The 72,089-nt window shown below is 37.1% G+C and overlaps 2 protein-coding genes across 3 annotated transcripts; both read left to right on the plus strand.

The window, feature by feature from the left end:
- Window positions 1-6,184: 6,184 nt before the first annotated feature.
- LOC131941650 (uncharacterized) lies at window positions 6,185-7,622 on the plus strand. 2 transcript variants are annotated; one of them, XM_059301029.1, is made up of 2 exons: window positions 6,185-6,280; window positions 6,908-7,622. In XM_059301029.1, the coding sequence occupies exon 2, from the start codon at window positions 6,910-6,912 to the stop codon at window positions 7,477-7,479; it is 570 nt and encodes a 189-aa protein (XP_059157012.1). In that variant the 5' UTR covers window positions 6,185-6,280; window positions 6,908-6,909; the 3' UTR covers window positions 7,480-7,622. The 2 variants fall into 2 exon arrangements, with proteins under 2 accessions (XP_059157012.1, XP_059157013.1); XM_059301030.1 differs by having other exon boundaries at window positions 6,185-6,276.
- A 7,709-nt stretch (window positions 7,623-15,331) lies between these two features.
- LOC131941646 (ephrin type-A receptor 3) lies at window positions 15,332-54,750 on the plus strand. Its single transcript, XM_059301025.1, has 15 exons — window positions 15,332-15,766; window positions 17,570-17,708; window positions 33,747-33,937; window positions 34,282-34,482; window positions 35,121-35,226; window positions 36,140-36,215; window positions 45,272-45,415; window positions 46,384-46,589; window positions 47,116-47,264; window positions 48,179-48,332; window positions 48,681-48,791; window positions 49,275-49,344; window positions 49,772-49,962; window positions 50,524-50,652; window positions 51,124-54,750. Exons 1-15 carry the CDS (start codon window positions 15,438-15,440, stop codon window positions 51,229-51,231), a joined length of 2,304 nt encoding a protein of 767 aa, XP_059157008.1. The 5' UTR covers window positions 15,332-15,437; the 3' UTR covers window positions 51,232-54,750.
- Window positions 54,751-72,089: the final 17,339 nt, after the last annotated feature.

Below are 72,089 nucleotides of genomic sequence, written 5' to 3' on the forward strand. Positions count from 1 at the left end.
GCACTGTTTCTGCTCCAATGGGTACCCAAAGGCGGCTGGACATAATGCTGACCATACTATCCCTTCATATGCCGAGGTCACAGAGCAAGTAAACTCTACTTCACTTGTCCCAAATACCGTCAGGTTTAACAGGGAACTTTACTGATACATATTCTCATATATTACATACACTCCGTTAAAATTTTGAAGGAGTCCTCTTTTCACTTACAAGTAAAATCATGGCAAATATTTTTCTTAATTTAAATTATTTTATAATAAATTAACGTATTCCATTGCTATGAAGCAAAGACTACAGTGAAATTTTTTTAAGGGCTAAAATAGTTCAATAGAAAAAAAATCAATTATAATTATTTAATTTGTTTTTATACTTGTTTTTAATTTTAACTAATTAATTTTAGTTTGGCCTAGATTCTCCGACAGCATAAATCTAGTTTAACGGTAGATCTAGCTAAATTCATAGAATTCTCGAATTAGAAGAGCTTTTACTGGCAACCGTTTCCTATTGAAATTAATAATAGTGTTTGAACATCAGAAATATCGTCAAACTATAGCCGACAGAAAATTAGCTTTATATAGCACTAGCCGTCCCGGCCAGGCCCTGCACTGTCCTCTGTGAAAAACCTGTCTGTAAACCTGTCCCTAACCACAACCAACCAAAACAAACAAAAAAACCGCTAATATTTACAAATACAAACATAAACGAAAACAGAAACGCAAACACGAACACAACCACAAACGCAAACCCAACCAAAACACAAAGAAAACACAAACGCAAACATAAACTCAAAGTGCTCACAGTCTAGCCCAGAGCGCCAAATCGCACCATGCTAGTCTATTTTCCCTGGAAGCCGTTTTGTGAAAATAAAGAATTTGTTCTCAAGTTGAAGGGACACAGTTAAAATATATGACAAAAAAAATAATAACATCTTTGAATTATGTCATAATACGAAAAATAAGATTTCATTTACGTTTACTTTTCTAAAATATATTAACAAAATACACTCCTAATGTAGGCCTACTGGAAGAATAAGAAAAAGCTTTCAGATTCGTACTATATTGATCGCTAATGCAATGTCTAACGCATTCTCCAAAAAGTGCTTTTATGTTTAATTTGTTTTATATTAAATTTAAAGTCTGTACAAGTATTAAATCTTTATGTATCGTGTGAGAAACGTACTGACATTATTAAGAAAAACTCCAGATCCAACCTTCTTCGGCGTTACTACATAACCATCTTAAGGATCTTGAGGAAACAGTAAAAGCTTAATTTCAGAACTGACAGTCAATGCTAGCTAGAGAATTATCAGTAGCATCAGTACCTTAATGACTGTGAGACCACAGATCTTTAATTGGTAATCTAATTCACGTGAAACCACACGCTAGGATACCTTAATATTTAAGAAACCATACCCAAATCCTCACTTTAAACCCTAACAATAACTTTAAACCTAATTAAAAACCTAATTAAAAACCTATTTTTTTTCTTTATCCTTATCCTTATCGGTATCGTATTCTTATCTTCATTCTTATGTTTCCCCTGAGACCCACGTGGAGCAAAGGGCTGCAGCTCCATCGCACATTTTGCATCGGTTTTCATAACCAAATGTTAATCCTAATCTTAACCGTGATCATAACCGTAACCCTAATCTTAACCTTAACTCTAACTCTAACCCTAACTCCAACCCCAACATCAATCCAAACCGCAATACTAACCTTAACCCAAACCCTCATCCATATGCCATTCACAACATCAATCCAAACTGGTCTACTAACCTTAACCCACAACTCACAACCCTAACACCAACCCAAAATCAACCCTAACCGCTATACTAACCTTAACCTACAACCCTCAACCCTAACACCAACCCAACATCAACCCTAACCGCTATACTAACCTTAACCCACAACCCTCAACCATAACACCATCCCCCTACCCCTTACCCTCACCTTCAAGACAGACAGTGTACGGGTAATGAGTGACATATAAAGACAACATACGATACATATGTTGTGGATCATTGTGATAAAATCAAAAGGGCATGTTCCATTTTTTTTTCTATTTCGTATTACGCGAGTAGAGCTTAGTGCATTCCCAATCTCAAATGACACAATGCGCCATTAATCTTGAACCGTATGCTACTAAAATCCTTTAATCTTTACCTAGTCTTAAATGAAACGTATTATTGTTATATTACAACAATGTGCCATGTCCATTGATAGAAGAGAACGCAACGTGTGGCAAACTTTACCCTGATGTTAAACACATTCCATTGTTTCAAACTCCATACGTATCGAATATCTGGTACCCATTTCGACATTATGCTTTAAAGCTTTTTTGCTATGACAGGATATTTTAAAATCCGCCCGTACCGTTTACATAGCTACGTGGATTACATGGGTGTCTTTACATGGATTAATTAATTAATCTCACCCTCATGTAAGGCAAGCTCTATGTTACAGATAAGCTTTACATACATGAATCTCGAAATATGTAATACTTAACATTTAATTATAGAGATGTATGTGCTCTAAACGACCTTGTTATTAGTGGAGCAATATCCTCAGACAAGGTAATCCACAATACTATCTTACCCTTCTCTGAGGGGAAAACGGAACATCAGATTGATAAGTAGAAAGCGGTGAATGCGAGTAAAAGTTGAAGCAGATGTATCCTCAGATAACCAACTGTTTTTTAACATTGAAGTTCTAGATCAAAGAAATTCCGTAGAACTTATGTATTGGGAGGATGATCGCAATGTACAGAAGAGTTGAAGAATGGACAAGTAACGCTCCAGAAATAAAATGACAGATGAGGCGAAGTAAGCTGCACAACAAGGAGACTTCAAACGACTGTATAAAACTACAGGAGAATTTTCTTGCAAGAAAACCAAACCCAGTAGAGATGGAACGAACAAAATGGGAAAACAATAAAACGTAATGCACAATACAGAAAACGGATGGGTCAAGTGCTTTGAGGAGATGTTAAATAGATCAACCCCACCAAGCTATCCTATACGTATCACCAGAATCAGAACGGCTACTGATAAACACAGGTCCCCTGAATGGGCTTTGTCGCTAAAACCATAAGCTGGACAATATTGAACCCCATCAGAGGCACTTAAAACAGAACCATCCTAAACAGCAGTAACGCTGTAACCACTCCCGGTAAAGATTTGGCAAGAATAACAACTCCCTGCATATTTGAAACCTGAATACCTATTGAACCTACTGAAGAAAGTTGACATTTCTTTATGGTATATAGAAATAAAATGCGGTTTTTCGAGCAGTTATTGTAGCATTTGGTGTACGTTGATTGGGCATCCTGCATTAGGGGTTAGGGTAGTATTAAAGTCAACGGTAAAAGTGCACTATGGGCATCTGCCAGCACCTCGGCGGTTGGGTGACCCAGAGCGCCTAGGGCACTCACGTCCGAATTATGGCGCCTAAATTCATTTTTAAAAAAAAAGGTTGTGCATTAAGGCCAGTGTGGGATAAAATAATCGCTGTCTAAATTGAATCAGGCGCGATTCCCGGCGCCCCGGTAGGTGGGGGTGGGGCGATTTAGCACTATGTTCGTTTTAAGAATGCGATACGATGGGCTACTATAATCTTTGGCTAAATCAAACCTCACTCGTCCCCCCCCCCCACCCCAGAGGCGTAGCTAGGGGAGGGTGGGGAGGGCGGCCGCCCCGGGCGCCGACCCTAGGAGGGCGCCAAAAGGGGTAGAAAAAAATTATTAAAGTTCATTTTAAGCTGCAGTTTTGAATTATAAACAGTCAAAGTAAAGAAATTTAACGGCATAGAGCCCTTGCATACTGATTTAACTGTTTTCTACCTTGATTGTGTACCTGTAAAACGTATATTCTTAAGAAATAGTGACCGGAAAAACCGCTTTCCAGCTTTCCTAGATGGGGGGGGGGGCTTTTTCGAAGACTAAAATCGGAAAAATTCACGCGGGATTAAGGAATAAATAACCGATATCATTCAGAAATGAAACACATTGAACTAAAGCGTATTTTTACGATTGTGTAACATAAAAAAAGAGTTAGTGACGTTTAAAATCCACTCTACCATTTTTGTCCAAGATGGGGGGGGTGGGGGCGCTTTTTCACCAACAAAAACCGAAGAATTTGTACTGGATCGCTTACTAGATAACTCTTTTAACACTTAGAAAAGAAATCAATTGTATTAACACTTAATGTACGATTTCACTACCAAGTTTTGATAAGTAATAACGCGACTAGTTCTTTGTACGATTCTTACGATTCTCTCAACTTCATTTAGATAGATCAGATACTTTTAATTGATTACATTACATCTTAACTGGATCATTTCATTAAAGAGAAATTTATATCACGGATTCTTGTATCGCTATCCGATCAGTAAAATAGTAGACTATCGGAGCGAGTGGGTGGGAAGCGACACTCTTTGCCAAAACGAATTAGCACCGCTACAATTTTAATTTTTTTCTGACATTACTAATCATCATTTTTAAAGGATAATGCATCTTAAGGGGAATATAATTGGCGTCGAGTGAAGTTTTAGGGAACGACAATCAGCGTAATTGTTAATTATTTTTTTCCAGACTGTCGCACACACACACATACACACACGTATATATATATGTATATATATATATATATATATATATATATATATATATATATATATATACATGGAGGGGCGCTAAACTTAAAGTTCGCCCCGGGCGCTACGCCTCTGCCCCACCCCCCCCCCCCCCCCCTCCTGAGAACAACTACATCGCCTAACTAATTTTTAAAGATCACCCTATAACAAGGACTCGGTGGGCCACCACATTCGATGACTAAACCGAAAACAAAGGATCTACACGGCAGAGGCGTAGCGACCGATTCCGGCACCCGGGGCGGAACATACATTTTTGCGCCCTCCCTCTCATTCTATTTATAGTTATTCCAGTATTTAAAAAAGCGCCCCCCCCCTCCCCTTTTGAAAAAGCGCTCCCCCCTCCAATGTAAATAAATTGGAGAGGTTTGTGAAACTTCTTACCAGTTACTATCCCATTAGATTTTCTATTTAGGTGTCACAAAATTGATAAAGAAAACAGTCAAATCAGTGTGAAACGCCTTGAAGTCGTTTATTTTCGTAACTTTGATTTATATTATTTAATATTTCAGCTTAAAATGAGCTTAAAGTGAGCTTTTCAATTAATTCTTCTACCCCTTTTGGCGCCCCCTTAGGGTTGGTGCCCGGGGCGGTCGCCCCACCCGCCCTCCCCTAGCTACGCCACTGCTACACGGAGCCCCGGAATTAATATAACTGGTGGCTCTCGAGTACGCGTCCCTCTACACCCCTGCTATATTTGCGTTTGCCTAGGTGTGGTCTACTTTTCTATTACAGAGAGTGATTAATGTACACCGAAGTCGTTCATACAGCACGCCATGGGGCGTCTGGGCGATAGTGTGGACAAACCCGCACTCCAGCATGTAAGATGGAGTGGCGTAGCGAGGTCGGGTGTCACCCGGTGCGGCACTTAATGGTGTCACCCCCCCCCCCAGAGGCATAAAGACCCTTCCCAGGGACAAGCTTTCAAATTTTCGATTTGCACCCCCCCCCCTCAAGTTTTCGATTTGCACCCCCCCCCCCTCAAACTTTTGATTTGCACCCCCCACCACTCGAGGTTTTCTCTATATATTTTGCTCTTTTTTGCCTAGGTGTCACCCCCCCCCTAAATGGTGTCACCCGGTGCGGTCCGCACCCCCCGCCCCCCCCCCCTCGCTACGCCCCTGGTAAGATGTAATATAGCACAGGAGCTGTTTACAATTAAAAACTCAGTACTAAAAAACAAGGTAACGCATAAATACACTATTGGTAAAGCATTGATGAAATCCTCTTAAAATATTGCGTCAGCCTGCGGCAATGCAAGGGACGTGTACGTTAGTAAGTTTATAAAACCAAATAGAGTTTTTTTTTTTTTCAGAAATTACAATAAGTTTACAGTGATTCAATATAAGTATTTAACTTTGGGGAAGTACACTAGTCTTGACGTTTAGATTGAGTACACGTAACCAACTCCTCTTTGGCCCTCGATGACTGTAAATTGTCATCTGTCCACGCCGCTGACGTTGATTTAATTAAGCCCCTTAAGCTGATGATAATCAGTTTGTTCTATTTAAGCCACACTATTCCCTTTCTCATAGTACTCCGCTGAAGGCAAGACGAGAGGTGTCTACTTCTACGTAGTTGTGCACTGACAGAAAACAAATGGTTTCATATATTTAATATTTTAGTGTAACAGTGAGTAAGTATGTGTGACTTATTATTGCTAGTTAAATCGAAGAAAACATAGCAGTAGCCTACTGAAGTAATGTGTAATGTTTTTTATACTACATGTGCCGTTAAAAGCAAGTTGCTTTAGATGTAATGTGCAGTTAAAATCAATAACTTCATGTATCAACTACACAGATGTAATAATATTTATTATTTGCTAAACACATTCTACCTCAATTTATTACTTGTAATAATAATCTGTGTAGTTGAGAATCCATCATGTTTTTGTTACTGATTATGTTTTTTCAATCAAGATTTATTTCATTTTAATTATGCTATATATTTCAGAGGAGCAAACAATAATTGTTTTTAATTTGCAAATTCTGAAAGTAAAGTACCCTTTCAGGTTCCATGGGGCAGGTGAAGTGAAGCGTACATGTTTTAGTGACATTGGCATATGAAGGGATAGTGTGGTCAGCACTATGTCCAGCCACATTATTTTTCCTAACGCGAATCAGGTACTTATCAGAGTTAGATGTGACGTACTAATGACTCTAGCCCGGGATCCGAACTCGAGACTTTTGGGTTAGCAGCCGAACGCGTTTCCATTCGTCCACGCCTACCATTGATGTATTCACATTAAATTAATGTATTTCAGAAATGTGGAGATCTATCGAATTCAAAGTATTCGCCGTGCTGATGTTTGCTGTTGGCGTGTGGTCTGATTGCCACGAAGCTGACTGGTCTGATAGCTTCAACAAGTTCGGCCTGTTCGAGTGCGACCATATCGGAGACTTCCTTCAGGGTTTTTGTCGAACCGATCCAACGCAATCCAACGCTAAAAACGGTGGACTAGGAAAGGCTGTGTGCTGCACCAAGCCTCCGCAATGGACGGGAAGCGCCGATTTTCGTCTTGCGGATTGGTGGAGTTCTTTCTCTACAGCAAACGCCTCCGTGGAATGCCCGCCTGGATATTTTCTTACGGGGCTCTATAAGTCCGAGGCGGGCTGGAAACTCTCCAGTATCAAAGAGGGACGCTGTACCAAAGCACAAGACCAGCCGCCTCGTTATGAGCCATGTTACGATGAAGATGTCTCGGCGTGCTTTGACAAGACCGGTTGCTGCTCTTGCAGGAAAGACACCTACATTACTGGGCTGTATCGTGGAGAATGCAATGACCTCCGCTGTTTGACCAAGCTCCGCTGCTGCGCGGTCTTGCAGGCCGTGTAAAGTTTGACCAGGGAAATTTTGACAGCTTTATTTACAAAATGAGATTCAAATGAACGTTTTGATTTGTTTGCGTTTATAAAAAAAAATTCAATCTTAATTTCTGATTTGGATACCATGTATAAAAATAAATAAACTAGCAATGATCTTTTGCGTTGTCTTATTCTATTAACTACTTCGTTGCAGTTCTTAATATAAAATTTTAATCACTCAAAAAAAGTTTCTCATAAGAGAAAGTTTCCCTTTCAAACCTGATTGTCTATCGGGCAAGTGAAGTAGAGTTCACTTGTTTCCGTGACCTCGGCATATGAAGAGATAGTGTGGTCAGCACTATGCCCAGCCGCCTTTACTTTCCCTAACGTGAGTTAGGTACCCATCAGAGTTGGGTGGACTCAACGACGATGTACTGACTTGAACCCGGATGTGAACTCGAGACTTACGAGTTAGCGGTCCAGCTCTCTACCGCTAGACCACTCCGTCCCATAAGAGTAATGTCATAAAAAGTCACAACGGGATTTCATTTTAAACTAATTTTTCTGTTTATTATTTTTTTTTATTTAATAAAACACGTTTAATAACAAGCTTCTATCTAGTTATGCATTAAAAATTGGAAAATAAATCATTTTCTTTAAATATATAATAATCCACTTCTATTTTAAAATATATAAAGAAAATGTCGGGTTGAAACTTAAATATTTGTAAAGGTGTTAAAGATAATATAGTGACTAAGTCAAATTTGATATCACATTGCATTGTAGACGGATCTTGACCCACGTGCCAAGTTTGAAAGAAATTGGTCCTATTAAGAGTGGTAGAAATTTCGCTCGCTAGTTTTGACCTATAACAAACGAAGCAAGCATTAAGTACCAAGCAGGAGGAAACAAATTAAATGAAAGATTGTAATGATCTACTGGTAATATGAAAACAACAAAATTTTCATATCAGTAAAAATTATGGTGGGACGGCGTGGTCTAGCGGTAGAGAGCTAGACTGCTAACCAGAGAGTCTCGAGCTCGAGTCCGGGTTCAAGTCAGTAGACCGTCGCCTGAGTCCACCCAACTCTGATGGGTACCTAACTCACGTTAGGAAAACAAAGCGGCTGGGCATAGTGCTGACTTTGCTATCTCTTCATATACAGTGCTTCTTTGAAGCAGATAATGATGATGTCAACTCAAAAATATGGTATACTATCAGTAACCAATGATTTTCTTTTACATTTTAAATCAGAAATTTTAATTTATCATGAAAGAAATGTATCGACTTCCTAAATATTCGAGGTTTGAGTAAAGGCAATTAAATTCATCAAATTTCCATAAGTTTATTAGTCGCTTAATTTCTACTTTCTCGATTACAAAGTATAACGAAAATACTGTAATTATGCAAGAAAACATTAAATTTCGACAGTTTTTGGCGTTTTATACCTCTCAACTTTCTCGTATACAATTACAAAATACATATGGCTGTTTAATCATGCAGGAAATATAAATTCAGATTGTGACGAATTTCGACGTTTTTCATCTTCCTGAGTAGGCCCATGTAATCTTTGTTTTACAATATTGTCTGTGTTTGTGAACACGTTAACTTGAGTATCGTTTCAGTTCATTAGACAAAATTTCATTTACATATATTATATAAAATGTGTAGTTCTTATGTCAAATTTTGAGAGATTTCTTGAAACCCGAAGGGATACCGTTTGTGCTTCCAGTTTCTCAAAAGCCAATCACTTGAAAACCGTTTACGTTACATGGTTGGAATTTCACATATTAGAATTAGATTATATTGGCAGATTTCTATAGACTTTAAAATTACGCCATTTCCGGTAACCCGGAACTGGTCATCTATATATATAATTCTCTTCTGGGAGCCGTTAGAAAACAAGCTGCAAGCGCGCGCCTTGCAGCCCCCTCTCTTCCTCTCTATCGCTACCCCCCCCCCCCCCCACCCCCACCCCCTCACTTGGTCAGGTGAGTTGTAGTTCACGCTAGGCCTAAATGTTTACAAAACAATTGTAGAGTCGGGTTTGGTGACGGCTATTAGGGGCAGATAATTCAGTTTGAAACGATTTTAAACTTAGAGGAGGTAACTAAGAGGAGGCTGCTTTCACGGGGGGGGGGGGGGGAAAGGGGGGAAATGGGGGTTTAGTGTTTTAAAGCAAATATTTTCAGTGGCAGCATTGGTACTGTCGAATTCACAAATTATGAATTACTGAAAAGTAGAAAAAAAAACAACTAAATAGCGGCGTATGATACGCCACGGGTCGGCTCGTTTACTATATTTCCGTAGCAACACGATAACTGGAGCACTGTTTCAGGTAGAAAAACGAAATTTTATATAATCAAAGTAATCTAAGTATAAGATCTTATACTTTGATTACTTTTACTTTTGTGTGACCGCCGATGTCCGGAAGTGGTACTTTAAAGTAGTCTCGTTCAATTAAAGTGGACGATATGTCTTATATATGTAACTGTATTAGTTATTGTACACAGAATTCAATCATTTTTATGCACTTTCCTGTAACGGGAAGATATATTTTTGTTCCATTTCCGAATACTCAAAATCCTTTAGAATCTGTTAATTTATACATTATATTCTCAAAAAGTATATTCTAAGATCTATGTATTTTCTAAAAAAATTAGAGGGTTTTCTTTTTTTACAAACTTTTATATTTCTGTACGCCCCGGTCAAAAATGTTTTGAAAAAAATGATTTAGCAATCGGTTGTTTTTTTTTGTAATCGATGATTTTATCTTCGTTTTGATTTACTCTATCAAAATCCCATGATTTAGGAATCGGTTTTTTAATCGAGGATTTAATCTTCGTTTTGATTTACTCTATCGAAATCCCACTTGATGGTCACGTTAATATGGTTAGAGCCCATTTCATATGTATACACATCCGAGATAGAGATTTCAAATGGCTTTAGATTTTCTGACTCATTACCTTCTCTTCAGTTGTCTCAACTGGTTATACTCTAAACCTAACCAAATTACCCATTTAAACCTAAATTACCTATCAGTAAAACTTTAGAGGAACCACGCCAATGTTTCGCCTACACAACTTGATCACAATGTTGCATCAATACAAAGCCTATCTCTAATCCAGAGCTCTCCTTACATGGAGGTGGGATTCACTAACTAGCTCGCATAAAGCCACCCAAGTGGCTGTGTTGTCCCACCTTTGTCAATTGTATTAGACACATGAGAATTCTCGTGTCATGGGGGGAAGGGGGGGGGGTGGTAAGTTTAAAGACTTATCGTACCATATTGGGCTAAAGTCGTATTGTATCGTATGGGATTAAGATTAAAGATTTATCCTGCAATAAGGGTTGAGATTAAAGATTTATCGTGCAATAAGGGTTAAGATTAAAGACTTGTCGTGTAATAAAGGTTAAGATTAAAGACTATCGTGTCAAAGGGTTAAGATTAAAGGCTTATCGTGCCATGAGGGTTAAGATTAAGTAATCCCAGAATAGCATTCTTTTTATTAAATTATTTATGAAAATTGTGCATATAGTCTCTGTCTGTTATAAATTGCCCTCATAATTTCTGTCATAAGTTGCCCTTATAATCTGTGCATAATATTTTGCTGTAGTTACAAAGCAATATATAATTACAAAGCAATTTAATTAAATGTTATTCTTAAAATAAAATAAAAATCCCCAAATAACTTTTTGGAACCTCTGAAGGACTAGTGTGGCTAGCATTTTGCCTGTAACAGCAGTAATATTGTTGATAGGATGATACTGTCGTTATTGTGGGTTCGTTCATCCAAGAATACGATCAACAGTGCTTTGTAACTTCAAACTTTATTTACATAGATGCATAAGAAATAATAATAGTATTCCACACTAGAAAAATGACTATTACATTATAGTCTAGAACAAACTGACGTGGTGACATCTTACATCTTAATACACAGTCACAGGCAAGCACACTTCGTTCACCTTGCGCTCCACCTTTTATACACTCCTTTCTCTCTCCTTACGTCAGGGGTCTCCAAACTACGGCCCGCGGGCCGTATGCGGCCCGCGAGGTCCTCTCATCCGGCCCGCGGAGATCTTTTTGTCTACGGAAAAAACGTTTGTTAGTGATGGCTGAGGGACTTTGCTCAGAAAAATCACGACATGCCTGGAAGAAACTGGCCCCCGAACTGAAATTTGATAGTTAATGCGGCCCTCGGACTGAAAAGTTTGGAGACCACTGCCTTACGTCAATGAGCGATCTCAGAAAAGCGTTTAAAAAATACATGACGAGTCGCTCAGGCAGTCCTTCCGTTGGCCAGGTACTCTACATTTATGCAACTTCATGTAAAACACAATATAATAAACATACCCAATAATACAGTCTTTGACAATGCCCAAAAGTCTTTTACTATGACCATCAGATCTGGGTGGACTCTCTAACGTCACAAAGGGACTCCCGCTCGAGACTTTCGGTAAAGAAGTCGAGCGCTCTACAACTTGACCATGCCATTGCAAATTTACTCGTAATTTATCCACTGATCGGCTCCCGTCAATATATATTATCCTTGCACTGCAATGAACACCCAGTGTCTAGTCTATACCGATAAATGAGTAACGAACTACAAAACAGAATAACGATAAAACGTGTAGAAAACACGAATTAGAACCCCCGGGCAGATGAGGCTCAATAGTTGAGGCCAGCAACCCATCTAGAAGAGACAACCCAAAATCAATCAACTGCCGCTTTGTGGTTTGTTCTTGGTTGGACAAAGACTATGGAAGCAAATCCAAAAGAAAAGGACTGAAATCGGAGTCAACGGCCTAAATGGCGCATAACCGGTTGACACGTATAGACCTACTTGTGTTCTAACACAAGAATAAAGAACGAAGAAGAAGAAGAAGAAGAAGAAGTACAAGACTAACCTTTATAATGATCTTTTAAAAGCACTGAAAAATAAATAATTTTTAAAATAACTTTCGTTTCTTATTAAAATGTTAGTCGCTCTTAACATCTCTTATACACTTTTAGCGACCAATGCTTTAACATGTGAAACATGCTAAAGCTACAAATTACACAACAGAAACTTAACACATAAAAAACAATTTAACAAAATCATTACAAAACAAGGTAATTAAAAAGTCTAGTGACAATTTTAGCGCAATTTCCTTATGTTATCTAAAAATAGCTCTGTCGTAGCGTAAATCAAGAGCAGGGTTAGTAAAACCATTGGTTAGTTATTAAAACGTTTTTTATTAATTTTTTTTCAGTATTTTACATGTTTTATTTACAATAGAGTTACATGACTAAAAACCATTGCGCGCCTACTGAACATGATGGCGCAGCCATGGAACGCGATGGCGCAGCTATTGAACGTGATGACGCGTATGGTGTGGTTGGAAAAAATGCCTAATTCGGTCAAAATTTTAATTAATTCAAAATTTTATTTGTGACCGAACGAAAGGATATTTTTGAAAACTTTCTTAGGCAATATTGTTCTAAATTATGGCAGGAATCGATTGGTACATGTTTCAAGTCGCTAAGTTGTCTGGTTGTCGAGATATGGGCCAAAAACTGTTTTTTTCCGAGGTTTTTTGGCTTTTCCGGGAAATCCATGAAAGGAACCCGGAATTTTTATGGCCTATGCTCATCCTCGTAAGTTGCTTAACATATTTGCTTTTGGAACTAGTCCTCGATATTGCTTCGTTGAGGAGGAGATACGACTTAAAGCTGCGGACACACATTCATACATTCATCCATCCATCCATCCATTCATCCATCCAGAAATGACGGGTTAATAAACGCAATTCTCCAGAAAGGAAATTGCGCTAAAAACAATCTACAAAACAGTTTACGAAAACAACAAAACTTAATAAACATAACACAATATAAAGACAACAAAAATATAACTGAACAAGATACAACGTATATACATTTGCTCTTTTTATTTAAAAAATAGTTATAAACAACATATTATACGAACTATAGATTGAAAACGATGTTATATTGGCTATAGTGTAAGCTTCACTGACCCCTTAACTTGACCGAGGACAGAAGAAAAAAATTTCTTATCAATTTCACACGAACAAAGGGAAACTACCCAATAAATACTTATGAATGCAGATTATTCTAGGTTTAGTTCCCTTAACAAAAAGATCCTTCACCCAAAAAATATCATTGTAGTGTAAATAACTTTAAACTTGAGGGGTTTAGTGGACTTCTAAATTATTATCTAAACTAGTTGCGTCGGCCGATAATGACCAATTAATACAGCGAACCATATAGAAAATATAACTTTTAAGAAATTAAGTTTAAAGATTTATATTTGTTTATCAGATCTATTAGAAGTCCCTCCTTCCAATCCTCTGGTATTTGTTCATCTTCCCACATTCACTAGAAGACAAAAGAGTGTGTGATGTGCGTTGCTTGTTTCGATCAGAGTTTCTTCCAATCATCTCCCCCCCCCCCCCAAGAAAGTCTACCCCCCCTCCTCCCACCCCCGAACGATATGGAATTTATATAGAAAACATATACTTCTACTAGTGTCCGCCCCCCCCCCCCCCCTCCCGGAAAATGTTACCGCCCCTCCCCCCCCCCCCCCGTAAATATCAAGTGCCCCCTCGAGATCCCCCGGAGAAAAAAAGTCTGGAAAAGACACACGTTTCGATATCTGCTGTCATTGCTTCTGGCGGTATACCATCTATTCCTGGAGCCTTCCAATTATTCAGTTGCTTCAAGGCTTCATATAGCCTCTCTTCTTTTTGAAGGTGGGATACAGTACAGTCGACTTACAAACATACATATTTCTTGTTGTTCTATACATCAAATATGGCGTATTACTTTTAATGTGTTAAGCGAAACATATAGACCTATAAATAAACCGTCCTTAATAACAAATCGCCTAAGAAAGCGTCATAAAAGATTTTACAATTCTCTTATCTCTCTTACGCAATTATATAAATGTCATGGTTAATGCCGTGTCCACTAGTAGGCCTACTATGCTAGATACAATACAATTCTACTATGATTTGTAGGCCTACCTACTAAATTACGGTATTGTTAGCAGTTTAGTGGTCAGGTCACATGTCGATTAACCAATTTTTTTATATTGGCAACCTAGGCTCTTTTTATTTTTTAAAGAATTAGCAGAAGTAACAAAATATATTCTTATGCTATTAATTTCGAAGATATCTTTTGAGACGTTTGTTAGTGTGGTGTTGAAATATGACCCTCTATTTATTTTTTAATCCTACATTTGATCCTACATAGATCCACGTACGTGTATTAGACCAGAATAGTAGTGTAGTACTAAATGGATTAAGAGGTCAGAGGTCATGTCTTAGCTTGTGCGGGTCAAAGTTTACGGTACCCAGTTGAATTTTGATAGGTATGTGACAGGCACAGTTGCTCTCAGAAATTCTGTTGTTTTCGTTTGGTTGATTTTTTTTCGGGGAAGTGGGGGGGGGGGGGGGGTGTTTGAGAAGGGGGGGTCAAAGTGGTTACAACATCCAACCCCATTTTATTATATGAAGTTATGGAGCCACACTCTACTTTTCCTCTCACCGCCTGTGTCAAAGGCTCTGTACCTTTGTCTCAATATTTTAATATGGCGTAAAATAAAATAGTTGTGTGCTTTATATTAATATTTTAGTCCCAACGCTAGCTTCCATCTCGATCAAAGTTTTTTTTTTACTTTTTTATTTTTGTTTTAACCAAGGTGTAATGCTACGGTTACTAGGTTTAAAGTGCAGACATTTTATTAGGAGTTATCTACCCTCCGACCTATTTAGAAGAATGAAAATCGTTTTTTATCGAAGCTGTGATTGGTTGTAGTTTTACCAACCAATGAAAATGCTCTATAAATCTGACCTGTACAGGCAACTGTGTCCTAGTTTATTTCGATAGTGCCATTAAGTTGACAAGGTTTTCTAGTTTAGAAAACAGCTGATCACAGCTAAGGAATGTAGTGTTTTTATTTTAACCATTATTCTGTACTTAAAGAATGGAAGGATACATGTTCTTATTTACATCAGTGTGTCTGCTTTATACTTGTTGTGTAACTCTAGCAGACGATGTAGGATTTTTAAGTTCTACCACTGGTAAGACCACTAGGCCTAGTGGCAGCATTAAAAACAAAGATGAACATGCAAGTGATGACGGTAGCAATGAAAATTTATCTTTAGAATCATCAGTAAACCTAGCCAATAATACTGGTTCTACGACTTTGCAAGTTCCGTTCTTTGATGCAGCTACTTGTTTGATCAAAGTCGGTTCCAAAGATGACGATGTAATAAACTTAAAACCCATTTCAAGATTTGATGGTTTTGCCAGGTGATCACTTACTTAAGTTAATATACTTAATACTTACACTACCCACTTACTTACACTTCTTTACACTACACTGACTTACACTCAGTGGCGTAGGCGGGGGGGGTCATAACCCCCCACCCCCATAGACACCTCGGTATATATATATATATAAAGTATGAGGGGGGGGGGGTTGCAAATTGAAAGTTGGAGAGGGGGGGTGCAAATCGAAAGTTTGAAAAATTGGAACCCCCCTTGAGACGATCCTGGCTACGCCACTGCTTACACTTAACTAGATTTAGATCTATCTACTCTAGATCTATATCTACTTACTAACTAGACTAGACTTTACTTATACTATTACTATTATTACACTTAGATTCTAGATCTAACTGACACTAACTACACTTTGATCTAGAATCCTTAGATCTAGGCCTACTTATTAGATTTTTCTAAATGTAATAGGCCTAGATCTATAAAAATCCCTAAATCTTATTATTTAATAATAGACCTTACTTACGCAGGCTAAAACTAACAATAACAGTGTAACTTAACAAACAAAGTCTGGTTCTGGAGTCGAGACTAGACTAAAGTTAAACTATAGCATAGTTACTAGTTAGGCCTACATTCTACATGCACTTCCATATGGGGTCATCCATAATTGACGTGATGCTTTTTTGATGATTTTTCACCCCCCTCCCCTCCGTCACACATTATCACAAAAAGCCAGACCCCACCCCCCCTTCCCCTAAAAAAAAATGTCACTCCTCAGCTTACCCCCCCCCCCCCCCCCCCCTCAAAATTGCAGTTGAATTTTACTTAAAATACTGTAATTTTTTCCAAAATCTTGTCTGAACTCTGTAAACATGGAGTATTTTAATCAATTTCTATTACAATTTATTAAAACAGTTTTCTAAAATGTGAAATAATGGCTAAATTCATTTTCTAACATTTTTGTAATGCAAAAGTATGACATCACACCACCTGAACCCCTCCCCCTATTACACACCATCACAAAATTATGGATCCCCCCTACGAGTGATGTCATTTATGGATGACACTTTATGTGTTTTTGAATCAGATAAAATATATTTATATATATTTTGTATAAAAACAGTACAAGCGAATTTAAAGGAAATAAACTTGTGTAGGCCTAGAAATGTATTTACCTAGAAAGCCAATAGTTTATTGCTGCATTTTCCTAACTTTCACCTGCAATCTGTTTTTAAAAAATGTGTTTAAGTTCTTCGTATCTCAATTTTACTTGTAATTAAAATCAAGTATCTAAAAGTGATCATATGTTAGGACACTGATAGGTCGAGGTACATCTGTACTAGTTGTTTAGATTTCTGCCTTCCTTCGAAATATTTTGCCAGCTTAAATGTGCCACAACATTAAATTTTAAATAATTTAAAATTTCTGCTTTTCTTCCAGGTATTTTGAAAGTTGTGCACATCGTAAAATAATTTAAATTTTCAGCCTTCCTTCCAGATATTTTGCCTGCTTAAATGTGCGACACCGTTAAATAATTTAAAATTTCTGCTTATCTACCAGGTATTTTGCCAGTTGCACCACAAAAGCATAGAATAATTTAAATTTTCAGCCTTCCTTCCAGATATTTTGCCAGCTTAAATGTGCCACAACAAATTTAAAATTTCTACTTATCTTCCTTGTATTTTGCCAGCTTAAATGTGCTTCCTTATATTTTGCCAGCTTAAATGTGCGCCAACATTAAATAATTTAAAATTTTTGCTTCTCTTCCAGGTATTTTGCCAGCTTAAATATGTCACAACATTAAATAATTAACAATTTCTGCTTCTCTTCCAGGTATTTTGCCAGCTTAAATGTGCTGTCAGGCAACTATGCCCACCCACTAAACTATGTGTACAATCCCTGTGCCACTGTGAATTATCCACCAAACCCACCCTTGGGGACAGTGTTTGGAGATCCATGTCTCAACATTTTGGTATGTTGAAAAGTCTGTAATTCAAATCTAAATGTTTCATTTAAAAAGACATGCTAGACCAAACATAGATGATTAGCTTAGACTTTCACTGTGTACATGTATGTGATGGTAGAGTGGTAATGGTGCAAGGTTTATAAACCATATTCAAAACACTGCATGCAAGCTATAATGGGTTACTTACAAAGTTGGTAAAGTTTTGTTTTTTTAATATCTGCATAGCTCTCACTTATATGTTTTAAAGTGGGTTTTGTAAAATTTATTTCAAAACACATAATTATCACCATCATGTGTTTAGTTCCATTTTATCATTACCACATGCTATGCAACTATTTAATTAATTTGTAGTTATTTGTAATTAAATTTTTTTGTCCAAACTTAATTTTTATGTTTTATTGCATTTAGATACATTGTATTTATTTTATCTTACTCTCTTAATTTGTTTTCAGTTTATGAGTTTGTTACTTTGTTCAAGTGTAGTTGTCTCTGTATTTATATCAGTTTTTACATAACGTTATTATGTGTCTTAGCATATACTTTTGAAACAATTTATCTCAAACAGTCACATCATTCTGTTAAATAGAATCCTTTCTGCATCACTAGAGGTCAATAATTAATCTATTATCATTTTTCAAATTTTCCTTTATATTGTGTGCAATAATACTTGGCCGAACATCAAATACAAATATATAATAATTTGATTTAATTACCTTTTTGATAACATTTCCTTTCAAGTATGTGGCTTATTGTCTGACTGTATGTTTGGAGCATGTTGGTGCAAAGCTAAATTAACTCTTTCTTTTCGTGAAATTAAAGACTATAAAATCTAAGTTTAAAATTTTTAAAGAAACTGACTGTAATTTTCCTTAAACTTTTTATGTTCTTAATTGGCTTTTTATTTTGTACCATTCTGACTGGCAAAATTCAAACTTTATAAAATTACCATTGTAATTGGCAGTCTAAAAACATCTTCATTGGATTTTTTTTTTAACAACTCTCTTTAACCATTTTAAAAAGATATAAAATTGTGTATAGGCGACACCTACAAAACCTGATTAGCTTAATTACCAACCTTTTTATTACATTTTATAACAGTGATTTTTATCATTGTATCTGGCAATATAATAATGTAATTATAATTTTAAAGGTGGTAACCTACAAACATTATGTTGCTAAATAGTGATTATTTAGCAACATTTTCAATACTTCACTTCTACTTTTGAAACAGGCAATTAATAAGATCTTAATTACCATTTTAAGTGACACAGTAAAAATTATACTAACTGGCAACAATTAACTTTTAAACTGGCTTTATTTAACAAAAGTTAATAATTTGTTTTTTATGTAGATACTAAAAAAATTTCTATCTGGCAACCCTGTTTAACACTTCACTTTTACCCTTTTTTCTGGCAACTGAATGTGCACAATGTGCTGCTCCACATACGTGACCGATATACCAGTGCATTTTTATGTGCCATTCGACTGCAACCACCTCAGTCTGGACTGTTGAGCTGAATTATGTTTAGTCTGCCTGCAACCATCTTCTCTGTCTGAACTGAATTATGTTTTGTCTGCCTGCAACCATCTTCTCTGTCTGAACTATATTACGTTTTGTCTGCCTGCAACCATCTTCTCTGTCTGAACTGAATTACGTTTTGTCTGCCTGCAACCATCTTCTCTGTCTGAACTGAATTACGTTTTGTCTGCCTGCAACTATCTTCTAAGTCTGAATTACGTTTTGTCTGCCTGCAACCATCTTCTCTGTCTGAATTACGTTTTGTCTGCCTGCAACCATCTTCTCTGTCTGAATTGAATTACGTTTTGTCTGACTGCAACCAGTGCTGTCCTGTCAGTCCTTTCACTTTGGTGCTGTCCTTTCACTTTGGTGCTGTCCTGTCATTGTGATGCTCAGCTGTCACTTTGGGTGCTGTCCTTTCACTTTGGGTGCTGTCCTTTCACTTTGGTGCTGTCCTTTCACTTTGGTGCTGTCCTGTCACTTTGGTGCTGTCCTTTCACTTTGGTGCTGTCCTTTCACTTTGGTGCTGTCCTGTCATTGTGATGCTCAGCTGTCACTTTGGTGCTGTCACTGTGATGCCCAGCTGTCACTTTGGTGCTGTCACTGTAATCAAACTATTCGAATCGAACCGTTACTGGTAGTGCCTGTATATTTAATTATCATTTCTGACTAATCGGACTTCTTATTCAGGCGTAGTCAGTATACCTGCATGCTCACTGAAGCGTTAATCTGCATGCTCACTAAATAGTTAATCCGCCTGCATACCTGCGCGCTCACTGAAGCGTTAATGTATATACCTGCTCACAAAAAAAGTTATCCTGTATACCTGCCTGTTCATTGATGCGGTAATCTGTAGACGTTTGTCACATGCCTAGCCACTCATTCACTGGTAAAGCTGCACTGGTGACTACCTACTGAATCGTGTTATCTGTCTACCCATGTGTCTAACCTAAGACTCCTATTTTCTGTCAAGCTAAGTCGCTTGACAGCGATGTCTAAAAACCCCTCCCTGTACTTTTGAATCCCCATGCTCACTTTGTTTACTTTGTTTACTCTAGAAGTACATAACAAGATGCACATTTAAAAAAAAAAACTATTTACACTCTCCCCGTCTGCTCCACAAAGACACGCTTAAAAAAACAACAATGCATCACATGCTGCAAACATTATCGATTTTCTTGTCTGATACATACATCTTTGAACGAAACCTCTTCATATTAGCTTGGATTTTTTAAAATCTCCTGTTATTCTGGTTTAACATTAATGTAGTCTACATTCTTCTACGTTGTTTTACCTGTGAGGTTCTATAAAATAGTACAGTATCTTCCATACTGTTGGCTGTCAACAAACACGGAACATAAACGACCGTGTAAGGCCACTAAAAACCTAGGCGATATAAGATTAGAAATCCCACAACTAATATAATAAACCGTAGGCAATAGACTAATAATATAACTTATTTATGCGCACGTAAAACGCACAGAGCATTAGCGAACGTAGGCTATAAAACCTCATAGAACAAAACAACAAATGTAGAATCTGGACCCACATGTATCAAAAACTAGAGTAGACTGTTGACCTATGCACAACAAAATACGAACGTAGGCAATATACCCACATAGAACAAAAAACGACATAGACTGTAGACCCACATATCACACTGAAAGTATGTCAGCACGTGTGACATACGAGAACTAAACAGTGCAGAAGAAAAAAAAAGTTGGCGGACTACTGTGAGAAACTCGTATTGTCTCGCTAACTCAATTTAGGGCAAGGGGAGATAACCGAGGAAATTGTGTCAGTGAGTTACACAATGAAACCAGTGCAGCTAATGTCATTGCTCTCACTCCCTTATTCCCCGAGTTTTCACATGTAGGTAAACGATATGCAGTACATTTGGTATGTTAGACTTTGGTCAAGGTGAATTTTTTTTTTCCTTGCCTGGTTTCATTAGTGTAAGATGTATTACGGCTGTCTGTAAAAGTCAGGAAGAGGGTAAAGGGCGAATAATGGCTAATTTTTTCCCCAAAATCTTACCGTGGCATACTTTTTTTTTTCCCCGACATAACAAGAATGTGCACGTCATGGTACATTTAACATCGCTCATTAATCTGGTGAATTGTTTCGGTATAAGAAGAAAGTAAATCAAATCATGGCGCACCTTATCCCATTCCCCATCCTTTTCTACCCCCACCCTCATCCACTCACATCCTCTTCTAATCCCATCCTCTTCTAATCCCATCCTCTTCCACTCCACTCACATCCACTTCTAATCCCATCCTCTTCCACTCCACTCACATCCTCTTCTAATCCCATCCTCTTCTAATCCCATCCTCTTCCACTCCACTCACATCCACTTCTAATCCCATCCTCTTCTAATCCCATCCTCTTCCACTCCACTCACATCCACTTCTAATCCCATCCTCTTCTAATCCCATCCTCTTCCACTCCACTCACATCCTCTTCTAATCCCAACGTCTTCTAATCTCTTCCTCTTCCACTCCACTCACATCACTTCTAATCCCATCCTCTTCCACTCCACTCACATCCTCTTCTAATCCCAACGTCTTCTAATCTCTTCCTCTTCCACTCCACTCACATCACTTCTAATCCCATCCTCTTCTAATCCCATCCTCTTCTAATCCCATCCGATGCAGGGCATGCTTCGGTATAGCGTAGACGTCAGTTTAGCTGGACACACATCTACAAGTAATAGGAGAGAACTACTTTAATGTGGATGGGATGGGGTGGTTGGATAACCACTGTTACAGAACCAGTGTCTTTATATGGAAGCTACATCTACGTGTGTAGTCAAGCATGCATAGGCCGTGCTAGAATACACAGAAAGATGCCGCAGTTATTAGTTCATTATATGCAAACCAAACGTTGCCACGGTTCAGTGGCGTCATTAGGTCGGGAGTCACCAGGTGCGGTCGGCTTTCTGACTCTTATCTGCTGACTCGTGTTTACTATATTTGGTCGTTTACCTTTAATACAGCAACCTCAGGGAAAAGTTTTCACTAGATACAATGCCGACATTGCTACCACAACTATAGTTTTTCTTACAACCTACATATGATAGTTCTAGGGCAGCAGGTACCAGTCAGAGCTGGGCGGACTCAGAAAAGTTCTACCCGGATTCGAACTCGTGACTTACGGGTTAGTAGTTCTATGCTCTAACTTTCTAAGACTTGTTAGTACCCATGTTTTTATTTGGTCAAAGCAATCAGTGTACACATATTGTCTGTATAATATGTTAAAATTATCTTATTTTTAGTGCAAAGAGCTTTTTACGATAAATGTCTGTATGCATGTATTTATTGCTGTGAAGATCACTCGACAATAATTATTTATCTGTTTATCCCACATCTCACTACCAAAAGTCTACCATTACTCTCTAGATAACCACATCTCACAAGTCTATCATTACTCTCTAGACAACCACATTACTCTCTAGATAACCACATCTCACAAGTCTACCATTACTCTCTAGCTAGATAACCACATCTTACCACAAGTCTACCAGTACTCTCTAGACAACCACATCTCACACATCTACCATTACTCTCTAGCTAGATAACCACATCTTACCACAAGTCTACCAGTACTCTCTAGACAACCACATCTCACACATCTACCATTACTCTCTACATAACCACATCTTACCACAAGTCTACCAGTACTCTCTAGACAACCACATCTCACACATCTACCATTACTCTCTACATAACCACATCTTACCACAAGTCTACCAGTACTCTCTAGACAACCACATCTCACACATCTACCATTACTCTCTAGATAACCACATCTTACCACAAGTCTACCAGTACTCTCTAGACAACCACATCTCACACATCTACCATTACTCTCTAGATCAGTGGTTCCCAACCTTTTTCGAGTGGCGACCCCCTTTTATAAAAAGTAAGTGACCCGCGACCCCTATAGAATTAAAAAGCCGAAACTAGTATGGAAATTAATAAGCACTAAAATAACATTTTTCTAGTAGGTTTTCAATATGAACTACTCTTGATAACTTTTTTTAATAACATGAGTAACATTGCATGCTATTTCCTAAACATTTGCGGTTTTTGTTAACGCCAACCTATGTAATTATCAACATTTAATTTATTTCTTTATTTTTTTTTAAACGGACAATAGTGTTGAAAATCTATTCTCGAAAATCAATTTTACGTCTGGGTGTGAATGGTGAATGCTACGCCAAAATTGTGTGTACAGTTTTTTATCTTACGTGGAATCATTCCGAAAATCAAATAATTCACCGGGAAAGCTGTCAACATTAAGGGAAGAAGAGACTGGGTAATGCGTCAATGCAGATTCTCCTTCTTTCACCTCAGAGAAATAGCGCTGAATTTCGTTATCAAGAGATTCACGATGCCCAGAAATCGCTTCTTTTAAACTTTTAATTATCTCACATTCAGATTCATCTACCACACTGCAGAGCTTTTCAAACATGGCGATATTTTACAAGATTTATTTTCTTCGCCGATTTTTCAGCTTTGATAAAAATCCCCCGAGATTATCATGGGAAGTGATAATATTCGTTCATTTTCCCTGAAGCTTCATGTTAAGCTTATGTTGATGTTCGAATACATCTGCTAGGTATAATACTCTCTCCAACCACTCTATGTAGTTTTAAGTATACAAAAAGGTCTTGTTTCTCTTGCACTTCCAAGAACAATTTCATTTCAGATTTCATTTCAAAAAACGAGATTCACAACATTTTGTTTGACAGCCAGCGTACTGAAGTGTAGAAAAGCAGAACCTCGTGATCTATATTAATGTCTTTGCTCAGTTCTTTGTAGGCTCCAGATTTAATATAATTTATGACTTTTACTAGCAATTGAGTCTTAATGGCGAGGGCATTGGTTAGGGAGCTAAATCTTTACTGTTTTCTGAAAGCCCGATTTTGACCTAAATATAGATAGCGCACCATCTGTACAAACCCTTACAGCCGTTTTAACCCACATTGATCTTCCAGTTGCAAAAAACGTACTTATTTTCTCCATGCTATCTTCACAAAATAGCAACTCTTCTTTGCTATCATCTGAATGAATATAGACAAATACAAGCAACTGCGAACACGAACTCACGTCTGTTGCTTTATCAACATGAAAATCAAACAATGGTGAAAGCTTGATTTCAATAAAAATGTGCTATTTAACATCTACTGGCATGTCTGCTGTGAGCCGCTGAATAGTATTATTAGACAGATATTTGTTGCATCTTTACTGCGCTGGAAACCCCAAGAATTAACTTCGAAATCTTCAACATGCAGCGTTTGATGAGATTTTCTCCTATTGTTGTGTTTTTTGCTTGGCATTTTCTATCGTGACTTCATTTAATGCTTGCACTAATGTTGTGTTTCCTTTGTGAAAACTTCCTGTTAGTTCAAGTCTCTGACGTTTGCAACTAGCTTTATGCTGACGAAAGAACTATATCTTTTTTGGTGTGTTCCGAATGATTCGTCTCAAATGCCGTTTTAGTTTTGAAGATTTCATAAACTCGTGACTGAGAACAACTTTGTACAGTACTAATTGCTTCTTCTCTATTCCATTTCCAGTAAATATATTTATTTCTTCTAAATATTTCAGTTTTGTTTCTCATTACTAAGATTTAGTATATCAGTTGGCGACCCCCTAGAAAGCCGTTCGCGACCCCCAGGGGGGTCGCGACCCCCAGGTTGGGAACCCGTGCTCTAGATAACCACATCTTACCACAAGTCTACCAGTACTCTCTAGACAACCACATCTCACACATCTACCATTACTCTCTAGATAACCACATTACTCTCTAGATAACCACATTACTCTCTAGATAACCACATTACTCTCTAGATAACCACATTACTCTCTAGATAACCACTTTCTGTTTGTCCCAGCTTACAATAGCTCGTGTCTGGCACGATACAGTGTATCCCACGTTAACGCTGGTCGTATATCATGCGGACTGGGGTAGACAGGGTATAGCTGCGTTGTTACCAAGTCTGTTAAGTAAACACGCAGTTTTTATATCAGCCTGTACCGCCATATTTCTGCCGTACCATATAGCAGGCTGTAAGTGCCGTCTGCATTATCCTATGTAAACAGCTTAGATACTTGGAAAGTTCAGCCGTTCAAGGTACTGCTACATACCATTGTCTTGATGGCCCTGATGTTCCATATCAAATTAACACTGGCGGGCCACTCTTTGTTTAGGGGTCGGTCATATGCAGTGTTTCTTCCAGACTTTTTTCTCCGGGGGGGCACTTGAAATTTTCGGGGGGGGGGGGGGGGGGCGGTAAAGTTTCTTCGGGGGGGGGGGGGCGGACACTGTTAAAAGTATATATTTTCTATATAAATTATATAAATTTCATTCCGTTCGGGGGGGGGGGGGCGGTAAAAGAAATGCCTAGAAGAAACTCTGGTCATATGTTATGTCACGCTATTTGAACTGATCATAAACCCACCCGTGTGTCGTCAATAGTCGTCACGAAAAAGCTGGATCCTCACCCACCCCCCTCACTATTATGAATTATGAAAGTTCCATGAGATATACCACGTTCTCTTCTCTCTTTCTCCCATCCACCTCACCCAACTAAGCGATGGTTTTCAGTTTTTCTAACGTGATTAGAAAGTGATTTCAATTTTATTCTTACAATACACAGCAGAAATTCACAGATAGACCCCACAACACCCACCTGTTTGTGGTCGCCATAGATCCCACACCACCAACCTGCTTGGGGTTGTCACAGATAGACCCCACAACACCAACCTGCTTGTGGTCGCCATAGATCCCACACCACCAACCTGCTTGGGGTTGTCACAGTTAGACCCCACAACACCAACCTGCTTGTGGTTGTCAACCTGCTTGGGGTTACTACATAGAGCACACCTTACTCCCCCCCCCCTCCACACACACGCCCAGCTTGATGTTGAGCTGCTGCCTAATCACACGTTTTTTTCATCACACTACACGAGCACGGATGTGTTAACGTTACAAGAGGTCAAGGTTGCAGCGAGCTCCCACTCGTTACTGCACCCCCCCCCCCCCACCCCACTCTCATGCACTTCCTACGTGCTTAGGTTAACGTGACAATCTAATGTTGTCTTGTAAACTTGCATTAAAGATGCCTTGATAGATAAAAACCTTTGTCTAGTTCAGTGTACCTAAACTTATACGGATAACCACCCCATTTTCAAAAAGAAAAAAACCATTACCCCAACTAAATATGAATGTGCAGTTAAAAACGTGTGTATCCTCCGGGTTCAATTCTGGCATCAGACTTTTTGCAGCCAGAACTGGTGCTAGCCGTCTTGCATTCAATTAAATATTCCCCATGTGTGGCTACTTTTTTTACAAGCTTTTATTTAACTCACTTCCTCGTCAGTCGTCAGTCTAGACAGAAACGCAGGAGTGAAAATTCGGACAGTTCTACTTGACCGACACGATTCACAGTTGGCACGTGGGTCAAGACATGAAGACAATGCAATCTGAAACTAAATTTGACTTAATTGGATGCCTAATTGATTTTTTATGAATTAATTAAAATTTGGACCGAATTAGTAGGCATGTCTAGCCAACCACACCACACGCGTCATCAATAGCTGCGCCATCACGACCACGTAATGGCTGCGTTCAAAAACCATTGCGCGCCTACTGAACGTGATATTCAGTAGGCGCGCAATGGTTTTTAGTCATGTAACTCTATTGTAGATAAAACATGTAAAGTACTGAAAAAAAAATTCATAAAAAACGTTTTAATAACAAGCTTTTATGTAATGATGCACTAAAAAGTAGAAAATAAATTATAGACTACTATTTAAATAACTATAAAGAAAAGCGTGGGTGTCTTCCATAACATTAGTAAAGGTATCCAATAGATACTAAAGTGACCCACGCTTTTCTTTATAGTTATTTAAATAGTAGTCTATAATTTATTTTCTACTTTTTAGTGCATCATTACATAAAAGCTTGTTATTAAAACGTTTTTTATGAATTTTTACAAGCTTTTATCTAACTCACTTCCTCGACAGTCTGTCTGTCTGTCTAGACGGAAACGCAGGAGTGAAAATTCGGACAGTTCTACTTGACCGATACGATTCACAGTTGGCACGTGGGTCAAGACATGAAGACAATGCAATCTGAATCTAAATTTGACTTAATTGGATGCCTAATTAATTTTTTATGAATTAATTAAAATTTGGACCGAATTAGTAGGCATGTCTAGCCAACCACACCACACGCGTCATCACCTTCAATAGCTGCGCCATCACGTAATGGCTGCGTTCAAAAACCATTGCGCGCCTACTGAACGTGATGTTCAGTAGGCGCGCAATGGTTTTTAGTCATGTAACTCTATTGTAAATAAAACATGTAAAGTACTGAAAAAAAAATTCATAAAAAACGTTTTAATAACAAGCTTTTATGTAATGATGCACTAAAAAGTAGAAAATAAATTATAGACTACTATTTAAATAACTATAAAGAAAAGTGTGGGTGTCTTCCTTAACATTAGTAAAGGTATCCAATAGATACTAAAGTGACCCACGCTTTTCTTAATAGTTATTTAAATAGTAGTCTATAATTTATTTTCTACTTTTTAGTGCATCATTACATAAAAGCTTGTTATTAAAACGTTTTTACAAGCTTTTATTTAACTCACTTCCTCGTCAGTCGTCAGTCGTCAGTCTAGACGGAAACGCAGGAGTGAAAATTCGGACAGTTCTACTTGACCGATACGATTCACAGTTGGCACGTGGGTCAAGACATGAAGACAATGCAATCTGAATCTAAATTTGACTTAATTGGATGCCTAATTAATTTTTTATGAATTAATTAAAATTTGGACCGAATTAGTAGGCATGTCTAGCCAACCACACCACACGCGTCATCACCTTCAATAGCTGCGCCATCACGTAATGGCTGCGTTCAAAAACAATTGCGCGCCTACTGAACGTGATGTTCAGTGGGCGCGCAATGGTGTTTAGTCATGTAACTCTATTGTAAATAAAACATGTAAAGTACTGAAAAAAAATTCATAAAAAACGTTTTAATAACAAGCTTTTATGTAATGATGCACTAAAAAGTAGAAAATAAATTATAGACTACTATTTAAATAACTATAAAGAAAAGCGTGGGTGTCTTCCTTAACATTAGTAAAGGTATCCAATAGATACTAAAGTGACCCACGCTTTTCTTTATAGTTATTTAAATAGTAGTCTATAATTTATTTTCTACTTTTTAGTGCATCATTACATAAAAGCTTATTATTAAAACGTTTTTACAAGCTTTTATTTAACTCACTTCCTCGTCAGTCTGTCGTCAGTCGTCAGTCTAGACGGAAACGCAGGAGTGAAAATTCGGACAGTTCTACTTGACCGACACGATTCACAGTTGGCACGTGGGTCAAGACATGGAGACAATGCAATCTGAAACTAAATTTGACTTAATTGGATGCCTAATTGATTTTTTATGAATTAATTAAAATTTGGACCGAATTAGTAGGCATGTCTAGCCAACCACACCACACGCGTCATCAATAGCTGCGCCATCACGACCACGTAATGGCTGCGTTCAAAAACCATTGCGCGCCTACTGAACGTGATATTCAGTAGGCGCGCAATGGTTTTTAGTCATGTAACTCTATTGTAGATAAAACATGTAAAGTACTGAAAAAAAAATTCATAAAAAACGTTTTAATAACAAGCTTTTATGTAATGATGCACTAAAAAGTAGAAAATAAATTATAGACTACTATTTAAATAACTATAAAGAAAAGCGTGGGTGTCTTCCTTAACATTAGTAAAGGTATCCAATAGATACTAAAGTGACCCACGCTTTTCTTTATAGTTATTTAAATAGTAGTCTATAATTTATTTTCTACTTTTTAGTGCATCATTACATAAAAGCTTGTTATTAAAACGTTTTTTATGAATTTCTTTTTATGAATTTTTTTTTACAAGCTTTTATTTAACTCACTTCCTCGTCAGTCTGTCTAGATAGAAACGCATGAGTGAAAATTCGGACAGTTCTACTTGACTGATACGATTCACAGTTGGCACGTGGGTCAAGACATGAAGACAATGCAATCTGAAACTAAATTTGACTTAATTTGATGCCTAATTAATTTTTTATGAATTAATTAAAATTTGGACCGAATTAGTAGGCATGTCTAGCCAACCACACCACACGCGTCATCACCTTCAATAGCTGCGCCATCACGTAATGGCTGCGTTCAAAAACCATTGCGCGCCTACTGAACGTGATGTTCAGTAGGCGCGCAATGGTTTTTAGTCATGTAACTCTATTGTAAATAAAACATGTAAAGTACTGAAAAAAAATTCATAAAAAACGTTTTAATAACAAGCTTTTATGTAATGATGCACTAAAAAGTAGAAAATAAATTATAGACTACTATTTAAATAACTATATAGAAAAGCGTGGGTGTCTTCCTTAACATTAGTAAAGGTATCCAATAGATACTAAAGTGACCCACGCTTTTCTTTATAATTATTTAAATAGTAGTCTATAATTTATTTTCTACTTTTTAGTGCATCATTACATAAAAGCTTATTATTAAAACGTTTTTACAAGCTTTTATTTAACTCACTTCCTCGTCAGTCTGTCGTCAGTCGTCAGTCTAGACGGAAACGCAGGAGTGAAAATTCGGACAGTTCTACTTGACCGACACGATTCACAGTTGGCACGTGGGTCAAGACATGGAGACAATGCAATCTGAAACTAAATTTGACTTAATTGGATGCCTAATTGATTTTTTATGAATTAATTAAAATTTGGACCGAATTAGTAGGCATGTCTAGCCAACCACACCACACGCGTCATCAATAGCTGCGCCATCACGACCACGTAATGGCTGCGTTCAAAAACCATTGCGCGCCTACTGAACGTGATATTCAGTAGGCGCGCAATGGTTTTTAGTCATGTAACTCTATTGTAGATAAAACATGTAAAGTACTGAAAAAAAAATTCATAAAAAACGTTTTAATAACAAGCTTTTATGTAATGATGCACTAAAAAGTAGAAAATAAATTATAGACTACTATTTAAATAACTATAAAGAAAAGCGTGGGTGTCTTCCTTAACATTAGTAAAGGTATCCAATAGATACTAAAGTGACCCACGCTTTTCTTTATAGTTATTTAAATAGTAGTCTATAATTTATTTTCTACTTTTTAGTGCATCATTACATAAAAGCTTGTTATTAAAACGTTTTTTATGAATTTCTTTTTATGAATTTTTTTTTACAAGCTTTTATTTAACTCACTTCCTCGTCAGTCTGTCTAGATAGAAACGCAGGAATGAAAATTCGGACAGTTGTACTTGACCTATACGATTCACAGTTGGCACGTGGGTCAAGACATGAAGACAATGCAATCTGAAACTAAATTTGACTTAATTGGATGCCTAATTAATTTTTTATGAATTAATTAAAATTTGGACCGAATCAATAGGCATGTCTATCCAACCACACCACACGCGTCATCACGTTCCATAGCTGCGCCATCAGGTTGAATAGCTGCGCCATCACGTTCAATAGCCGCGCAATGGTTTTTAGTCATGTAACTCTATTGTAAATAAAACATGTAAAGTACTGAAAAAAAAATTCATAAAAAACGTTTTAATAACAAGCTTTTATGTAATAATGCACTAAAAAGTAGAAAATAAATTGTAGACTACTATTTGAATAACTATAAAGAAAAGCGTGGGTGTCTTCCTTAACATTAGTAAAGGTATCAAATAGAAACTAAAGTGACCCACGCTTTTCTTTATAGTTATTCAAATAGTAGTCTACAATTTATTTTCTACTTTTTAGTGCATTATTACATAAAAGCTTGTTATTAAAACGTTTTTTATGAATTTTTTATCAGTTCTTGTTCTTTTGGGATATCTTCTTCTGTGTTTGTACTTGCAGAAGAATACACACAATTTTAATACTCATCTTTGTATGTTTTGAGAATATAGATTGGATAACCCCACTAAACCTAAGAAACCCCCCCCCCCCAACATTAACTGGGCAACCTTTATTTACGGTGAATAATTAAATTCTGCTTAAATTCCTCTTGTCTAATATATTCCCTTGATCAGAAGTGTGTCTCAAGTGCAGAAATAACAGCTTTTTTTTTTTACTGAATTTACTTGTTGTAAGCCTCTCTCACAAAATAGGTAGACCATTTCTGTTTTTGGAATCAATCAAGTAGGCCTTTACAGCATTTTCCTTGCTATCTAAGAATTATAGCAAGGAGATAATGCGTATATGATAACCATCCAAAGAAGCGTATTATGGCAGTCGACAAACTTCCGTATTCTGACAAATATTTTTCAGTTTACATTAATTATTAAATTGTATTAGTTACTTCCCATCTACTACAAAATCAAACGGTACAAGGGATACAACCCATAACTATGTTCCCAAAGTATTTTAAAATGGTGAAATTCAATAGTAAGAAACTGGAAATACGGATCATTATTTTACAAACACGAATATTTTATCAGTAGACATGACTATTTAATCAGTCTTTATAATTAATACATTTTAGAAATATCTCTGGCATCTATTTGCATAGAGAAAAATGTTTGCTGAATTAAATACTTATTTTGTAGACTAACTAATCTGAAGTTGAAACTTTGATGCACATGCGACAGCGATTCAGTACGCTTATGTATACTATATCTGTAAAATATTACCATAGCCCCAAACGGGTTACTAGATCTATATCTATTTTGATATGCAAAGGAAAACTATTTCTCTTTAAGTATACATCCTATTTCTTAGTATGCGTAGTCGACAAATTTAATAGTAGATTAGTGTTGGGGGAGACGCCGGGATTTTTAGTTGGTTCGTATTGGTAAACTCTGTAGGAAAACAATGCGAAACCGCAAGTGTATGGAATCTGCTGACTCCCCCCTCCCAATATACAATCATGTAGTGTATGGGCTGAAGTCATTTTACATGCCATTTGGTCGCATGTTCTACATGACATTTAGTCGCATTCTCTCAGCATGTTCTACATGATATTTAGTACATCATTCTCCACATACCGTTCAACCTCTCTGTCTTGACACGAAAAGTACTCACGCTGGAAGTGTTTCACGTGCTCTACCACGAGTGCCCCCAATCGTCCGGCCTTGTGTCATTATTCACCTGACACCCCCCCCCCCCCCCCTCACCGGATAACTTGATCAAGTGTTGACACCACCCTCCCTGATAAGAAATGCCCGCGATAACAACCGGCCCGTTTCGACATTTCCGCGGGCCTCGGATGTTTGCTCGACCGCTGATCGATCAAAGCCCCCGAGTCGACGGCTGATCACGTGATCAGATGAGCTGCGGGACCGTCCGCGTGACGACGGCACAGAACTCCGGCAGCGTTGACATTCAACTTGACGAACCTCCGGGCTATGTGATGGTTATTATTGGATGTTTCGAACTGCTAGTAACCCAATACAGCCCTGCTTTGGGCTCCTGTGTGAATGGCATGATAAAAGTAAACTGCTAATAACCCAGTACAGTACGGCCATGCTTTGGGCTCCTGTGTGAATGTCATGATAAAAGTAAACTGCTAATAACCCAGTACAGTACGGCCCTGCTTTGGGCTCCTGTGTGAATGTCATGATAAAAGTAAACTGCTAGTAATCCATTACAGCCCTGCTTTGGGCTCCTGTGTGAATGGCATGATAAAAGTAAACTGATAATAACCCAGTACAGTAAGGCCCTGATTTAGGCTCCTGTGTGAATGTCATGATAAAAGTAAACTGCTAATAACCCAGTACAGTACGGCCCTGCTTTGGGCTCCTGTGTGAATGTCATGATAAAAGTAAACTGCTAGTAACCCAGTACAGTACGGCCCTGCTTTGGGCTCCTGTGTGAATGTCATGATAAAAGTAAACTGCTAGTAACCCATTACAGCCCTGCTTTGGGCTCCTGTGTGAATGGCATGATAAAAGTAAACTGATAATAACCCAGTACAGTACGGCCCTGCTTTGGGCTCCTGTGTGAATGTCATGATAAAAGTAAACTGCTAATAACCCAGTACAGTACGGCCCTGCTTTGGCCTCCTGTGTGAATGTCATGATAAAAGTACGACTGATATATGGGCTTATTTGTTTCAGCTGCTTTTATTTGCTCAAATACTAGAGCGCAGAAGGATGCATTTGCTTCAACGGCTTTATTTGCAAAAATACTTCACTACTTAACAGTACATAAGAACTTATCAGTATTTTTAAACAAGAATTATTTTTTAAAAAAATGATAAATATTACACAAAAGTAGTTTTCTTGGATATTTGATTATATGATACATTTAGAAATATAAAAAAAAATAAAGTAACAACACTGAAAATTCTGTGTTTAAAAATAGTATTCATTTTAGCACAGTTTTTCTTTACCCCTAATCTCTGACATGTGTTTGTGACAGCAGAAGTTTTTACCTTATCTGGTGGTGACAAACGTGGGCAAATGTTTTGCTAGGTCATCTAATCGCTCTGCTTCTTTCATGTGTCTAGTTTATGGGTAGAAGGGGCGTTGTTGATGATGTTGGGTTTGTTGAATGGATTTTAATTGTTGCTGATGTTGGGTTGATTGAATGGATGTTTGTTGTTGATGATGTTGGGTTGGTTGAAAGGATGTTTGTTATTGTCGATGTCTGGTGGCTGTTTGTTAAGGGTGGTGCTGGTTACCGGCTTAAATGTCAAAGGTCAGCATTTCTCGTTTGATTTAGGCAATGCATTAATTAGTTTAAAGTCAGAATGGCCTTTAGCATATTTAACTAGCTATTGATGAGGATTTCTGTAGTTGCCATTAAAACAACTAGCTATTGATGAAGATTTCTGTAGGTGCCATTAAAACAACCAGTTATTGATGAAGATTTCTGTAGATGCCATTAAAACAACCTGTTATTGATGAAGATTTCTGTAGGTGCCATTAAAACAACCAGTTATTGATGAAGATTTCTGTAGGTGCCATTAAAACAACCAGTTATTGATGAAGATTTCTGTATGTGCCATTAAAACAACCTGTTATTGATGATGATTTCTATAGGTGCCATGGTGACAACCAGTTATTGATGAAGATTTCTGTAGTTGCCATGGTAACAACTAACCTTTACCCTCGACAGATCTGTAGCTACCACACCATCAACGACAAGACCTTCTACAGCATCAATGGGATCAACGCGTCTGACAGTATTTCTGTCCTGCGGGACAACTCCAGCAACTATGTCCTTTCCTACAAAGGACTGAAGTAAGTTGTTTTTTCCTGTGTTGTCTACCATTCATTTAAGGTGTGTGTGTATACACTGAGTACAGTTTATTTTCTGCGTTCTCTACCATTCATTTAGGGTGTGAGTGCCCTTGTTTACACTGAGTATAGTTTACATTTGTTTTAAAAATTTGAGTTGATTTGAGACCATTAGAGATATAACCATACCTTGAAAGGTCTGTGTTGTTCTTTTGGCCACAGCTCTAAAAGAAGTTGTTTGTCACTTATGTCAAGGTTGTGATGTGTCAACTGACCATCCAGTGGCCTTAAGGAAACTGGTTCAAGCTTGTGTAGAGGTGGCTTTTTGCCCACCAACCATTTAATGGCTTTTAAAGAAACAAGACAGTATTAAACATGTATTACCATAGAAACATAATGTTATTATTGGTGTTACCATAGAAACATGACATTACTAATCATGTAATACCATAGAAATGTGACATTATTATTTGTATTACCATAGAAATGTGACGTTATTATTTGTGTTACCATAGAAATGTGACATTATTATTCATGTTACCATAAAAACATGATGTTATTATTTGTGTTACCACAGAAATGTGACATTATTATGTGTGTTACCTTAGAAAAGTGACATGATTGTGCCATTTGTTTTACAGATCACTTCGGTTCAGGACCACCAACGTCACACTTTTTTGTGATCACAATAGGAAGGGGGAGGAGGACGGTTTGTTTTTGGTTCGATCCCATACCCAAACTGGAACAGTAAGTTTTATTCCATTGACATTTTTAATCTTACGTCATAAGTTTTATGCATTGACATTTTTAATCTGATGTCACAAGTTTTATTCAATTGACATTTTTAATCTTACATCCTAACAAGCTTTAATCAAATTGACATTTTTAATCTTTCGTCATAAGTTTTATTCAAGTGACATTTTTAATCTTACGTCATAAGTTTAATTCACTTGGCATTTTTAATCTTACGTCATAAGTTTTATGAATAAGTTTTATTCCATTGACATTTTTAATCTCACGTCATAGCAAGCTTTATTGAATTGACATTTTTTATCTTGCTTCATAAGCTTTATTCACTTGACATTTTAATCTTAAATCTCAACAAACTATATTTACTTAACACTTTTCCTATTATATCTTATCAATTACACAGTGTAAACTGTAATATGGGGTCTCCTTGATATCTATTTCTTTGTATAAACACCCTTCTTCATTCTTGATTTTCACATCGTGTCAAGTTTATTTTCTGGATTCTCCCATCTCAGTTCATCAAGTCTTTACTTACGTGGTACCGTCTTTTAACAGCCATCTGTAAAGAGCTGTCCCACCCCTATAATTCTACACCCTACTTAAATCTTTACCTCATTCAAATCTATGTTCCTTGCAAGTCTATGCCTCTTGCATGTCTAACCCCCTTCAACTAAATGCCCCTTAAAATTGAAACCCCTTGCAAGTCTATGTCTCTGATATACTTATGACCCTTCCAAATCTACACTCTTCAAGTATATGTCCCTTTAAAATCTACACACCTCTCTAGTTCGCACCTCTCATCATTGACTTGCAGTTGTATATCCTCCCTCTAAAATTTGTTTGTAAATAGTAAACAACATTGGGAAAGTTTGCAATTCATGCACTGTTTCCATGTATATTTTGTTGACAGATAGCTGAGCTTTACCATGAATGTTGCTGTGTGGGGGGATGCTGGCTTCAAAGTATGGAGAAGGTTACAGACAAAGGTAAGGTGTCATGTAGGATGTCATCTATAAATGTTGGGTAGGGTGTCATGTAGGATGTCATCTCTAAATGTTGGGTAGGGTGTCATGTAGGATGTCATCTCTAAATGTTGGGTAGGGTGTCATGTAGGATGTCATCTCTAAATGTTAGATAGGGTGTCATGTCAGATGTCATCTCTAAATGTTGGGTAGGATGTCATGTAGGATGTCATCTCTAAATGTTGGGTAGGGTGTCATGTAGGGTGTCATCTCTAAATGTTAGATAGGGTGTCATGTCGGATGTCATCTCTAAATGTTGGGGAGGGTGTCATGTAGGATGTCATCTCTAAATGTTGGGAAGGGTGTCATGTAGGATGTCATCTCTAAATGTTGGGTAGGGTATCATGTAGAATATCATCTCTAAACGTTAGGTAGGCTGTCATATAGAATGTTATCTTTAAACATTGGGTAGGGTGTCATATTGGAATATTTAACATAAAGCAAAATGAAAACACTGTTGCCAATAGCTGTAACTACATCAGAACACTTTCGTTTTGAGATTCGGGGGAGGGGGGTGGGGTTCTAACACATCACTGCCTGTTTATTATTTTTTGCAAGGAAATTCCAAAAGTAGAATAATTACTTTACGAGCCGACTCGCCGTGTATCATACGCCGCAATTTAGTTGTTTTATTTTCTACTTTTCAGTAATTCATAATTTGTGAATTTGACAGTACCAATGCTGCCAGTGAAAATAAGGACGATAACACCCCCCCCCCCCGCCTCCTTTCCCCAACCCCTACCCTACACCCCCCCCCTTCCTGTGAAAGCAACTTCCTCTTAGTTACCCCCCCTAAGTTTAAAATCGTTTCAAACTAAATTATCTGCCCCTAATATTCGTCACTAAACCCGGCTCTACGATTGTAAACATTTGGCGTGAACCACAGCTCACCAGACCATGTGGGGGTTGGTAGGGTTCTACCTAGAGAGGAAGAGAGGGGGCTGCTAGGCGCGCTTACAGCTTGGTGTTTTCTATGGTCTCCATGAAGAGAATTATATATATAGATAAGAGGGAGCTAGTTATTTTATTGTTTTATTTGTTTTTATGATTGGCTTACATTTTTTGACCTGGGTTGGTTATGAATGGCTTACATTTTTTGACCTGGGTTGGCTATGAATGGCTTACATTTTTTGACCAGGGTTGGTTATGAATGGCTTACATTTTTTGACCTGGGTTGGTTATGAATGGCTTACATTTTTTGACCTGGGTTGGTTATGAATGGCTTACATTTTGTGACCTGGGTTGGCTATGATTGGCTTACATTTTTTGTAACCTGGGTTGGTTATCTCTGTGTTTGGCTGCTAGCTGATGAAAAACAAAATCAGCAAGTTAAACAAGTGGATAATGACAGTCATAAATCCAGAAATGTGTATAACCCTTGTAGCCTTGGACATGTTTGGAATGTAAATGCCACAGAAATGTGTATAACCCTTGTAGCCTTGGACATGTTTGGAATGTAAATGCCACAGAAATGTGTATAACCCTTGTAGCCTTGGACATGTTTGGAATGTAAATGCGTATAAAGCCTGCCCAGATCAGAACCAAAATAATGCAAGAAAATGTTTAAACTTAACCAAGAAGTGTAGTGTGATGCTGTAAATCTCTGTTGGGCATGGGGAGAGTTGGGACAATATGATCAGTGGTTCTCAATCATGTAGTGTCCATTAACCACTGTCGACTACCAATGATCTGTGGCTATTGGTAATTGACAACAGATACCCGCATCACAAAATCAAAAACTTAACATCAAGACAGGCACCAAATGAAGGCCTTTTCTGGCATGTTCATAAAGGCAATTTATCTTTGTTTCACTTTGTTTTGGTATTCACATAAGTAAGTAAAGTTCCCTTTCAAACATGATGGTCTACGGAGCATGTTCACTTGTTTCTGTGACCACCGCATATGAGGGGATAATGTGGTCAGCACTATGCCCAGCCGCCTTTACTTTATCCTAATGTGAGTTAGGTACCCATCAGAGTTGGGTGGACTCAAGGACGGCCAACTGAATTGTACCCGGATTTGAACACGAGACTTACGGGTCCAGCTCTCTCCCACTAGGTCACTCCACATATGATTGGATAATTTCTCTGTTGAAAAAAGAGAGTATATGGGAAAATTCAAAGGCCTATCATCTAATCAGTATACCCTATACAGCATCAGATTATAGCAAATCTATCAGATTAATATTACAATATTTTTTTTTACCGTTCAGATCTGTGTTACTGTGCCTAGAGTTACATAACAATGTTAATGTTCGAGTTTCTTAAAGTGATTGTTACGATGTAAATTGTTTGCTTTTGTTTTTATACCTGGTTTATTCTGGCCTAATAAATCATCTGCCTGTAGACGTGCTACCTTGTTATTGTTGCCGAGCTTTATTACACAGCTGTAGTAAACAGTAGGCTTCCACTTCCTTTTCATTTTCCTAATCACTCTGTGGACGCCTCTAATCACTGGCTGGACGCCCCTAAACACTGCCAGGACGCCCCTAATATCTGATTGGACGCCCCTAATCACTGCTTGGACGCCCCTAATCACCGGGTGGACGCCCCTAATCACTGCCTGGACGCCCGTATACGCCACCGTTGAGAGCGTGTTTGTGCACTTGATATCGACCGCTGTTTGCACGTCGCTTGTGTCAACGGACAGTAGCTTAGCAGGTTATTGTCCAGTTATGGCAGTTAATGGCTGCCAGTAATTTGAACCTGGTCAATACGTTCTTCCACTGACGATTGGGGTGGGTCATTTTTAAGGGATGTGTCCACACATTTAGTCAGTCAGGTTTTGTGTTGAGTCTAACTTCCAAGTTCAAATTAAAACAAGTAATAGAAATAAGATTTCTCTAATAGATCTTTTTTCGGGTTATAGTCTAGATCTCGTAAGAACCAGGAGTAAAGTTGAGACAAAATAAGTGTAGATGTTTCTGGTTAATTTCACTATTCTCAGTGTCTTTGTTTTCCTAGCATTAAACTAGATACTTATTTTTATTATAACTACAATCTTGAGTTGATGGCAGACTCTAAATGGTTGCAAATATTCAAACATATGACACGGATGGTAATGAATGTCCTGTGCGTTTGTTACTATAAGAAAATAGGCAACTCGAATGTGAGAGTTGAAACAAACAACTAGCTCTCGCTTTTTATTTTCTCGTATATACGAAGTATAGAGAAAGTATTGTAATCGTGCAAAAACAAAATCGAGATTTTTTCAAATCTCGGCGTTTTACACCTCGCTGATACGGAAAAACATAATTTTGCAATCTTGTCCGTATGTCTGTGTGTGTGTGTGTCTGTCTGTGTGTAAACATGATTACTTGAGTACCGTTACAGCTAGTTTGATGAAATTCATATATAAGTATATTACCAAAATCGTAGATCCTGATCAACTTTTGAGCGATTTCCGATAACCGGAAGTGGTACTTTTTCTACTTTGAATTTTTCAAAAGCCTATAACTTGAGTCCTATTTCAGATAGATAAATGAAATTTCACATGTAAGTAAAAGATCTAATTTGCTACCTTCTGTCAAATTTTGAGTAATTTCCGTTGACCGGAAGTACTAATTTACGCTATTACCGATTTCGCAAAAAACGCACGTAAATTTATAAAGTACTAATAATATCCCGCACTATTATGCACATTTTATTAGGCGTTCACTTGGTGTGCAATTCTTTTTTTTTACGAGAATCCATTCTATTATAAAAAGATTAAGTAATTAAAAATGGATTGCAAATATTGTCTATGTCCTGAGTTGCCATCCCTCGTAGTTTTATATTAGAATATCCGAGAAAGTTTAGGGGAGATCACTCCCGGTTTATTATGATTTACAGTGGAACTACTTGATGCTTTATGACGTGGTCGGGTGGTAGAGCGGGCGACTGCTAACCTGAAAGTCTCGAGTTCGGATCTTTAGCTTGATTCCGTAATACTTAATTAGGTCCACCTAACTCTAATAGGTACATAACTCACAGCCACGACGGGGCATACACAAACCCTCATATATCCGGGGGAACAGAAACAGATGAACTGTATTTCAACTGCCCCTTGAACAACCAAGTTCAAAAGGGCAACTACGCTGGACGTGCTTAAATTCCTGGTATGTAATCAAATATTCAGGCAACAGTCTGGTGATAAACACGACGCTTGTCAATATGTCCCCGATGATGAATATGCAGCATGTGACGACCCCTCCGTGTGATACCGATGATGAATATGCAGCATGTGACGACCCCTCCGTGTGATACCGATGATGAATATGCAGCATGTGACGACCCCTCCGTGTGATACCGATGATGAATATGCAGCATGTGACGACCCCTCCGTGTGATACCGATGATGAATATGCAGCATGTGACGACCCCTCCGTGTGATACCGATGATGAATATGCAGCATGTGACGACCCATCCGAGTGATACCGATGATGAATATGCAGCATGTGACGGTCCATCCGTGTGATACCGATGATATTTCGGCAGATGAAAATGTTGCAGTGGTAAAGATGTGACCAGATGATCTGACCTTGATGCACTTAAAGGTCGCTTGTTATCGGCCACTTGAAATTGTTGAGGTCGTGTTTGGACAAGGGCTATAACCGTCTGGCCTTACAATCTGATGGACAAACTCGTGCGGTCTTTCTCAAGTGTTTTGGTCTTGGCATAAGCAGGCATGCTATTACAGACTAGTGCGATATGACATGACAGTCAAGTGCGATTTGACATGACTTTAAGATGACATGCTGTTAAATTTCGATATGACATGACATTCGTTGACATGCGATTACAGTCTAGTGCGATATGACATGACATAAGTTGACATGACCGTCAAGTGCGATATGACATGACATAAGTTGACATGACAGTCTAGTGCGATGTGACATGACATAATGTTGACATGCTGTTAAAGTGCAATATGATATGACATTAGCTGACAGTCAAGTGCGATATAAAATGACATACGTTGGCATGGTATGTCAAACATGCATAATACACCTGACATAAACTGCAAATGTTCTTTCAACTGTTTGACTTATCTGTGATGTCTTATGTGACTAGCGTATTAACCAATGATATAAATTGATCTTCACCCCCAGACAAGGCGGCATCAATAACATGGCGGCATGTTCCAGATAACACATTCGACTCGAATCCCAGCGAGTCCCTAGCCAGTATCTCAGACACTAACCATGGGGCCACATTTATTTTAGTCTTCTCATACATTTACCACCAAAATGTATTATTTACTGTCTTCACCTAAAGATTTCTGCTAATATTTTGCCACCCCCCCCCTCCCCGGTCACGCATATAATGTCGCGTGTTCTGCTTGTGTTGGGGAAAAGTTAACCGGGAACCAGCTGTTGGGTCCTTCATTCATACCAGTATTACATCGATTTGAGTGCATTGGTCGTAACAATGGATTGAAATCTATACCAGCTAGGTTTGGTAGTTCTAAACTCACCGCATGCCGGGGTAGGCTATAAGACCGGCTGGGGTTGGATTAACGTACATGGGCTGCAGCAGTAGTGTTGCTCGTGATTTTTCGATCTCATCTCAGAAGAGCAGATCATCTTAGTGCAGTAACACCTTCGATTACAGCGGCATTTTGTTGGGCATAAGTATCGGTAGTTTCATCGGTGGGATACTCGCTCACACGGATATGCAAACCTGCTCCCTCCCCCCTCTCCTTTCTCTCCACCCTTCCCCCCTCCCTACACACACACATGTTCTGAATGCCACTTTGATCAGTTGCCAACACTAGTAATACAACGGGATTCCACTGTAAAAAGAAAGCTATTGAATGTCATCGTGATGCCCGTAACAATGACCTTAGCACAGTGCCCGGTTTGATGCCCGTAGTACGGTGCTCTGCTTGATGCCCGTAGTACGGTGCTCTGCTTGATGCCCGTAGTACGGTGCTCTGCTTGATGCCCGTAGTACGGTGCTCTGCTTGATGCCCGTAGTACGGTGCTCTGCTTGATGCCCGTAGTACGGTGCTCTGCTTGATGCCCGTAGTACGGTGCTCTGCTTGATGCCCGTAGCACAGCGCCATTGTGATGCCCGTAGTGCGGTGCCTGCCTTGTTGCCTTTAACACAGTGCCCTGCTTGATGCCTGTAACACAGTGCCCGGCTTGATGCCCATAACACAACGCCCGGTATCCATGTCAGCATCTCTAGACTGCTGTACACTCTAGTTGAAGGTGATAACTTTATGATGAAGCCTGGGTTGACTCCATTGACTCGCAAAACTTTGTTTTAATTCTAGTCTGTAGTTTACTTTATGTTTTGATGAATTGTGTGTCATAAAAGCCTTGGAGTTCTCAGTAATAAATTATGTCCCCGAATAGTAGTTGTGTGTGGATGGGGGGGGGGGGGGGGAAGTGATTCCTCCAACTACTACGTTATGCGAGTCAACGGTCTAGCGACATCTCAGCAGCTAATTGTGTACAAGTCTCTTAGTTTACCACTAGGTGGGTCCGTGTATCGTGTCTGGTTAAATATTATTATCATTATGTGAGATGGGGAAATCATTGTCACCGATAAAGCTAAAGAAAAAAAGAAAATCCAGCATACAATAAATTTTGAACTATAAAAATAGTGGGCTTTTTTTTTCTTTTTTTTTTTAAATGGAACCAACATCACGACATTGTCTATTTAATTTTCTTATTACCCACACAGACTAGCTAGCAGAAAACATAGTTGGTCTTGATTTAAATAAACATATGGTTAAAATGACTGACTGCCATCTACAATTGAATATTAAGTTTGGTTAATTTCCATTAAAAAATATCGGATATCCAAGGGAGGCAACACAAACATGTTACCGTAACATTTTAAAAGTAATGTGTATGAGGTATTCAAAGGTAGCTAAATACAAAGAGAGATTCTCTCCTTTGTTTACTAAATACAAACGTCAAATTTCATATTTGACTGCTCCAGAATCTTTTTACGTAGTATTATCAAAAGACTTCAGTTTAAACAGAAAACTTTAATTGTATTTCTTTTTCTTTTTTTTATTACTTTAGAAAGCATCTTTTGGTTTAATAGTTAGTTACTGGCGGCACCGGTTATATTTATCTGTTCTATTGTTCTGAATAAAATTAGTGTTTTATTTATTTATTTTTTAAATGGAATCAATATTACGACATTGTCCATTTTCATAATACCCACACAGACTGGCAGAAAGCATACTTGGTCTTGATTAAGTAAAGATATGTTTAAATTAAGACGCTTGACTGCCATCTACAATTGAATATTGTTTTGTTAATTTCCATTAAAAAAATATCGGACATCCAAGGGAGGCAACACTAACATGTTCCCAAAACAGTTTAAAAGTAATGTGTATGAGGTATTCAAAGGTAGCAAAATACAAATAGAGATTCTCTCCTTTGTTTACTAAATACAAACGTCAAATTTCATATTTGACTGCTCCAGAATCTTTATACGTAGTATTATCAAAAGACTTCAGTTTAAACAGAAAGCTGTAATTGAATTTCTTTTTCTTTTTTTTTATTACTTTGGAAAGCAGCTTTTGGTTCAATATTTAGCCAACGAACGGGTTATATTTATCTGTTCTATTGTTCTGAATACAAAATCTATCACTCTTCGCTCAACCCAGTACTAATTCTACGCAACTGTCAATAATGATGCTACGTCTCTTTACAAATCATATCGTTTATTATAATTACCTCCCATCTGCAATGGCACTGTAATACAGATGTAGGCTAATGTATGCACTATCATAGTCAGTAGAAGACGTGTCTATAAGACAGGTGCATGGGACCGTGTGTTGTTTAGGGCAAGGGTAGAACAAATCAATTCAAATAAAACGATAGGGACATTGTGTTACCGTGACCGGTTGCACAATGTTGGAAAAATGTTTTAGGTGAAGGTCGGTGAAGTGTTGGGTTATGTAACACAGTAGAAACTTTGCTAGTTTATGGGCTGTAGTAATTGGTTCCCTTGTTCCTGAAGGGTTATCAGTTGTGTGTTGATCCGTTGGCCCCACCCCTTTCACAAACAGACCTGCCCTCCCCTCTGGGTATTATCATTAGCTGCATCAGCAGAAAGTTCTAGTACTTGAGGCTACGAGTGTAATGCAGTGTAAAAGCTCTGTATTATTTGATGGTAAATCAATGTTGAAATCAGTAGATAAGGAATAACCCCAGCACTGAGAGTGGGACTGATAAAATAGGTGATACTTTAACATGCTAAACCTAAGACTAGCTAACCACTTATTTGTGAAATGGTGATACTGATACCAGCAGTATAATGATACTAGTGACTCACTAGTGAGATGGTGATACTAGTAGGATGGTGATACTAGTGGAATGGTGATACTAGTGATGAAGTGATACTAGTGAGATGGTAATACTAGTGATGAAGTGATGAAGTGATACTAGTGAGATGGTAATACTAGTGATGAAGTGATACTAGTGGAATGGTAATACTAGTGATGAAGTGATACTAGTGAGATGGTAATACTAGTGATGAAGTGATACTAGTGATGAAGTGATGAAGTGATACTAGTGGGATGGTAATACTAGTGATGAAGTGATACTAGTGGAATGGTGATACTAGTGATGAAGTGATACTAGTGGAATGGTGATACTAGTGATGAAGTGATACTAGTGGGATAGTTAAGCTGGTGGGATGGTGATACTAGCAGTGTAGTGATACTAGCGGGATGGTGATACCAGTGTGAAATTGTGATACTACTGGGATGGTGATACTTTCATGTTAACCCTAGACAAGCTAACCACTTCTTTACATGTAGAATGCTTATACTAGTGAGATGATGATATTACTGGCATTAGTGGGATGGTGATACTATCAGTATGGTGATATTACTTGTAGGATAGTGATACTGTAGGAATGTAAATATCAACTTGGTTAGACTAGAGGGCTGCTGATTGCTGTCTTTACAGTACACTACCATATTTTTTCTCTATGCTGTGACTGGTTTACTATTGTTCTTTTCCCTAATAGAATTACTAATAGTTTATTTGTCTGATTTCTTCTGACAGGCCAGAAAAAAAAAGTGGGGGCTGATGGGGAGAAGATGCTGGTCATTGTGGGGACACTGGTCAGTCTCATCATGATGGTGGCGCTCATTGGAGGCTTGTGCTACGTCAAGAGGACACACCTCAGGATTTACTCCAAGCTGCCTGGTTAGTTCATTCTTTACTTTATAGAACATACCTCAGGAGATTGCCTGGTTAGTTCATTCTTTACTTTATAGAACACACTACATCAGATTGCCTGGTTAGTTCATTCTTTACTTTATAGAACACACCTCATTAGATTACCTGGTTAGTTCATTCTTTACTTTATAGGACACACCTCAGGAGATTGCCTGGTTAGTTCATTCTTTACTTTATAGAACACACCTTAGGAGATTGCCTGGTTAGTTCATTCTATACTTTATAGAACACACTACATCAGATTGCCTGGTTAGTTCATTCTTTACTTTATAGAACACACTACATCAGATTGCCTGGTTAGTTCATTCTTTACTTTATAGAACACACTACATCAGATTGCCTGGTTAGTTCATTCTTTACTTTATAGAACATACCTCAGGATCTATTCCAAAGTGCTTGGTTAATTTGTTGTGTGCTTTAAGCTCAATCTATGTTATACATTACTATCTTTATATTTTGTATTTATATATGCCTCTTCTAAGAAATTTTATGTGGGTGGAAGCAGAAATTGTAACTGAAAAAGCAGTGTTAGACCAATAGTGTTAATTCACACTCACAGTAGCTGTAGGTAAAGAAAGTTTTCATTGTTAAGATTTTCTTAGAGAGATCCAAGCCAACCATTCCACACATCCAGAACATCCTAATCTTCATGTCAACAAACACTACAACCTGATTATACCAACTGTTCTGTCATTACATCATTTTTCTGTATCTTTATCTACCTATGAAATATGAACTTGAAACAACTTTTATGTTTATTATTGCTAATTTCTTCATAATCTGCTAATTTGTTGTGGGAAGGTATTTAATATGACATGTAGTAAAAAAATATTAAAAATATTTTTAAAAAAGTGCTTCCTAAAACAGTTTAGTTACAGGTTATTTAAACTTAACCCTTGAGGTGCCTGCTAATTTAGGTCTGATACATCTTCTAGGAGTTACCCCCCAGGGCATCAGCATGCCAGTCACCAACAGAAGAGCCGCCACCATGCCTCCCACCCTGCTGGGGAACCCAAACGGTGGCACCAAAAACTCAGACTTCAGGGACTACGAGCCCGCTGCCATATCCAGCGCCCGCAAGAAGATGATTCCAGTGCTGGAGGACTCCAACATTCAGCTGTCAGCTGTGGAGATGCGACAAGAGGTCAGGGGTTAAAACATTATGCACATTGTTTTTTTTTTTTTTGGTGTTTTACAAATACATGAATTTTTGGAGATAACAATAGCAGTGCAATATATGTATTTCATAACACTAAACAGCAGTTTAAAATGTGTATTTCATAACACAAAATACAACAGCAGTTTAAAATGTATAGCTCATAACACAAAATAACAGCAGTTTAAAATGTGTATTTCATAACACAAAATACAACAGCATTTTAAAATGTTTATTCCATAACACAAAATACAACATCATTTTAAAATGTTTATTCCATAACTCAAAACAACAGCAGTTTAAAATGTGTATTCCATAACTCAAAACAACAGCAGTTTAAAATGTGTATTTCATCACTTGTCAAAACTTAACTGTGTATAATTTTTGGTATGTAGATGTGCTACATGTATAGTTTGTGATTCTATAATTGAGGGTGTTAAATCACTATACTGATTATAAATGTCCATGACTTCAATTGTATGAAAAAATGAATGTTCTTCTTATCTTGACCAGGCTGGGTGGTGGCATATTTGGCGACACACATTTGGGGACATTCAATGAGATGACCGTCACAGTCAAGAGATTGACCTTGTCCATTCATGACAACCAGCTGACCAGTGAGACCATGGAGTGGATGAAAGAAATTGTCTGGTTTCTCAGGTGAGACTTGTAGGTACCATAATTAGCACCTGATTGTCTGGTTTCTCAGGTGAGACTTGTAGATACCATAATTAGCACCAGACTGTCTAGTTTCTCGGGTGAGAATCGTTGGAAAATATTTGTACTATGTTAAATGCCTGAGTTGTGAAGCTTCTCAAGAGAAACTACTATCATTGTGAAAATTTTCGTTTTTCATTGACAAGCAACCATCTTGTGAAGGTTGTCAAAAATATCTGCCATTGTTACAACTGGGTTTTGTTTATTGGGCCTCAGCTGGCTGGGAGAGTTTGGTGTAGCTAGATTACTGCCATTCAAAGAAAAAGCTTTTGGCACAAATTGTAGAACATTCCACTGATCACAGTTACAGATGAACATATTGACAAAGTCTCTTCAACAATTCACAGGTTTATTTACAACTTGCAAAACACAAACTAGGACTGTTTTCAATTCAAGAAAATGTACAAGAAACAATCCAACTTTCTTTCTACCTTCTGTTTCACAAACTAGATACAAATTCATCCCTTGCCAGCACTAAGACCCTTTCTTTTTAGATGGCTAAATGAAAACTCCCCCTCATTATGACAACAATAACACAGAAACTAACTAAAACTTATTTTTTCTATCTGCCACAAAACGTCCTCCACTCATACTACAGCACTACACAACAATTATTCTTGTATCCAAGTAAAAACAAATGCTTTTGGTCATGATATAGGTCGCACCACTTGAATTTTTTTATCAAGTAATTTAATTTCTAACAACCAAATGTAGGTATGATCCTTTAGCTTAAGTTTAAAATATTTGTTTTCTTTCCTCTTTAGTGAAATTATGTTAGTTTAACAGTTTTCCATCTTGTTCTATGTATATTTTAATATTGTAAATTTTGCTCATAAAATAACATTTTTATGTTCTAGCCGCCAGCGTCACAAGAACATTGTCTGTGTGCTGGGCTTGTGTCTGAATGGACGGCTGCCATTCCTTCTCACAGAGTATGTGATTGGAGAATGTCTGAAGGATTTTCTCAAGGCCAATGGGCAGCAGTTAACTTGGCCACAGAGAATAAGACTGGTAGGCTTTTGTTTCATTGCAGGCTTTTATCATTTTTTTAATTGGACTTATTTTTTCAAAATGGATTTTTTTTCCTACGTCAGTACAATTAATTAAATGCTATGTTTTTAAGATTGGACAAACTAATAACATTAGTACATGCCCTGAAGTTATGCAGGCAGAGAAAATATTCTAAGACTTATATTGTGTTATCCTAAGGACAAAATATATTCTTTACGTGTGAACTTGAATATAATTGTTTCTTTATTTGTCACAAATAAAAAGTTCTTTTATAGAAGCCTCTACTTGATCTTTTAAATTGTGTAGCTATAATACTTAGTAAAAAAATGTTTGTCGTCATGGTTACAGTGCCTTCAAGTTGCTGATGGTATGGCATTCTTACACTCGACCAAACCTCCTATAATACACAGAGATTTAAGGTGTGGAAATCTATTCCTGTCTGACAATGATTCTGTCAAGGTAAGGAACTTGTTCTTGTGGAAAGAAATGTGCAAGATATTGTAGGGATTTGATTCCATCTACAAAAAAAATAACTTGCCTCTACTATTTGGTGTTGTACGGTGCATTTTTTTACTAAATCACATTACAATGTTTACTTCAAGTTAAAAGCTTTTGCCTATTAGTATTTTATACTTTGGTTTATGGAGATTGAATATTATACAAAATAGGTTTGTGTTGGTGATTTTTTTATAAAAAATATTATTTTACAGTATACTAAATGTTTTGTAACTATTGTTCTAGACCTTTTAGTACTTTTTTCTAAATAAATTCCAAGTCAGGATTTAGAGCAAAAATTAATTTAAAAAAATATTAAATCAAAAACTATTTTAAAATTCATATTCAAATTAGTAGACGACAGCAAGTATTATTCTGCTTTTACTTGTCCATTTTCTTAAACAATTTTCATAAAAATTTCTCATTTCTTTTTGTTATTGTCCCCAGGTGGCAGACTTTGGGTTAATCAGATTATTACAGCCCATGAGGGAGCAGTGTAACAACGACGACTGCAGCTGTAGGTTTTTTCTTTGTCTGCCCCACTATTTTAAGGCTTCAAAACCTTGAATACAAATAAGTTCTGCCCCACTATTTTAAGGCTTCAAAACCTTGAATACAAATAAGTTTTATTCTTAGGTCTTGTTTTTTTATGGCTGTATAAGTGCTCCATACTTAATTATGTATTTTTTAAAGATTGTAAAATCATAAAACAAATGTAAACTTTTTGTAGGTTAATTTATGCAAGCAATAAAAGTGAACATAATTTAGCATATCTAATGTTGTGTATGTTAAGGAAAAAAAAATTAAGTAGTTAATTCTATTTAAAACTACCTTCTTTTAATTTAAAATATAAGATTTCTTGATTTTTCCATGAAGTTAATCAGGTCTAAGACAACTAAGTGCATATCTTCTATTGATTTTTTCATGCCTGTGTTTTTTGTCAGGTCAAAGACAGTTAAGTGCATGTCCAGCAACAGTCAGATGGACGGCGCCAGAGCTGCTGATGTACCCCCGCAGTAGAGAAGGGGAGAGCAATATCATATCCACAGCGTGTGATGTTTACTCCTTTGGTCTAGTCATGTGGGAGATGGTTTACTGTAAGGATCCATTTGATGAGATTGGCACAGAGGCTGAGGTAAGGGAAGTCATTCAAAAATGTTCAAAGTTGTAGAACCTGATTTAATTTAATTTTATGGAGTTTGTTGTGGTTCCTGCTATTGCTAATAAGATTTCAAATATCTTTGTAAGATATTTATGTCAGAAACTTCTTGTTGTTGGCCAAAGTTAACACTCAGTATCAGTTTCTCTCAATCTAGTTCTTTGTAACCATTTATTTCTTAATTAACCAAAAACAAAGAATATCTTTGTAAGATATTTATGTCAGAAACTTCTTGTTGTTGGCCAAAATTAACACTCAGTATCAGTTTCTCTCAATCTAGTTCTTTGTAACCATTTGTTTCTTAATTAACCAAAAACAAAGCAGCATATAGATTTAAAAAAAACAGAAATTGTTTATTTTTTTATTTCTAGTATTGCATTCAAAACCCAATAATCAAAATAAAAAAGAATACAATTGTTACAAAAAGAATATTTTTGTGTGCATTGAAAGTCCTGCTAAAATTTAATGACATGAAAATTTATTTAATTTTCCCATGCAAGAAATAAGTGTTCATGGTGCAATGTTTTTTTCCTCTAGGTGATAGAGATAGTAAGGAACAGTGGTCGCCCTGACACGCCCCCCTCTGTTGACATCATGCCACAGTTCAAGGAGCTGATGAAAACATGCTGGGACCAGCGCCCTGCCAACAGGCCGGCATTCAAGAGGGTTAGTTCCCTTGCTTTTAAACAAAATCTGTAATATGGTGTAAACCATGGGTCTCCAAACTAAGGCCCGCCGGCCGGATGCGGCCCTAGATGTCCTCTCATCCGGCCCGCGATCTTTTTGTCCACGAAAAAAAACCGTTTGTTCTTGATGGCTGAGGAACTTTGCCCAGAAAAATCAAAGACAAACCTGGAAGAAACCGGCCCCCGAACTGAAATTTGATAGTAATACGGCCCTCAGACTGAAAAGTTTGAAGACCCCTGGTGTAAACTATAAAATAATCACATTTTAATGAAGAAATATATTGAAGAACTGAATCTCAATTCTAGGCCAGATGAAGTAGAGTTAATCTAGCTACACTATAAACAGGATTTTTAATTTACACATGCAGAATAATTTTTATAATTAGATTATTTTCAATTTAATTCAACTTTAAGCTAATTACTAATTAGTTGTATAAATGGATATCCCCAGGTGGCCGTTAGTTTGAAGGACTTGAGCTCTCATGCCAGATCCTACCAGAAGTTGGTCAGCACTTTAAAGATGAGACTACAGAAGCAGCATCCAATTGACCATGTGTGATCAGCCTGGTCAGATGGTGATGACATAACAGATCAGGTCAGGTGACCCAACAGGTCTGGTTTGGTCAGCCTGGTCAGGTGACCCAACAGGTTTGGTCAGGTGACCCAACAGGTTTGGTCAGGTGACCCAACAGGTTTGGTCAGGTGACCCATCAGGTTTGGTCAGGTGACCAGTCAGGTGACCCAACAGGTCTGGTCAGGTGACCAGTCAGGTGACCCATCAGTTTTGGTCAGGTGACCCAACAGGTTGGGTCAGCCCTGTGGGACATCTCTATTCTGCCCAGGTATGAGCTACCTGGTCAGGATGAGCAAATAAAGAAGTTTATTAGAGGCGCTGTCAACACAAGGGAAGTAATTTGTGTTCAATAAACCCGGAGTTACATTCACTACATAGAGACATGGTTACCAAACTTGTTTTTCCCGACTGCTCACAAGTAATAAATAATGTAGTATATATTATAGGGCAAAATGTTACTGCATTTAAAAATTAACTTATGACGTGTAAATTTTTGTTGTTAACTTTGTTTTTGGTCCTCCAATATATAAACAAATACTTATTTCACTTGTATATTAACCCGTCTTTTATTTCTGTAGGCACTTTCAATTTTTAAAAATGTGTATTTTATTCATGTATCAAAGGTGTGTATGCACATCTTTTACTGTTTACACATTTTTTAACAAACTGTCTTTTGTATAATTAACGTCTTTTGTTTGTAACATAAGTAATTTCCTTTTTAAAGAAATTTTTTCTTTTAAATGAAATTTAAATGTGTATTTTATATATACAATGGACACCTTTTAATGCTGTCAATATTTCTTAAAGAAATTATGATGGATTTCTTAAACCAGTGTCGGATAATAGAATCTTCTAAAAAAGGGTGTTAGATTACTAGTAGTTAACTAAATACATGGCTATCTCACGTCAATGCTAACACTATCTCCAACCCTAATCCTACCATATGTCTAACCCTAATTTCTAACTAAAAAACTAGTCAAGATTACAATACTACTACCAACATCACACCTATTTTCAGAAGAATCTATTATCGGACATTGATAACTTCAATCATCCAAACTTATATTTTACTTAAAATATACACTTCACATGTATTGTTTGTAAAGAGTGCTTTTAAAGATTTTATTCCTGTAAAAGTTGGTAAAGTTGTGTTAAAGTTTTGCTGGCAGCTTATTGTTCAGGTGAATGCTCTACCTTGCCTTACATTAAGGTTGTGTTCCAGACATTAAACCACAGGTATGGTTTACACAGGTCACATCTGGTTTCTGTCTTTCAAAACTCTGTTCATATTAGTTAGCTCCACCCATCAGCTGTGTAGTAGAAGTTTTCATTCAGCACATTCAGTGTGTGTGGTGGTGGCTGTGGTAGAAAACAAAGTACACATTTTTAAATATTTTCTTGGGACAATCATTTGTGTAGAGGAACTGAAATTTTCTGTGCTTTAGACAAGAGACTCATTTTTTTTTGGAACTAACTAGTTACTGATATTAAGTAGAATTATGTATCATTGATACACAAATATTGTTTTAAAACAGAACAGTATTATGTTATGGAAAGAGGGAATTGAGATTCTATAGTATGAAGTTTTGCCTAAACTTAGCTCAAATTTTGTCTTTAATTGCCAGTATTGATGTTATTGGTTTAATCAGCAATGGTTTATAAGATTTAAACTTCTACAGCTTCCAGCTGATCCTGTTTGTCAGTAATAGTTTCATTGTCTGTTAATGTAATCTGATTAAATATGAAATGTATGGGTTTTTTCTTAATACCAAAGTTGACTATGTTGTTTATGAAAGAAATTAAGAATATGTTTTATACTAGAACAAACAAGTTGAAAAGGTCTTTTGTCCTAATTTTGGTTCTCTGGATTTAAAAAAAAACTGACATTTTAAATTTCTCTGTCTAGTAGATGACTTGCATTTATGATTAATCATTAATTTAATGTTTTTACATAAGACTTCTTCTTAGAGTATGTTTCTACTTATAGCCCAATGACCTATGTTATTCTAGAACCTCTGTACGAAGAATTTGATGGGACTTTTTTAGCTGATTTGATAATTTAATGTAATGTTTATTTAACTATACATTTTATAATTCTTATATATCTGTCTATTCTATTTAATGGTCTAAAACTACAACTGTAACAGTGAAAGAATCGATTATTATTATAAAAGTGCTTATAATTCTGAAGTTATTTTGAAATAATTGCTTTGAATGAGTGACAAGGCATTTATGTAATGGTTTGTGCCAAACTTTGAAATGGTGCTGTTGTAAGAAGCTCATTCCAAATGTTTAGCATAGTTTATGTTCTGTCCATACAACTTTACTTCATGTAAAATCATATTATAAATTTCTATTTTCATACAAATCTGCACAAGTACTTTGATCTTCCTAGGAAGGGATCAAACTAGTCCAAATTAGCCATTTTCTCTTTTAGTTTTCTTAGATAAATTGCTGTCCTCAACTGATGATAATTTTTTGATCAGGAATCAAACTGAGACTTACTGGTTCTCAGTTAATACTTTATGTAAAATCTAATTCCTTTTTTTTTCTCCAGAAAATTTGAGACTTTTCCTTTTTCTCCCAGATACCAATAGCAATACAAAGTTTTGTAAATGTCACGTTTAATTTGAATTAACAGCATATTTTGAAACACCAGAATTAATAGTTGCACATGGTCAACTGCCAGTGTGACCACTATTTTTTAGTGTTGAAGCACCAGAATAAAATGTCTTCTTACAGTCTACACTTATGTTGCACATTGATTACTTAAGCTTAAGATTGAAGTAGGTTTAGCCCATGGATACCTCAACAGCCTTCTCTTATGTTGTGTCTGTTGTTCCTATATCACACCATTAAATAAAAGCCATTCTTCCTCAGGGGTGGTTGTGGAAACCACTAAGAATTCCTGGTGCATGCCAAAAATTTCATGTCTCTGATCAATATTTTTGTAAATGCATGTCTTTTCCAAAAAGTTTTTTTCTGTGTCAAACATTTATCTTCCCTTTTTATTTTAACAATGCAGCTAAACTGAAGAATATTGCCAATCATCTTTTTTTTAGACAGAAATGTTTTGATGACATGTAACATACAATAATATTCTAACTTTATATTCAATAACAACTTTATATTATACAGGTTATTTTTACTGTGATGCAAAATTAATTACAAAATGTAATTCAGTACTTGTTTCAATTGTACATAATAAGTTGATGTAAATCCCTGACTTTTCTGCTCAGCCCATATAACTCAACCTCTGCTTTAAATAACCAAAAAGGACATTTTAAAAATAAGCTTTTCTTTTTGTTTTTAAGTAGAATGTTATTACTAGTGGTTGATTTAAGTAATTAGAAAATTGTATGTATTTATCTAAAGACAATGTATAAAACATTGATCATGATTTCTGTTGCAATAAAATTTAAGAATAAATGTTACTTTACTTCTGTATGTAAATATGGTGTATATTTGTCCTACTGCATGCATTTTTGGTCAATGAATAATTAAAAAAAACAGACTGAATAAAAATTACAATACTAAATTTTTACTATTTTTGTTAAGACTTTAGTTTGAATGAATTAGTGCTAAGTGTGGTGATGTATGAAAGATATGTATGTGGAACGAGGGTGCCTTTACTGTTTTATTGTTAGTGTCTAGGTCAGGTGTTTGTTTTTATATGGAGTGAACAGAACAGCATACGCAAGGGAGGCAACTGGATGAGTGATAGCTGGTGTGTTGTGAGCAAGAGGAAGGAGATGTGGATGGTGGTCGAGGGTTTTGAGCTTGGTATTAGAAGGGTTGTGTAATGTCATGGCACTTTAGGAAGTTGAGAATGAAACCCTTTGGTGAAGTGTCAAGAGCACATTCACATTTTATTTGCTGCTGCTTCACTCACACCGCTACGATAAATAGTGGCTAAAATTTGACAGCATCTACATTCTTTTGATTGCTGATCTCTATCACCTTGGCTTAATAGAACCCTTGGCAGTCAAAATAAAGGAAACCCTGTAATTCTAAACTGCCACTTCGAGTATCACAACCATACACAGCATAGATTGCCATTTTGAAATCAGAACTGCACACAGAGATGGCGGATGTTTACATTACATACTGAACAATCCGTGACATCATATGCAAGGACTATTATTTATTAAATCAGTTAAGTGTTAATTTAGTATCATGGCCATGGCAACTGGAAAAAGGCCAAAACTTTATTTTAGAGTATTAAAATTTGTATCCTTTATAAGCTAAACATTATCTTTTCCCCTTCATGCTTAAGACACACTGGGCAGATGCAGTAGAGTTCATCTGTTTCAATGTACTCAGGATACAGGAAGCACTATGCCCAGCTGCCTAAGTTTCCACAACATCAGTCAGGTACACACCAGAGCTGTGTGGACAGGAACGTCATACAGACTTGAGACTAGGATGCTGACTTAAGGCTTTCAGTTATAAACTCTACCATTCGACTATGCTGTTATGAGCCAATAAGGAACATTTTTTTTTTAAACCAACAAAATGAATGAAGGGAAGGAATCCTATGGTAGAGATTTTAAAAACATTTAATCACATTTTGTTAGTACAAGAGGTCACTGGCTAAAAGTTGAATCATTCACTTGGCTTGTATTCATGAATCATTCACTTGGCTTGTATTCATTGATATTTATGTTGTCTGTTGTCATTTCAAAATGTAGTCTTCAGTTTAAGAGTACAACAGAGACCATCCACAAGTAACACTGAAAATAATGAAGAATTATGACATAAATTTCTTCTTTCTTATCAAAATACTTTAAGGAGAATTATTTTTAATTTAAAAAGCAATACTAATCAATCTCTAGGTATTAATTATATATTACCAGCCTAATACTTACTGTCAGTTTTTGCCAGGTTTAGCATAGCTGCTGTAATTTTTTTATGTTGAGGTCAGATAACAGGCATGGCTCTCTACATAAAGAATCTTCATTTAATGATAAGGTGGTTCGTCATTTCTGCAGAAAATTACATTAATTCATACCTGCTAAAAAAAGAAAATGTGATGGTAAATCTGATTTAGGAATGAAAGATACTGAATTTGAAGGAACAAAGAGGAGACCTCTTCTATTGGGAATGTAGCCAACTCCAACATTTAGCTGCTCATGAAAAGGCAGATACTCAATGCAAAGCTCGAGCTAGCACGATTTTCTTAAATGGTTCCCACACACTGAGAAAGTGTAGTGCACACAACCATGCACCTTAAGCCAGTGACGTCGTTATTCGTGAAAAATTGACACAGCTAAAGAACATTGCTGCCATTAGTCAAGAACTACCAACTCAAATGGTAGAGGCTTCAACGTCTGACATGAGCATGGTAACAAGGGTTGATATGCCATCAAAGCAGGCATTAACAAAGCGAATTAAAAGGACTTAAAATAAAAACCATCCAGTAGAGCCACATACATTAGAAACAAAGCTCCGGACTGTGTCAACCTCAGGTCATCTGGAATAGCCACATCTTCTGTTAAAGGAAAGCTCCATAAACAATGACAAGTTGCTAATATTTTCTACTGGATTAAACATCCATAAGCTTGGCGAGGCTATGTATTGGATCATGGATGGTACTTTCAAAACTGCTCCTAATATTTTAATACAAATCTACTCCATTCATGCCCCAGTAGGTTACGAAAACTGCAGAGTTTTACCGCTTGTCTACATTTTGATGTCTCGAAAAACTGAGGCTTTGTATACACGAGCATTTCAGGACTTCGCAGATATCGCAGAAAAAATGCACATACACTTATCTCCATGGTTTATTGTTACTGACTTTGAGAAAGCTGCAATCAATGCTTGCATTGAATTCCCAACAGCTTTAAAAAGTAAAGGGTGTTTTTTTCATTTTAGCCAAAATATATGGCGAAAGCTACAAGCGTTGGGCTTGGCACTTCTTTATGGTCGGGATCCACAGGTCTGCCTACTGATGCGGCAAATAGCAGCACTGGCATTTCTTCCAAGTGCAGAGATTCCGGCAGCATTTAATGAATTAAAAAACATTTTGCAGTTGGTGAAGTGGTTTGATGAGACCGACGTTTGTGGTCGAGCGAGGTTGTTAAACACAAGAGAGGTGATGGTTCCACCACTTTTTCCACCAGAGTTCTGGTCTGTACATGACAATCATGTACATGGGATTCCTAGGACCCAAAACACGGTTGAGGGGTGGCACAGGAGGTGGCAGGTAATTGTAGGGAAGGATCACCCTGGAGTCTTTTGCTTGCTAAAAAAACTAAAGCAGGAACAAGGTAGAGTTGAAGTAGAGATGGAGGCAATATTGCTTGGAGAGCCAGCAAAAAAGCGAAAAAAAAAACAATATCTACAGAAAGAGGACAGGATAACAAATGTAATTGCAGAAAGGGGAAACAGAACAACACTTGAATTTTGCGTGGCGTCGCGTAGAATTTGTCATACTAGGCCCTATTTTTTTTTCTATTTTGTAATATACCTTGTCATTATGTAACTGGTTTTCAATAAAAAGTAAACATGTCTGTAATTGTAGTTTGTAGGTTTATAAAACTTGTCAGCCTTTTGGCTGTCGGCTGTAATATATTAAGCTTTATGTTTGGGGGAACTCATTCTTCTTGTATTAGTCTTATAATGTTGAGTGATGTCCCTTGCATGTTATGTTTCCGTTTCAGATACAGAATAAACAAGGCGTACATAAAAATGGCTTCCTTGTCTGTTGTATTATCTGTCTAGAATTATTAGATCTCAATCCACTTCATTGGCGACGAGGATTAATCATCCACTAAAAAGAGCACATGCTTACTTAAGAAGAAGCTTGCTAGAGCATGTTTGCTAAGTATTTGTAGGATAATGGCGCTATATGGCCAGATAAAAGAATTTAATTCGAATGAAGAAACTATTCATGATTATCTAGATAGGTTAAGCTTTTACCTTAAAGCTAACGACGTGATGATAGAAGCCAAAAAGAGAGCTGTTTTGTTAACAGTCATAGGGCCTCAACAATTTAGGCTATTAAAGGACTTATGCGCACCAGCTAGTCCAGCTACCAAGAGCTTTAACGAGCTGAGCAAACTCCTAACAGACCATCATGCGCCTGCACCACCAAAGTTCCTGTGTAGAGCCAGATTTGTCTTGTCGGACTTTTGGATGTCGGCCTTTTGTCCGGATCCCGCTTCTAGATATTAGGTTTTAATTATGCTAGTTTATCAACTCTTTTTAGTCAATTTGTGCATCAGTCACCAGGATGGGGGGGGGGGGGGGGGGGGGAAGCTGTGTCTTAAAATAATGTATGTTGTGTTTTGTCAAGCTGGATTACATCCCTCATTCAAGTGATCCAACATGGGGGGCTCATCTGGTTTGACATGTCCAACACTACAAATGCTGGGCAAGAAGAAGGGGAGCAAAAGAAATAACCAGCCCTTCAAGCCAAGAGAAAGATTGATAACTAGATGCCTGTAGTCAGCTAATATCAGTAGAAAAAAAAATAAGTTCAAACCGAAAAATTAAATAATAAACAGTAACTAAAGAATGATAATAAACCCCAATTTTTAAGAGTTAGCTGCCATTTTATGAAATGTCAAGAAAGTCACTGTGTCAACAACAATGGAAATGCAGAAGATATACCAGGGTGTCAACAAGAATGAAAATACAGAAGATATACCAGTGACACAGCTGATAGAGATTGAAGAATGTTTAATTAAGGGGATATGCGAGGCTGAAAGTCACAAAAATCATGTTTTTTTTATCATTGTGAGTTTATTGCACTTTGGCTTCTTTGTCCATTTTTCAATTAAAAAATATATTTGTAAATGAGTTTAAAATACATTGACCCTATAAATGAAAAAATTATTTTTCCCCAATAATCCTTTGACACAATCACACACACACATATTTACATAATATAATTGCCAATCAAATTAATTTGTTTTACTTATTTTCAGGATCCTCTGGGATGATGGTGGTCCATGCTTTTAGGGTGATGTGGTCTCAAAGTTCATAACATGAGGTACACTACAGTCCTATCAGATGGGGATGCTAAGTCATACACAAAGCTTTGGTAGAGATGTCAAGATTAGGAAAGAAGAATGCATCAACCATGTGTGCAAACGCTTAGGCACTGCACAAAGAAATGTTGACAGATTCTTCAAAAAAAAAAGATGACACTTGGTGGACGAGGTAAGGGAAAGTTAACTCAAAACACCATTAGACGGTTGTCCATCTACTACACAAGAGCTGTAAGAGGCCATAAAACAGCTGCTGACATGAAGACAGCTGTCATAGCGTAGATATAAAGAATTAGACGACTAGTAGAGGTTACAAAGGACGGTGCGAACTTGACTGTAGACGATTTGGTGCGGGAGTATTGTGCGCATGTTAAATACAATATTTGTGGCGCGAATGTGACGTGAGCAGGACGCGACAATGTACCAATGACGTAGACCGCGGCAGTAACGTTAGTTGGGGGTTAGTAATTGTAGGAGACGGAGGTATTCTTTGATATTGTGCAAATAAGTGTGTATTAATAAAGTTAGTGTTCTTTTCATAAACGAAATGGTTGACTTTTGTTAATTAGTGTCTGCGGAACATAAGAGTGATTCCCGTCCTACTCACAAGTATAATAGTTGTCGTATGAATAGTAGCAGATCAGAATATAGAAAAGATTTAGAGAAGATATAATTATATAATATATTTGAAACCCCCCATCACAACAGCAATAATGGCATCACTTCAACACTGTTTCTCTACAGACTGAGAGCCAATGCACAAAATGTGTCCTACTGGAGAAAACTCACATTGCTTCTACAATGCAGCTCTCGCTAAACATAAGTTTCCAGGTCCACATGAAAAGTTTCTAAACAATCCGTTAGGCAAAAACCTGCTCGAGAAATATCTCATGCCTATCTGTGAGAGGCTCTCTGCTCCATAACTTTTAAAACGATGTGACTAAAAGGCACACAGAAAGCAAATGAGTCTTCATTCTGTCATTTGGTCAAGATGCAGAAAAGACAATTTTTATACAAGGGCCAGAGTTGAATTTTCTGCTTTTATGGGTTTTGCAGATTTTAATTTTGGGCCAGATTTTTCCAACTATTTAAAAGAAGCAATAAATGGATTTAAATTGTCCAACAATGCCAGAAAATTAAAATGTGTTAGAGCAAGAAGAAGACTATTTTTTAGCTGTTACACACACAAAAAAAACCCAGATTAGTCTGCGCAGTCTGTCAATGAGAATGAATCTGTACGGTCCAGACCTGTCCAAGATTCAATCAAGAAGCACATCACCAATGACGACACCATCACTGCTAAAGAGTTATGGGAACTGGAAGTGGTTGATTCCCACTATTCTTCAAATAGCTGCCGACCATTTTGCCAGGATGTTTCCTGACAGTGAAATCGCCAGGAGAGTTTCATGTGGCTCGCAAAAAATATCCTATATTATAACATTAGGACTAGGTCCACATTTTCAAGATCTGCTTAGGACCAGAATAAAGAATGCGCTAGATGGCTATGTTCTCATGTTTGCCAACCTTAAGAATTGAATTTGTAGTTATGACAAGGACTACTTGTCAAGAAGCCCAGAAAATATATTTATGTAAAAAGTTGTCCATTTTGTTTATAATATATATATATATTTAAAGGGGGGGGAGGTGTGAAAATGCTTGTGTAAAAATGTAAACAATGTGTAAGCCGTATTATACAATCCAATTGATGTAGACAACAGTGAAGGGAGACCCAGAGACCACAAGAAGAGTGTTGGTCATCAATTAACTTTAGATTCAAATGAATTATACTTGGTTTTACACCAGTTGCTTCAGAAGATGTTAATTCTCTCTTTTAGATGTAGCCTTAAGTTGTTTTAAGAATTTAGTTGTTAATTATGATTGTTTGAATAAAAATACATGTAATGAAACAAACAATTGTTAAAAATAACTAGTTTTATGTCAGATGGGGCAGCTACAATAAAATCTTTTGATAAAAATTTGAAGATTTTCATAAATCTCAGCTTGGTAAGTGTACTGTTATGTGTTATAAATTTTTATTTTGTAATGCTCATTTTTTATTAGGACTTTCACACTCTTGTAAAGTGGCACTTAAATCTGTAGTTAAATATAAAACAAAGTCAGGGGCGTAGCTTAGGGAAGTATCAAGACAATAGGTTTAAATCATACGCTCCTGTAGCAAAGACTTCTACAAATAGCATAATAAGAACCATTTGTGATGTTTTGGGACCGGGGGGGGGGGGGGGGAATCAAAAGAATGGGTGTAGGGTAGAATGGGGTTACTTATTGTGATAATTCAAAAATTCTTAGTTTAAAAATAATAGATTTAATTGTTTTTTTAAGCTGCATCAGCAATTATTTTACACTGTGATAAATTAATTACTGTTTACACTTCTGGAATATTAAGCACACCAAATATAAAGTTACAGAGTGCCTTGCTAGATTTAAAAGTTAATGTTTTGATGACATTTGTTTGTTGTGTTAATTGCAAAGTTAATAGTTAATAAAAAAATTGAGAAGCCAAAAAATAATAAAAATCTGAAAACCAAAAGCCATAACCAAATGCTAAATATTACAGCATTAGGTTTAGAAATAAACATTTTGGTTATTTTGGTTTTCAGCACCCACCCATGCCCTTTAAAAGAGACTTTCATTGTGGAATGTCGGTGCAAATGCTTGACAAAACTTACAGAAGATGAGAGGAAAAGAATTTGAACAGCATTTACTTCTCTGAAAGACCATGAGGCTCAAAATGTATACTTTCGTGGATGCATAAGTGTTAATCCAAAGACTATAATACACTGAAGGCCAAGAAGAAAGATGCTAAGGAGCGAAGCAGCTTTTCGTATACTAAAACTGCCCAGGAACAAATTGTTTTAATTTTCAAAGCAGCTATTCTTAGATTGCATGGCATAAAAGAATCAAGCTTAAAAAGAAAGTATTTAATGTTTCTGTAAGTATTGCAGATGGATGTGGAAAGCACAGAAACCATAAAAAGATGAAGATATTCAAAAGCATGTTTGTGACCATCTGTTTCTTGATCATGAAAGTCACTACAGTACAAAAAAATACTACAAGAGAGTACAAGAGTACTACAAGAGACAACTATGTCATAGGTGCACTAATTATGTGAATTAATCTGCAAAAATGTATATGTAGAAAAATTTGCAGTCAAGGTCCTTATAAGGTGATATTATGCTCTGGGGTATGTTGTGGAGACTAAAAGGAAGCAAAAAATAACACTTGGTGGTAAGGGTAAGCTAACCCAGAACAAGATTACCAAGCTGCAAAAATATTAACCAAGGCGTTGCATTCCTGCTCTATTCCTCAGATGCGTAAAGCTGTTTGGGCCACAATTTTGCACTGTACTTCTACTGAATAGGAGCCTAAATCACCAGGACTGTCCACATGTAGTATCTTCCTGGTGTTTTTTTCAGCAAGATGTTGCCAAGGAGCTTCCCACTGACAAGCATTACCTGATGCTTTCTTCTTATATTTGTCCAATGGTCAAAAATATAAGACCAGTTAAAGAGAGAATGTCACAAGAGGACCTGTTAGCAGATGCTTAGGTAGGAAAACCCAAAATACTAATGAATGGATCCATTCGGTCATATAGAGTCGATGCCCAAAACATCTGTTTATTGGTAGGTAAAGGCTTGAAATAGTACCTAGGGGTAGGCGAATTCAACATGGGTTCGAAGGCCTCCCATAACTTTTTAAAACACATAAACCTGCAAGTTGTGCGGATGCAATGTCGATTTTCTCGAAGTTCAGAGCACCGGATCTTTTCATAACATTTACGGCAAATCCAAACTGGCCATAAACTAAGGAAAATTCGCAAAACGTTGAAACCACACCAGACCGTCCTGATTTGGTAGCGTGTTTTCAACTTAAAATTAAAATCACTAATCAATCAACTGACCATGAAAAATATTTTCGGACAAAAAAAGAGGCTTGCCGCATGCACACATATTAATTGTTCTGTCGGCGGAAAACAATTTCTACTATAGAACAAACATTAAATTGTGTCTGCAGAAATTCCAACAGATGACCCTATTTTAAGAAACAATACTGCGTTGCATGATGCATGGTCAATGTAGTGTTGCCAACTCTAAAATGCCTTGCATGGTAGATGGGCAATGTAGCAGAGTTTCTCCAAGCAGTATCAAATGGAAATGCAGTTAAATGTGAATGGCTATCCTTTGTACAGAAGAAGACAAGGCATATCAGATGAAGTTAGAGGAACCAAATTAGATAATAGGTGGGTTGTTCCCTAGAATGCTTTTCTTCTAAAGAAATATAATGCCCACATAAATGTTGAAGTGTGCACATCAATGCGTGCCATCAAATACATTTTCAAAATATATATATATAAAGGCTTTAACTGTGGAAATATGATGGTAACAGGAGAGAATGAACAAAATGAGATCGCAAACTACATCGATGCACGTTATGTCAGTGCCCCAGAAGCGATGTGGCGCTTGCTGGAATTCAAGATGCATGACCGACCACATGCTGTGGTTAGAGTCCCAGTTCACTTGCTGAACCAGCAACAAATCTTGTTTAAAGAAGGAAATTAAATGGAAACTGTGCACTCTGGTAAGACAAAACTCGAGGCTTGGTTAGAATTAAACCAAACAGATCAAGCTGTTGTACACAGAAATTCCCAACCACTATGTCCATGAAAAAAACAAATGGCAAAAACGCTGCAGAGGTGGAGCTAAAATCATGGCTAGAATGTTCATGGTGATCGTTAAGGACGAAGAAAGATTTTATATGCGCATGCTGCTGCTTCATGTCCCAGGAGCCACATATTGAGTCCTTGAAAACAGTTACAGTTAACAACCAGGTGTGACAGCAGCTATGAAGAATGGGATCATTTTTTAAAAGAAGCTGCAACTTTCCAAATGCCAACGGAGCTCCGACAGACATAATCGAGGCTGTTGAGAACCCACAACAGAATCGCTATTTTTTTCTGGATGGTCCAGGTGGTTTAGGGAAAACGTTTGTATGGTACGTTGTTGTCCTTCTTTTGAGGAAAAGGACAAATAGCTCTTCCTTTTGCAACAACCGGCATAGCTACAACAATGCTAAAGGGTGGAAAGACCGTTCATAGCGGTTTCCAGCTACCTGTTCCACTGCTGGAAACATCTGTATCATCCATGAGAGCAGCATCGCCGGCCGCTGAAGAGCTACGCCAGGCCGTACTTATAATAATAGATGAGATAACCATGTTACCAAAGTAAGGGCTTAGCTGTATCGATTTACTGTTGCGCGAGGTGATGCTAATAGACAAGCCTTTTGGAGGAAAAAACCAGTGTTGTTGGAGATTTCAGGCAGACTTTACCAGTCAAAACATGCACAACAAATGGCTCTTAGATATTGGGTGTGGCAGAACACCTCGCCTGCCAGGACTACCCGAAGAAAGTGTTCGAATTCCAGATCACATGATCGTTAATGAAAGTTTAGTTGACTCTATCAGAAGCCAGCATATTCACCAAAATTGAAGAAATAGCTAAACATGTCATTTCAGCTCCTTCAAATAAGACAACCCTTGAAATACTTAGAATATTTTTAAAATCCCAGGAATATGTCATGAGTATAATAGTTCAGATTTGGCAATATCAAAGGATCCTAATGACAGTCTGAATAAGTTGATTACATATTAATCGAAAAACTATATTTAATGCTGCTCATGATTCTTGATATTAGATACTTAGTAGAGGCCAACATATTTTGCAATTTTTCCCTTTTTTGGAGGTTTTTTTTTTTTTAACCCCTTAAGGTCTGCAATGGAGTCATATAGCTCAAGATGGATCAGATATTCTCTACTACAGTGAACAATCATTTACTGTTATTAGTGCATGAACAACATCTATTGATAAGGGAATTAAAAACTGTTTCAAGTGGATTTGGCTGAAAGAAAAGGATTGTTTAGGTTATTTTTCACAGTACATAAGGAAAATTGTAAAGCCTGGTATTGCTTGGTGCACTTAATGCAAAAAAGAAATAAAGTATGATTATGAAGAAAATAATACACTTATGGAGAATGTTTTGTCAAAAAACATGAAAAATTAGGAAGGCTCTGAAAATTTCACAACAGTTTAGTATGAATAAGCTATTTATATTTTCATAAAGCAATATCCTGTATCTAGTTATGTTCAATCTGTGTATGTACAAAACGTATATGCTCTATTTAATGCCAAGCATGAAACAATTTTCCAATTTTTTTTGGAGAGCCTGGTTAAATCCCTGGTAAATTATTTGAAAGTTTGCTACATGTGTAGTGGTTGTAAAAGTATAAATGACTTCCCATTATAAGTGATTTAAATAGATAGAATTTGAACACATGAACTGAGAGATAAAGTTTACAGTGTTTAATTTTACAGTGAAAGTAAAGCCTTGTCAATGGTTTTATGCTTTAAGAACTGTTAGATGAAACTGTTAAGGAGCTGCGAATGTCAGCTTCACAGAGCTAAAAAGATGATGAGGGTTAAAAAAAAAAAGCAGTGTTAATTAGCAATAGCCATACAACTTTACTTTGAAAGCAATAACCATACAACTTTTCTCTGATTAGATGTATACACATTTTCCTTGACTGATGAGATATTGTCTATACAGTGTGCTATACAACTTTTCTCTGACTGATTAGATACCTTGGATATCCAATGGGCCATACAACTTTCAGTGGCGCCAAAAGTCAGGATTTTTTATATTGTATACTTTATTGACATACATATGATGAGATACTGTCTATACAGTGTGCTATACAACTTTTCTCTGACTGATTAGATACGTTGGATATCCAATGGGCCATACAACTTTCAGTGATGCCAAAAGTCAGGATTTTTTATATTGTATACTTTATTGACATAGATATGATGAGATACTGTCTATACAGTGTGCTATACAACTTTTCTCTGACTGATACCTTGGATATCCAATGGGCCATACAACTTTCAGTGGCGCCAGAAGTCAGGATTTTTTATATTGTATAATTTGACATGCATAAATCAGCACCAACTTAATTATGTACTGTAGTATTTAGTATTACTTACACAATTTTTCACTGACTATCATGTCAGGATAATCTATATTGTATAAGCTTAAAATAATTACTTCAATTAGTTGACAAATCAGGAGAATAAGTATATTGTATGGATTAATTGCTCAATACAAGCTGAGATAAAAATGTTTAGTAAATCTTATAAGGAAAACTAATATGAGGTTATGTTTGGTTTTGAGTTGAGTTTATTTTTCATCTTTAGTTAAAAGGAAGACTAATAATTAATTTTACAGTATATGACAAAGCAACATCAGTGGATGCTATGACACTGTATCAACATTTTTAAATTGAGAAGAGTCTGAATCCTGTTGTGGCAGGTTATGTGGAAGAAGTTTATGTAGTTGACTTGGAATGCCTGTCCAAATACTGCCAGAGGTGTGCGATAATGCAGAAAAGGCTGGCTGTTGACCAGACAAAGCTTGCCCATTGGTTTGAGAGCCACCAACCTATGTGCGACAAGAACCACCAAGGATCTTCCGGCAGTATGGAACAGCAGGCGGCAGTTGCGATGTGGAATCGTTCTGTAACATGCCATGGACTCCACTAGCGTTCAGTCGTTTCAGACGGCGACACCAACACAATCAAGGCTATCCACAAGGCAGACCCGAATCCTAGCTTATTGGTGCTGAAGCAGGAATGCATCAACCATGTTGCAAAACGTTTGGGCACTGCTATGCGCACCTTAGTTGACACTTAAAAAAAAGCAAAAAATAACCCTTGGTGGTCGAGGCTTGGGTCGCCTAACCCAGGAAAAAAAAAAGAAGCTCCAGAAGTATTACACAAAGGTTGTCAGATCCAGCAGTAACGTGCCAAACATGCAAAAAGCTATCTGGGCAGGTTTTTGGCACTGCACATCAACAGACGATAAACCACAGCATGAAGATTGTCCTGATGGTGTAGGGTCCTGGTGCTTCTACAAAAAAGCTCTGGCTAAGGGTGTTGCTGTTGCTCGACATACAGCAGCAGCCTATCTGAATCCTGTTGTGGCAGGTTATGTGGAGGAAGTTTATGAGAAACTTACATCTGAGGAACTTTTGAAACGTTGCGTGCAGGGGAAAACCCAAAATGTGAATGAGAGCATACATTCGTTGATTTAGTCACGGTGCCCTAAGCACATATTTGTTCAGAGACCCTGTCTAGAGGCAGCTGTTACTGGGGGGGGGGGGGGGAGGGGAAATTCAATATGGGATCCAGAGCTTCAAGGGAATTTTTGATAGTGTTAGGGTTATCTATAGGGAAGGAGACAGAAAAACTGGGACAATGACGTGACAACATTAGGGTTGCAAAAGCAGAGGGTGCTGTTAGACAGGGTGTTAAAAGGAGGAGGGAGATTATTAGGGATGCTGAAAGGAGGGATAGAAGGTGGTCCACAATACTAACAGGGGGTTCTAGCGACTTTTAGGTAAAAAAAAAATTTTTTTGGCTCAAAACATTTTATGGGGGGTGGGGTCATAGAATTCAATTTTTTTTTACTAATATCAGAAATTATACTGTGTGAGCAGCATATTTTAGTTTTTCTGTTATGTATGTACAAATATTTCATTACTGTTTGCTGATTTTACGCAATGTAATTTTTTAAACAGAGTTTTAATTAAGAGTGATAGGAAATGTCTGGCAGACTTTCACATTAAAGATGCTTGTAAAATCCAAATAAAGCTGATAGGACAGAAAGGGCATTTGATCTCTAGTTTGATGAAGGCAATTTAAGCCTCTAAAATTTATTCCTGCTAAGGGTATTAGTGAAACCTACTACCAGCAAACACATAGGCACGCTTCAGTGCTAGGCAAGCTCCAGCCCAGATGAATTTGCTAGGCATGCTTCAGCCCAGATGAATTTGCTAGGCATGCTTCAGCCCAGATGACTTTCACAATAAAGGACACGGCTAAAAGATGCTTGAAAAATCCAAATAACGCTGATAAGACAGAAAGGGCATTTGATCTCTAGTTTGATGAGGGCAATTTAAGCCACTAAAAAAAGGGTATTAGTGAAACCTACTACCAGCAAACACATAGGCATGCTCCAGTGCTAGGCAAGCTACAGCCCAGATGAGTTTGCTAGGCATGCTTCAGCCCAAATGAATTTGAAATCTGAGTGAGATTCAGAACGTTATTTGAAAAAAAAAAAGTTTTCAGCGGAAGATGTTTGATTAATGATCACGATAAGCTTGTGATGAAATGAAAACTGAATCATTTCTTTAAACAGAATTAGGGGAAGCGGAAGTCTGAATGTTAGGTCTAAGCCCAGTCAGCAAAGAATTGAAGATAAATCATCAATGACACTACTGTCAACATTGTTATGAAAGGATCTGCATCACATAAATAAAGGTGAGTTGATACACAGAACTAGAAAATACATTAGATTACTAAACAGCTAAAGGTAAAATGTTTATCTCAATAACAAAAAATATTGCCAAGCAATATATTATATAGATGGCTTATTTTGAATGGTAACAGTCCATACTAAGAGTCCATAAGAGCGACGTTTAGTATTTTCCGGCTGGACTACATGGAGACACTACAATGCTGGGAGAGAATGTATAGCCTAGGTTGAAGCAACGAGTGAGAAAACTAGATGCGCAGTGAAGATAAGTAATATTTTAAGTAACATAGCCAAGCAGTAGCAGATGCAATAAAAAATGATGAAGGTGAATGGTAGTGTTAGGGTTAGTCAAAAAGTTAGTTCTATTGAAGAACAGCCATTAATGTTGTTAGACTTTACTTATGTAAACATTGCCCGCTACTGTGACTATAAATAATGTTCATTTCTGTAATAATTTCAGAAGAGCTTTATGCAAAGGACAAGAATTGATTAAAGAAAAATGTGTATCTAGTTTAAAATCTAAGGAAAACGATGACTCGTTCAATATTTATGTTTTGTGAAAGCTGAGATGGTGAAGAAAACGAGTGAGAAAACTAGATGCGCAGTGAAGGTAAGTAATGTTTTTAGTAACATAGCCAAGCAGTAGCAGATGCGATAAACAATGATGGAGGTGAATGGTAGTGTTAGGGTTAGTCAAAAAGTAAGTTCTATTGAAGAACAGCCATTAATGTTGTTAGACTTTACTTATGTAAACATTGCCCATTACTGTGGCTTTCTAAATGATATTCATTTCTGTAATAATTACAGAAGAGCTTTATGCAAAGGACAAGAATTGATTTTAGAAAAATGTGTATCTAGTTTAAAATTTAAGGAAAACGATGACTCGTTCGATATTTATGTTTTGTGAAAGCTGAGATGGTGAAGAAAAAAATCCATCAAGTTTCAGCAGTGATCGAAAAGAATGGAAATGTAAGTGGATTTGTTTATTTTTTAATTGTATAGTTTATATTTATAGTTATAGGCCTAATGTACCCCGAAACTGTAACAACTAGATCACTCAGCACCCACTGAAAAGTTACAAGCTTTGCATCAGCCTAAACAAGTGTCTCCACAGTTAACTATTAATTCTTTTACAACTGGTACAAAAAGTAGATCACATTTTGAACCAGCAAACCTTAACATTAATTGTAAAGCTTGTAATTCATTGCCACCAAATTTAGGAATTTTTCAAGCACTGGATTCACATGAAAGTATTGATTTTTTGGATCAAGTTATATATCCTCAAACTATAGCATTGCCTTCTGTTGAAAATAATTTAGTAGCTGTGATTTTTCAAATGTTTCTTTGACAGTTAGTCAGGTGTTATTTTACCATGCGCATGAGCGTCAAAATTTAGATTTTATACACAAATTAGAGTTTAACACGATGTCGCAAAATTGTGATTTATGGCATAGTGCAGAAAAATAATTATATCGGCATCAAAGGCACACTATGTTATACACAGACAAAACAATTTTAAAGATTTGGCTGTGAAATTTATTTCAGATTCAAAAGTCAATTTAGATCATGTACTGCCAATACATTTAGGAAAGCAATGTGAACCTATGGTGAAAAATGTAATAAAAATATTTTCAAACAATATTTTTTTTAGAAATACAGGTTTTATTATTCATCCAGTTCATAATTTTATAGGTGCTTCACCAGATGGACTACTATATCACACAACAGACATAATGTTAGTTGAGATAAAATGTATTTACTCTAGCGTAACAGCATTTCTCTACCCATAGCCATGGGATAATCGATAAATGATGTCACTCTTAGTAGATAGGGTGGGGGTAGAGCTTTTGAGACAATGTCTGAGGATTGGAGGACTGGGGGGAAAATGAGGCTGATGAGAGAAAATATAAAGTGTAGTGTAGGCAAAAATTTAAAAGAGATAACACTGACAAAAATCAATTTTCACATGGCCAATCAAATTCCAGATGTGAATCAGAAGAGAAAGGAGAAACAAAACTGCATGTATCTGATAAGATCAATTCAACAGAGTTGGATAGAAAATGGACGACACTGATATTAGCGAAGCATCTGGCAGTAATGATTTAAACAATGGTGAAATCCTGAATAATCACACAAGTACAATCCCTGCAGTGTTATGGTTTTATGTTGAATACTTGGATTTTGACAAACAGACAAAACTTGCTGTTATAAGTCAGAGGCTACGTACAGAAATATTAGCTCAAGGATCACTGGCGTTTCAAAATCGAAATGCTATATTTGCAACATCAGGCTGGTGTTGCATGACCCCGGCGTGGTTCCAGCGTAAGTTAGCAAATGGGGAAGAGGTAAGCAGGTCATGGCTTCTTTATTCGCCCACAAGGAAGCTGCACACTGCTTTTGTTATTAGCTGTTCACATCCTCAATACGAAACTCTAAGTCATCGTTTGAGTCTGTAACAGGATTTAACAAATTGGAGGCACACAGAAAGGGTTAGGGATCAAGAAAATAGCCCCAGCTTTTACAACCTGGAAAGAAGCAGAACGAAGAAAAGTATTAAGAAAAGGAATAGATGCTGAAGTAAAGGCACAAATTCAGTTAGAAAAAGAACGCTAGCGTGACGTTTTAAAAAGACTACTCTCTCAAAATTTAGTACTGCGAGGTCACGAAGAAAATGTATCCTCTGAAACTGGAACAAATGTGGGAAACTTCCTTTCTCTTCTCACACTTGTGGCCCTATATGACCAGCTTTAGGCCAACCATTTGCAACATGCCCAACAAAATCCAGGTGCAATTTTATATCACCTGAAATTCAGAATGAATTTTTTATCCATATTGGCTTCTACTGTGAAAAATCATCTGCTAAAGGATATAAGAAAAAACAAATATTTTGGAATTATGCTTGACACTACTCCTGATCTAGCACATTGTGATCAGTTGTATGAGGTTATTAGAGACGTGGATGATGATTTTCTAACCAAGAAAGTAACCATCAAAGAATCATTTCTTGGTTCTGTACAGATCATCGCCAAAGATGATGCCAGTATTGAAAAAGTCATTGTGGATTAGCTAAAGAATCTGATGATTTACCTCTGGCTGATTGCAGATCACAAGGCTATAATAATGCATCTGTGATGATTGGTCATATTTCAGGCCTCAAACAACGGACTCTCAAAAGGAATTTTCATCAAGTATTACTTGTCAATTGTGATAATCATAGTTTAAACTTGGCTGGAGTTTATTCAGCAAAGCAAGACTTCCAAATTGTAACATTCTTAAATACTATTAGAACAACATAATTTTCTCTCCTGTTCAACAATTAGACGGAACAGATTAAGTACAGCTCTACCTTTAACTTTAACGGTAAAATGCAAATCCAACACATGCTAGTGCACGAGAGCTGAGTCAAGTCAAAGCAGTTTACAAAGGGATGAATGAACTAATATCAGTAGTTGAAGAACTGTCGGAT

This window comes from Physella acuta, unplaced genomic scaffold (assembly GCF_028476545.2).
Source record: "Physella acuta isolate Inbredline_101_S28 unplaced genomic scaffold, ASM2847654v3 ptg000368l, whole genome shotgun sequence".
In the NCBI taxonomy this organism is placed as follows: Eukaryota; Metazoa; Mollusca; class Gastropoda; family Physidae; genus Physella; species Physella acuta.

Coding starts and splice junctions, on each gene's coding strand:
- LOC131941650 (XM_059301029.1), top strand. CDS start 6,910: ATGTGGAGATCTATCGAATTCAAAGTATTCGCCGTGCTGATGTTTGCT.
- LOC131941646 (XM_059301025.1), top strand. CDS start 15,438: ATGGAAGGATACATGTTCTTATTTACATCAGTGTGTCTGCTTTATACT. Junction 34,483..35,120: donor CTTTCCTACAAAGGACTGAA/GTAAGTTGTTTT, acceptor TTTGTTTTACAG/ATCACTTCGGTTCAGGACCA. Junction 45,416..46,383: donor GATTTACTCCAAGCTGCCTG/GTTAGTTCATTC, acceptor TACATCTTCTAG/GAGTTACCCCCCAGGGCATC.